Source organism: Schistocerca serialis, chromosome 1 (genome assembly GCF_023864345.2).
Source record: "Schistocerca serialis cubense isolate TAMUIC-IGC-003099 chromosome 1, iqSchSeri2.2, whole genome shotgun sequence".
Taxonomy (NCBI): domain Eukaryota; kingdom Metazoa; phylum Arthropoda; class Insecta; order Orthoptera; family Acrididae; genus Schistocerca; species Schistocerca serialis.
The window spans coordinates 366,336,771-366,408,859 of NC_064638.1; positions in this window are offsets into that span (position 1 = coordinate 366,336,771).

Sequence of the window (72,089 nt, forward strand, 5' to 3'; positions counted from 1 at the left end):
TTTTGTTAAAATTATGAAAATAAATTTAAAAGGAGCTATGCACTGCTTTGTATTAAGGCCGCAATCTAAATATTGTGAAATTCCGTAAAAGTTAGCTTTAGACTTTGTGCGTCCAAAGCTCTAGTCAATCGTGAGGTCCTCTAGTGGGAATATCGTAAGTTTTCCTCTCACAACTATGGCGTATTTGTTTCAGGTGGCTCCTTTTACATGTTGACATTTTCATAATTCTAATGAAAAGTGACAAAACATAAAAATTGTTTTTATTGATTTTATTTCTTAAATTTATGACGCATCATACGATGTAGAGTGCGCCCAGCTTATGTACTCTGTGCTTTCATTATGGCTCCGTACTGAACAATCCTCACTTCATGTTTTGAGATAGACTGATCTACGTCACTTATTGTATACGACAACAAATACTGTTCATCAGTTTTGTATGGACGGCTTTATGCGTCCACTTTAACTTCCTTTGTAGAAATTAATATGAATTACCTTTTGTTTAGTTGCTCTCAACAAGTTGAAATGCTACGTCACTGTGTGTACTATTATTTGCATTGTTTTTTGTACTTTTTTACTAGACGCTCTGAGGATGGGCTTTACCCGAAACGCATCAGCACAATAAAGGACTTACTGACATCTAGATCTCCTCCATTGCAGCAGCCTATTAGCACTTTTAGAGTCATATTGATATTGATTGTGATTATGGCTTCATATCTCCATCAAGACTTTAAGTCTCACCTACGATTTAAAAAATTTTAAAATAAAAGATTTCTAGTATTCCACTTTCATAAATGTAGCTTTAAAAGCGCTAAGGTAGTTGTGTAATGATGATTTATTTTCAGAATGAGAGTTTCACTCTACAGCGGAGTGTGCGCTGATATGAAACTTCCTGGCAGATTAAAACTGTGTGTCTGACCGAGACTCGAACTCGGGACCTTTCCCTTTCGCGTGCAAGTGCTCTACCAATTGAGCTACCCAAGTACGACTCACGGCCCGTCCTCACGGCTTTAATTACGGAGGTTTCATGATTTATTTTCATAAAACTTTCAGCCACTATTTCACCCTCTTAGCTCTTACATCCAAGATGCTGACAAGAATAATACACAGGCGAATGGGGAAGAAAACTTACAATCTGTTAGATAACTATCTGTATTGCCTTAGAAAACGCAAAGGCACCAGAGACACAGCTCTGAAGTTGCACTTAATAATGTAAGACTCGAAAAATCAAGACACGGTCATGGAATTTGTCGACGCAGGAAAAGGGTTCGACAATGAGAAAAACTGAAGTAAGCCATAGGAAAAATGGGTACTGCATAAGATGTACAAGAAACAAGAGAGACAAAAATGAGAATGGAAGATCAGGAACGAAGTACTCTGATTAAAAAAGGTGTAGGATGGAAATGAAGCTGTAACGGCACTTGTAGCGATGCGCGCATGTGCACCCACCTTAACCCCAAACAAAGAAATTTAATACGAATAACTAAAGTCATGTAATCTGATTACAGATTCATTGATTGAAGTAGATAGTTCCGGTCAGTTGTTATGGGCAGAGATCATTGTTGGCAACCGGAATAAAATAATAATTGGATCCATTTACAGACCTCTCAATTCAGATGATAAAGTTGCCGAAAGGTTGAAAGAAAACTTGTTTGATTTCAAACACGTACCCGACTCATACGATTATAGATGGTGGCGACTTTAATTTACCCTCGATATGTTAGTGAAAATACATATTTAATTCCGGAGGTACGCATAAAACATCATCCGCAATAGTGCTAACCGCATTCTCTGAAAATTATGTCGAGCAGTTAGTTCATGAGCCTACGCGAATAGTAAACGGTAGTGAAAACACACTCGACCTCTTAGTAACAAATAATCCTGAGTTAATAACGAGCATCAAAACGGATGCAGGGATTAGCCTACACAGGGTTGTCGTAGCGACATTGAATATTGTCGCCCCCAAATCCTCCAAAAATAAACGAAAAATATACCTATTCAAAAATCAGATAAAAATTCACTTGACGTCTTCCTGAGAACAGTCTCCACTCCTTCCAAATTAATAATGTAAGTGTAGACGAGGTGTGACTTGAATTTAAAGAAACAATATCGGCAGTAATTGAGAGATCTATACCAAATAAATTAACAAACGACGGAGCTGATCCTCCTTGGTACACAAAACGGGTCAGAACATTGTTGCAGAACATGTCAAATTTAAACAGACGCAAAATCCGCAAGATTGCCAATCTTTTACAGAAGCTCGAAATTTAGAGCGGACTTCAATGCGAGATGCTTATAATAGTTTTCACAACGATACTTTGTCTCCAAACCTGGCAGAAAATCCAAAGAGATTCTGGTCATACGTGAAGTATGTTAGCGGCAAGAAACAATCATCGCCTTCTCTGCGCGATAGCAATGGAAATAATATCGAAGACAGTGCTGCCAAAGGAAAATTACCAAACACAGCCTTCCGACATGCCTTCACAAAAGAAGACGAAGTAAACATTCCAGAATTCGAATCAAGAACAGCTCCCAACATGAGTAACATAGAAGTAAATATCCTCCGAATAGTGAAGTAATTTAAATCACTTAATAAAAGCAAGTCTTCCGGTCCAGACTATATACCAGTTAGGTTCCTTTCAGATTATGCTGATACACTAGCTCCATACTTAATAATCGTATCCAACCGTTCGCTCGATGAAAGATCCGTACCCAAAGACTGGAAATTTGCACAGATCACACGAGTATTCAAGAAAGGTAGTGCGAGTAATCCACTAAATTACAGGCCCGTATCATTAAGCAAAATTATTTTGGTACATATACTGTGCACGAACATTATGAATTACCTCGAAGAAAACGGTCTATTGTCACGCAGTCAACATGGAGTTAGAAAACATCGTTCTTGTTGAACAGAACTAGCTCTTTAATCGCATTAAGTGTTGAGTGCTATTGACAAGGGATTGCAGATTGATTCCTTATTTCTGGATTTGCGGAAGGCTTTTGACACTGTACCACACAAGCGGCTTGTAGCGAAACTGCATGCTTATGGAACATCGTCTCAGTTATGTGACTGGAATTGTGATTTCCTGTCAGAGAGGTCACAGTTCGTAGTAATTGACGGAAAGTCATCGAGTAAAAGAGAAGTGATTTCTGGCGTTCCCCAAGGTAATGTTATAGGCTTTTTGCTGTTCCTTATCTATTTAAACGATTTAGGAGACAATCTGAGCAGCCGTCTTAGGTTGTTTGCAGATGACGCTGTCGTTTATCTACTAATAAAGTCATCAGAACATCAAAACAAACTGCAAAACGATTTGAAAAAGATATCTGAATGGTACGAAAATTGGCAGTTGACCCTAAATAACGAAAACTGTGAGGTCATCCACATGAGTACTAAAAGGAATCCGTTAAACTTCGGTTACAGTATAAATTAGTCAAATCTAAGAGCCGTATATTCAGCTAAATACCTAGGAATTACAATTACTAACAACTAAAATTGGTAGTCTTTGGCCAATGTCACTCCACATTAGTAGCCAAAGGTTCTATTTTATGGGGTCGGAAGCTCTTTAGATGGTGGCACCTCCAGAGTCATGAAAGGTCAAACCTCTGCCACCCCAGTCCGGTTCAGTTTCAACTTCGATGTAGATCAACAGACGCAGCTTCGCCTCTGTAGAGGGCATTTTGGTACACATTGGTCAATAAAGTTGGCCTCGGAATATGTTCCAGAATTCTGCTGCAACTATAGCTGAGTGATAAGCATCTCTGCTGTAGAGAAATAACAGAAAGAACTGGAAGCAAATAAGTCGCCAAGTCCTTGTGGAATCGCAATTTGGTTTTACAATACGTGCAATACAGCATTGGCCCCTTTCTTAGCTTGCTTTGCTGTATACACTTGCGCCTTGCATTTACTAATAGTGAAACCTGAAAATATTGCGTAAGGTACAGTGACAGTACAGTCACAGTGTCTCCCAACCAACAATGACCCTTTATTTCACGGAGAAAAGGAAACAGGCGGATTCCATATTCCTGGACTTACGTAAAGCACTTTCCATGGTGCCCCACACTTCATTCATATCTTTATTTTATCCAACAACTAGCTGACAAACCCGGCATTGCCCGGGAATTCATTTCGCCAATTTTCTATCAGAAACGAAAACAAAAAATGAACTGTGTTTGTAGTGTAATATCGGAGAAATTTCATTTCAGGATATTCGTGAAAACTCCTTTGAAATTGTGAAACAGTCGTAAAAAGAAACTGATATGAAAGTACAGTATTCAAATTAAGAAACATGATCACGGATAGTATCTGTAAGCTAAGGGCAGTTGCTTCATGTGTGTACAACGCGATTTTGTAAGCGTCACTATGGCAACGCCTTTTCATAGCTCTATAGAGGACTATCGTTTTCGCTTACAGCCGTTTGCGCTTCGCAGTTGAAAGCCGTCAAAAGCAGTGCCAGGTGTCAAAGATTTCTTTAAGTTGAGTAGACTGTAGGAGTGTCTTGTTAGTAAATAATTGAAACTATGTCTTTACTTATTTCAATCATTTAAACACTGACCTACAGAATTTTCCCTGACAAAGACAACTCAAAATTAACCTATCCATTTATTAGCCACAATGTACAAGCCCAACGCAATCTGACTGCTATACAGTTACAACATGACTTCCAATAATCAACACAAAAGAATGGCCCTGAATTGCAAGAAACCCTAACAACAACAAAAATCCAAAAAATATGAAATTAAAGAAATATGAAACTACTTACAACTCTATTAATTGCCTAAACTCATTTCAATCACGAAACTCATTTTTTTTAAGTCACTTACTCACAGAAAATCTTCATAACACGAACTACAGCAATTACAGCAAGCAGCAACTACAGCCAGCTAAATAAAAAGATTCTAACTACTATAGACTCTAATTACTAGGAGGCACATCGTTAGAAAAAGAAAGATTTTGTTGAAGAGCAAACAATGTATTTAGAAAATCTTACCTTATTCATGTGACATCCAGTTCTAAAAATTATATAGTTGTCAATGTGTATCATCCTACATTTCCTTGCGTCTCACTTTACAATGCATGTCCTTCCAAAATAGAGCCTCTACTAAGAAAAAATGTCTCTACTCTTCTCTACCCAGCCTCTAACTGCTAGTCCGTCCAACCACAGAATCTCTTTGCCGAGGGCGCAGACTGCTGTCAGCAATATTAACAGAGTCTATAGCGCTGCCAACATACAAACAGGCTACTTACAGAATAAACGTATCAAAACTGCATACACGATGCGGATTTTTTCCACGTATCTTAGTGTATACAGGGTGTTACAAAAAGGTACGGCCAAACTTTCAGGAAACATTCCTCACACACAAAGAAAGAAAATATGTTATGTGGACATGTGTCCGGAAACGCTTACTTTCCATGTTAGAGCTCATTTTATTACTTCTCTTCAAATCACATTAATCATGGAATGGAAACACACAGCAACAGAACGTACCAGCGTGACTTCAAACACTTTGTTACAGGAAATGTTCAAAATATCCTCCGTTAGCGAGGATACATGCATCCACCCTCCGTCGCAAGGAATCCCTGATGCGCTGATGCAGCCCTGGAGAATGGCGTACTGTATCACAGCCCTCCGCAATACGAGCACAAGGAGTCTCTACATTTGGTACCGGGGTTGCGTAGACAAGAGCTTTCAAATGCCCCCATAAATGAAAGTCAAGAGGGTTGAGGTCAGGAGAGCGTGGAGGCCATGGAATTGGTCCGCCTCTACCAAGCCATCGGTCACCGAATCTGTTGTTGAGAAGCGTACGAACACTTCGACTGAAATGTGCAGTAGCTCCATCGTGCATGAACCACATGTTGTGTCGTACTTGTAAAGGCACATGTTCTAGCAGCACAGGTAGAGTATCCCGTATGAAATCTTGATAACGTGCTCCATTGAGCGTAGGTGGAAGAACGAAACTAAAATGAGCTCTAACAAGGAAATTGTTTCCGGACACATGTCCACATAACATCTTTTCTTTATCTGTGTGTGAGGAATGTTTCCTGAAAGTTTGGCCGTACCTTTTTGTAACACCCTGTATAACGTCGAATCTCTTGAGCTAAGTATTGTACAGTGATATATTTGTGCAGGTGTACGGTGCGGCATATGTGGATGGTGTCTGCGAAATTTGTTGCGAATAGAGTTAGTAAGAAAGAAATAATAAATTTAAAAATTATGCACAACGCGGCCGTTTTTCACACATCTCATAGTTTATGACGTTATATCTCCTGATAAATAGGTGGTTCTTCGCGCCACAGTAACTGTTACCTGACAGTAGGGGATACGAGTACCAGGTTTGCTTGAAATCGGTGCCATGGTTTAGGAGGAGATCTGGAACATACACACATACATATGTCCATTTTTAAAATATGTATGGATTAATGAATGTATAGTAAAATGATAGACTACCGTCACAGCACACTTGTTAGATGGCGACATAGCGATGGTGAAATGCCAATGACATAAGCTCAGCCAGCCGCTGTGGCCGAGCGGTTCTAGGTGCTTCAGTCCGGAACCGCGCTGCTGCTACGATCGCAGGTTCGAATCCTGCATCGGGCATGTATGAGTGTGATGTCCTTAGGTTAGTTAGGTTTAAGAAGTTCTAAGTCTAGGGGACTGATGACCTCAGATGCTAAGTCCCATAGTGCTTAGAGCCATTTGAACATAAGCTCATTGGTTAATGCATTACTTAGCCTATTAAAAGAACGCACTGATTGTTTTGGAGCGGTACTGATGCAGTAGAACTAGTACAGGCGATCACCGTTGACAAAAGTGATACTTGTGAAATGGTGTGCATGTACCTGTAGGTTGCACGGAATCAGCGTATTAATATGAGTCGACGTAGAGGTGTAGCAAGATTGTAGAAAGGAGCTATCGTGTTTGTACATGACAATGACCATGCCGTAGACGAAGTTGCCCGATTTGTTAGTTATCAACGTGGGCTGTCCAACATACCTGTATGGAACAGTGTACCACTGGTAACCATGTAACAGGTATAAAGAGAATGGTCGACAAAATATCCTACCAGACACGGACGAGAGACGAATATGAAGTCTTGTCAACCGCTGTCAATGAATACAGTTTATCTCAACCTGCTTCCGAGAGAACGTTGCTGAGGGGACTAAATTCAATGGACATTTTGAGTCGTGTACCTCGTCATTGCTCACAGCAGAAAATAAAGTTGCACTCCTTATACAGGGCAAACAACATAATAATTGGCCAGTATCTGACTGGAGCCGTGCAGTGTCGTCCTGCGAGCTGCTGTTTTGCTTGTTTTCGCATGATGCAAGGTGCCGAGTGCATTGACAGAAAAGTGCGGCGTTTAACCCCCAGTGTGTAGAGGGTGCAGTTCAGGCCAGAGTTGTTCCGGTGATATTTTGGGCTGTACCATGACTTGGGCCCACCCATTCGTGATACTGTTAACGTGATCCAGGACGCCTATTTCGACGTACTCGTTGACCAAGTATTATCTTTTCTTCTACATGTTCATGATGAGTATACTGTGGACACTCCTGTCTTGCAAGATGGCAACAGCCGTGATCACAGGGCTACGCTCATACGTTCAGTGAACATTAAGGCAGCCTATCCCACAGAAAATATCTGGGACTAATTAGAAATGCGAGTGAAAAGTACCAATCAACATACCCACAAACTGGAAGCCCTACGTGGTCTAACAATCTGTGAGTGGTTTCTGCTGGATACGACATACCTGAAAAAACCCATGGACTCTCTTCCTCGCCGAACTGAGATCATTATACACTGTCGCAAAATAAAAATTCAACACCCCCAAGGGCAAGATCAATTTATTGATAAGTGATGTGAGAAGTAGATTGAAATTTTCACTCTGCAGTGGAGTGTGCGCTGATATGAAACTTCCTGGCAGATTAAAACTGTGTGCCGGACCGAGACTCGAACTCGGGACCTTTGCCTTTCGCGGGCAAATGCTCTACCAACTTTTTTTTATCTCATTTTGTTCGTTTTTGTTCATTGCATCTGCTCGGGGCGGACGACGTAAGGCACCCGTTTAAGTTCGTTGTTGATCGATTAACTCAGTTTTTTTATACAGAGGGCTCCAACTGAGCTACCCAAGCACCATTCACGACCCGTCCTCCTCTGCCAGTACCTCGTCTCCTACTTTCCAAACTTCGCAAAAGCTCTCCTGCATACTTTACAGAACTAGCACTCCTGGAAGAAAGGATACTGCTGAGACATGGCTTAGCCACAGCCTGGGGGAAAGAACTAGGCCGCGAAAGGCAAAGGTCCCGAGTTCGAGTCTCGGTCCGGCACACAATCTGCCAGGAAGTTTGATGTGACAAGTTATTTATCTTTGTAGGAGTACAAGGTAAAATATTTAGAGTAAATGTAACACATGAGACAGTAAAGGGAGCCCAAACAGTCGCTTCAGTGCACAGTGTACCTCCACTGTCTGCCACGCAGGCCTGTATTCTCGCATACAGACGATCATAAAGTTACCGAATGGCATCCTGCGGTAGATTGTCCCAAGAATCTTGCGCCTTTCGTTCCAAACCGGAAGTGTTTCTTGTAGGCTCTGGATAACGAGTAAGCTCCCTCTTCACCATGTCCCATACGTGTTCAGTTGGCGAGAGATCTGGTGATCTTGCTTTGCAGGGCAGTTGTTCTACATCACAAAAAACACGGTGCGTCACAGCAGTCGTATGTGGAAGTGCATTGCCCTTCTGAAGGGAACATCCCTTCCAATCAAAGAAATGACTATAGCATGGGAATAACAGCCTGTACAGCACAGCGGATACTGGATACATTATCCTGCGCAAACACTGCATTTGCAACGAGTTGTAAATGATGGCCCTCCATACCAAGTAGCCTCTGGAGGGATCTTCTTGTCATGGACAGGTGCTGTCTGGAGTAGGGCAGACACCAGGTCTATGGCAAACGTACATACGACCATCACTCGGATACAGACAGAACCTAGTCTCATCACTGAAGACAACAGATTGAACATTACATTGTCCAGTCGACTCTTTCGCGACAGCATACTAGCTGTGCTGGTCAGTGTCATGTCGTCAGTGGCAGCCTGGCCACAGGCACATGTGTTCTTAGTCCGGCTGCAAGCAGGCGCTTCCAAATGGTCCTTGACCGTGCAAAAGGTGCAACATCTGCTCAGATTTGTTTCCTGGGTGGCGTTCGGCAGACCGCCGCTACTCGCACAACGCGCAGATTTTTACGTGCGTTCGCACTGCCCGGACGATCAAAATCTGGTCTATGGGTGTGGGAATGCTTCACTGAACACCGTTGAAACCAGCGACACACCACCGATACACAGTACCCAACATGCCCAGCAATACGTCAATATGCCCAACCAGCATCCCGCAGACCCACAATGCGACCCCGTTCAAGCGGCTGAAGTTGTTGAACAGGAGTACGTTCTCATGGGCAGGGCACGGTTGTGTCCTAGAATGAATATTGCAAACACTTTTCGCTTCCAAACTAGGCACAGTCACTGCCCGCAGACTCAAAATAGAGGGCGCAAAGATAGGTCTCTTGAGCGCCAACTAATCGCGGATGACTGTGACAAATGAATCGCTAACACTACAACCCCTCAGTATCCGCCGACTATCCTGGTGGCGTGGAACAGAGCCCTCGAAGTTGTTGCACTTTTGTTCCAGCATTGTAAAAGCTACAAGCGCTATGACACGGCATTAGCGTGATGACTCTTGGGGTGTGATTAATATTTCTGTCAGATTGAGGGTAAGCTATCCCGTGTACGGAAGTGGATCATACAGATATACTATTTAAACAGACATGGCAACCAGCGACGGCCAAGCACAATGAAAAAACTACAGGGTGGCGCACGAAATATGTTACCAATTGTTTCTTTCACAATTTACGAAGCACATTAGATATCCCGCTGGGATCCCTATAGCAATATCAGCAAAGCTTGGGAAAACAAATGAGTTACGAAATGACGTGTAATTCACGATACTGCCGCTAGGAGACTAGTAAGCAGCAATAGCTTACAATGGAAGACTGACGACACAGCAATGATCGGCAATTGTGTTACTTTTTCATGAAACGAAAAGCTTTGTTGTGACTCAGAGGCGTTTTCGACAGCAGTTTAACACACGATGGGTCCCTTGCAAGAAGATCATCCACAGTTTGTACAGGAAGGAACAGTATTGGAAGCGAAGCGGCCTCGGCCTAAGCCTGTTTGTTCGCCGGAGAATATTGAAGCGGTACGAGTTTCTGTACAGAGAAGTCCCGGAAAATCGTGTAGAAAGGCAGCAGTGCAACTGGGAATATCCAGAAACTCCGTTCAACGCATTATTAAAAGTGACTTCTATGTGTACCCATACAAGATGACCTGTGCACAGAAGCTCACTGAAGCACACAAGCAGCAGAGACTACTGTTTGCTCAGTGGGCGGAGGATAGGGAAGAAACTCAACAACGTTTGGTTTTCAGACGAGGCGCATTTTCATTTAGACGGTGTGGTTAACAAACAAAATGTACGCTTCTGGGCCACTGAAAACCCACAATTGCTTCATGAACGACAACATTATGCTCAGAGGATTACAGTGTGGAGAGCAATTTCCAGTCAGAGACTTATTGGACCCTTTTTCTTTGAAGAAACTGTGAACAGCGAGCGTTATTTGAGCATGCTTCGCAATAGCTTCCTTCCACAGCTTCTTGCTACTGCCTTGTCCTTCAACACGCAGTGGTTCATGCCAGATGGAGCAAAGCCACATACTGCAAACACGGTGTTGGAGTTTTTACACGAGCATTTCGACATGCGGATCATTTCACTCAGGTTTCCAGGTCGCTTCAATGACGGACAAAATTGGCCCCCCAATAGTCCAGACCTCAATCCATCTGACTTTTTTCTTTGGGGGCACGTAAAGGGAAAAATTTTTCCGAAACGTCCACGTGATTTAATGGAGCTCAGAAGACTTATTCTTCAAGCTTGCAGTGAAATTGGAAGACTTGTGCCGTAGGGTAATCACTAACTCCAGTGTTCGTTTGAAGGAAGTTACGAAACGAAATGGTGGACATATTGAGCATGTGCTGAGTTACAACAAATCTCCATGGACGGCTCTTCATTGTAGTATATGTTCCTTACAGATTGTATTGACAATAAAGTTTATATTCAAAAACAAAATGGTAACACATTTCGTGCGCCACCCTGTAGACGCCAATGGAAAACACATTATTTGTGGAAGTAGTCGACCCGCATTATTCCCACTTAGGCCATTACAAATCACGTACGAGATAGCCTTCTTTATTTCTGGAGCGTCTCTTATCTCAATCGTTTCCTAAGGGAAATAGAGAAAACAGTGGTGACCCTCGGTGGCTCACGACGTTCGCGTGCCGCGGGAACAAAGGACAGCGATAAGGGTTGGGGGCGTGTAGTAAACAGAGGCGGGCTGCGGACGTGATCGGCGGGTCGTGTCGCGGACCGTCTGTCGCAAGCCGCCGCGGCGCCGCGCAACCGGATTGCTCCGGCCGGGGCGGTCACAGGTCACGTGGCGCGGCCTCCCCCCACTGCCGCGCCACTCCACCCACGCAGCCGACAGTCCAATCGCGAGGTTACCACTCAGATTTTAATACAATGGGTACTAGGAACGTTGTGCAATGTGCCGCTCTGAGCAAACAACTCACTATAGCTCTCATTCGCGTTTGTAGCGCCATTCCCGTTGCTCTCGGGCGGAGCTAGCCCGTTTGAATCCTGATATGGAAGAAATTTACATCGGCAGAATTTGGCAAGCAAGGAGCGAATAGGCGAAAATGTCCGGGTACTGATCACTGTGAGTCAATGACATGTGGTAATGCTAAACCTTTCCACGATGGTTACTCAGTTGAGGTACTGTATTGCAGAACTTGATTTCTGAAATTTTCATTACCGGAACGCGCCTCTTCAACCATGCAACCCCGTGTCCCCCTACCCCTGTCCTAAAAAAAGTTTCGCTTTCTGAAAACTTGTGAGAAAATTTACAATGAAAAATCGCTTTTTGCAAAATACCGTTCTGAAACTCAGGTTTTTAAAACATAATTTCTTGTAATCAAAATAATAAAACCATAAGATTTAACATAATAACAGGTGCTATCGGCTGTCCCCGTACCTGTGTCACTTGCTCTCTAGTCTGCCCGGTAAATATCGACAAAAATCGATAGTCTTCGTGACTAGGACGTCATGTACCGATCAGAGCTTCGCAACGAAGTTGCTAGGAGTCGTAAACAAAATACAGTCGACATGAAGGTTACTGATGTACACCGATCATAACTTCAGGACGAAGCTCAACTCATCTTGGGTATATGGTACCCACCCACACACACACACACACACACACACACACACACACACACACACACACTTTACCTCGCCCTACGCCCCTGCCCATCACATCACGTTTAGCACCCATTACCACGTTTAGATGGCTTTGAGCAGAGAAAGATAACAGGTGTAGTTTTTGTTGACCTTTCGGCAGCCTTTGACACCGTAAACCACAGGGTGTTACTGCACAGAATCTACAACCTGACTAACGACTACGCGCTGACGAGAATAACTGCAACACTCGTACAGAATTGACGTTTTTTCGTGGACTTCCAAGGAAAACACAGCCAATGGAGAACTCAAAAGAACGGTCTCCCTCGACGAAGTGTACTGTCACCTATCTTATTTAATGTGTACACTAAAGATCAACCACAGCCTCAAGGATGCAAAAGTTTCATATACGCTGATGATCTTGCTGTTGCTGTCCAGGGCAATCGATTTGAAGATGTAGAGATAATGCTTATACACGGTCTACAACAGCTTGGTACTTACTGTGAAAAGAATCAACTCCCACCCAATCCTAAGCAAACTCAAGTGTGTTCATTCCATCTTAAACATAAACAAGCTGACAGGAAACTTGAAATATTCTGGAATGGAGTTGCACTAGAATATTGTTCCCTCCCCAGGTATTTGGGTATCACTCTCGACCGTACACTAACCTACAACTAACATTGTCTGAAGCTGAAGCAGAAAGTATCCTCCAGAAACTGCCTTCTTCGGAAACTGGCGGGATCGAACTGGCGTACACATCCAAAAACATTAAGAACAACAGCTCTTGCCTTGCGCTATTCTGCAGGAAGGTACGCTAGCCCCGTGTGGTACAATTCAGTACATGCAAAGCAGGTTGATGTAACCTTAAATGACAGCTGTAGGGTTGTTGCAGGCTGCCTAAGGCCAACCCCCATGGACAAAGTTCAGTGTCTCGCTGGGATTGCTCCATGTGACATCAGAAGAGAGGCCGCCGCTAACATCGAGAGGCATAAATCAAATACAGTGACCTCACAACCACTCTTTGGACATCAACCTGTCAAGCCAAGACTCAAATCGAGGAAGAGTTTCCTAACATCTTCACAGCCCGTAGAAGAATCAGCTGCGGCTACCCGACTCACCAAGTGGAAAGAAAGATGCCAACACCTGTCAAACTGGATGACACCACAAGAATCCCTGCCTCCTGGACACATGGAGAAGTGGGTCATCTGGAAGTCCTTGAACAGACTACGGACCGAAGTCGCAAGATCGAGGGACAACCTCCTTAAATGGAACTTCCAACTGCCAAATGCCAACACAACACTGTGCGAATGCGGTGAATTGCAGACAACATGGCATCCCTTCAAATGTAACTTATGCCCAACCAGCTGGAGCATGAAGGACTTAACGTCTGCAGCACCCAACGCTATCAAAGTTGCCAGATTCTGGGTGAATACTGTATAGTTTTCTTTGCATGTATTGTATATGTGTTCATTTTAGTGTACCTCTGACACGAATAAAGAAAGACCACGTTCACTGGTGCTGCTGCAGCGGCGAATTATACACACTTCAAAAAAGTTTTGCAACACCTCGGTTACGAGAGTTCCGGAACCTGTACAGAAAATTGGAATAGTGAAACATAAATATCATTTCCGCCCTTTTTATTGCTCATGAAAACCAGACGTTGCATGCTGTACCACCATACAGCGAGACCTTCAGAAGTGTGATCACACTGCTGTACACACCGGTACCTCTAATACTCAGTAGCACGTCCTCTTGCATTCATGCATGCCTGTATTCGTCGTGGCATACTATCCACATGTCCATCAAGGCACTGTTGGCCCAGATTGTCCCACGCCTCAATGGAGATTCGACATAGATCCCTCAGAGTGGTTGGTGGGTCACGTCGTCCATAAACAGCCCTTTTCAATCTATCTTAGGCATGTTAAGTAGGGTTCATGTCTGGAGAAGATGCTGGCCACTCTAGCCGAGCGGTGCCGTTAAGGAAGTCATTCACAAGATGTGCACGATAGGGGCGCGAATTGTCGTCCATGAAGACGAATGCCTCGCCAATATGCTGTCGATATGGTTGCACTATCGGTCGGAAGATGGCATTCACGTATTGTACAGCCGTTACGGCACCTTCCATGACCACCAGCGGCGTACATCGGCCTCACATAATGCCACCCCGAAACAGCAGGGAACTTCCACCTTGCTGCACTCGCTGGACAGTGTGTCTAAGGCGTACAGCCTGACCGAGTTGCCTCCAAACACGTCTCCAACGATTGTCTGGTTGAAGGCATATGCGACACTCATCGACGAAGAGAACGTGATGCAAATCCTGAGCGGTCCATTCTGCATGTTGTAGGGCCCGTCTGTAGCGCGCTGCAAGGTGTTCTGGTTGGAAAGATGGACCTCGCCATGAGCGCCGGGAGTGAAGTCGCGCATCATGCAGCCTATTGCGCACAATTTGAGTCGTAACACGATGTCTTGTGGCTGCACGAAAAGCATTGCTGCCAGGGTCCCTCCGAGCCATAATCCGTAGGTAGCGGTCATCCACAGCAGTTGTAGCCCTTGGGCGGCCTGAGCGAGGCATGTCATCGACAGTTCCTGTCTCCATGTAACTCCTCAATGTCCTCCAAGACGCCTGGACACTTGCTAAGAGCCCTTCCTGGCACAAAGTAACAATACGGACGCGTTCGAACCGCGGTATGACCGTCTAGACATGGCTGAACCACACACAACACACGCCGTGTACCTCCTTCCTGGTGGAATTACTGGAAATGATCAGCGTCTAATAGGCGCTGCTCATGTATGGTTGTTTACATCTTTGGGAGGGTTTAGTGACATCTCTCAACAGTCAAAGGGACTGTATCTGTGATACAACATCCACAGTCAACGTCTATCTTCACGAGTTCTGGGAACCGGGGTGATGCAAAACTTTTTTTGACGTGTGTAGTTATGTTTTGACTTAATACAACTGTGCTATTTAAGTCTCCGGTGCCGACTTGTTCCAGTGAGTTTAAAAACAAAGTCTCTGGGAGGTGTCGGAAGGCCGTCCTGGCGCGTTAGGCCGAAATTAAGGCCAGCTGTGGTGCTTCTTTGGAACTAGGTGTTATCTAGGCGACCCACTTGGTACTGTACGAGGGAATCAGACTATGCGTATGTACTGGAACCATGTTTCTCCCTATGAAATCCAGCTGAAAAACACAATATACGCAGGATGGAGCCTAACTCCACCGATAAATTTCGAAGGCTGTTCCCGAGTAATGCGACAAAGGGTTTCCGTCGTCTCCAGTGACTTATTACAGAGTAATAATATAATTACGATTTACTCTGTTTGTCAGCTTTATCACTTTTGTTTCTATTAAAATGCCTTCACAACACTGAAAAAGCCTGTAATATGCAATCATCAAGTTGCACAACACACGTTAATGAACCTGTGGGAACAGGTCGCCATAGCGTTTTGCCATCCCTTCTATTGCATTCCGTGAAACCACACATTAGATGCATATCGGCCAACTCTTCATCAATAAAATGTATCCACACTGCTGTATACGCCTATTACTGGTAATGTTCAACTAACACTGCCGGAGAAACAAATCCGAGACAAAACTGAGTTGCACTGAATGCGAGCCTGAGGGCGAATACTAAATTTGGCATTACTGTTATCAACAGCAAGTATCGGAAGTCAATGCTACTAGTTTGTTTCCAAACTAGACGTGCAGCGCATACCATCGACGTTGGCACTGTTGAGCAAATCTTTTCAGTGCATTACAGATATGAAGATACATCGAGATGCGAAATCATCCGACATGCAACGAAGCACCGGAGAGCAGGCGTCCCTTATACCTCTGAACAACCTCCTGAATTTTAGCGGTGGAGTTCGAGTTCACCCTGTATGTGATTGAATGTGTGTGTGTGTGTGTGTGTGTGTGTGTGTGTGTCTGTATTTGCCTGTTCAAACAAATATGTGGAACGCTTGAATCAATTTAAGCCAAATCTGGTACACATATCACTTTCTTTCTGGAAAAACTCTACCGAAAAGGCTTGTCTTTCACCCCTACGTGGGATTGAGAGTGGAACTCGGAAACATCTAAAATTACTAATATTATTGTTGTGTATAAATGCGTTCAGAGTCATTGGCTGATTGGTGATCGTCTTGATGGCACTTCATTCCTACTGGCAGGTTGAGTGGGAACAGAGTGGCTTAAAAATAATACCTGATTTTCAGCCATTACACTCTTTCTCCAAGAAGTACAAGTCACAAATGCCTACAGGAGTCAGCAGCTCGTGCTCTTGTGATCAGCGTTGCTAACTGTAGACCAGGCGACCCTGGATTCGACTGCTAGGCGGATCGAGGATTTTCTCCGCTCACGTCTGTGTATGTGTGTGTGTGTGTGTGTGTTTGTGTGTGTGTGTGCGTGCGTGCGTGTATTGTTATCATCATCATCGATTCGCAAGTAGTTGAAGTGGCGTGAAAGATATACTCTTACACCAGGATGTAGGTGTAGAACTTGCGCCAAGATAGCGAAGTAGGTGGGAGCTACAGACAAAACCAAAGCTATGATGGGGAGTCGTGACTCGTGGCTGGGCATCTCATTCTGTAAGGCAACGGTTTGGGTTCGAGTCTCAGTCAGATACATCATTTTGAACTGTCACTAAGTTTCGATACTTTGGATATTAGGTCTGCCTGCTGCGAGATATCCTTCTGTATTATGCGCAGCCAAACATGTTTCATTACTGCTGTAGTGCCGTTAGTGAGCTTTTCCTAATTACTCCGAAATAAATATTACCACTTTTATGAAAATTGCCCTATTTCTTCTTAGATTTATTCAGTTTTCTAATTGTTACCCTATTCTCCTGCGCCATTGCTGACTGTCTACATGTCTCTATAAGTCTTGTAAGTAGGCTGTTTAGGTTTTTTTATTGGTAACGCCACCTCTGTATGAAAATCACTGGCTGTGCTGTGTGCAGTCTGTGGCTGCTTTGCATTGTTGTAATACTCGCCATTGTAGTGTTAGGCAGCTGGCTGTGAACAGCGCGTAGCGTTGTGCAGTTGGAGGTGAGCCGCCAGCAGTGGTGGATGTGGGGAGAGAGATGGCGGAGTTTTGAAATTTGTCATGAACTGTTATATTTATATATGATGATATCAAGGTAAATAAATTGTTTGTTCTCTATTAATATCTTTCATTTGCTAACTATCCCTATCAGTAGTTAGTGCCTTTAGTAGTTTGAATCTTTTATTTAGCTGGCAGTAGTGGCGCTTGCTGTATTGCAGTAGTGGGAGAAACGAAGATTATTGTGAGGTAAGTGATTTAGTGATTTGTGAAAGGTATAGTTTAATGTTAGTCAGGGCCATTCTTTTGTAGGGATTTTTGAAAGTCAGATTGCGTTGCGCTAAAAATATTGTGTGTCAGTTTAAGCACAGTCGTGTATAATTGTTTTAAAAAGGGGACGTTTCATATGGCGACCCTGCCAGGATTCGAACCTGGAATCTTCTGATTTTTTCTTGTAGTTTGTGTATTTAGTGTAGCTTTTGTTTATTGCTAGCGCGTAATTGTAGAGAGAATCTCCTTTGTAGTTGTAGCCTTTCATTGTTGTACAGTAAAACAGTTGTGGCATGCATATAGATTTGCACCAAGTATTTCGCAGCTACACTTGCAATTAACTAGATATTAATTTCAGTGCTATGTTAATGTGTTCTCCTATTTTTGCACTTCAAATTGTGCTTTTCTGTGTTATCGTGTGAAATATTGTGACAATTATGGCGTGTGAAAAACGTAACACTAGGCTCCAAACTAAACTGAAAAATAATAGTGACGACGAGCGTAGCTTATCAGTGCCGCCGAGTAATGAATTTACTAATGTTCAAAGTAGTAATTTGGTAATTGTGCATAGGGAAATGGAGCAGGCGGCAAACAATGGCGTGGACAGTGAAACAATTAGTGAAGAGGGAAGCATTATCGATCGATCGGTCGGCAACAGCTCGCCTCAGGAATCCGAAATGACAGGACACAATTTTGCAAATACTGTGGATTCAGGTTTTGCATCCTCACCGTTTTCTCAAATGAGTCAAGACACATTTTCCACTTGTCAAAATGTGAATGTTGCCGGTGCAACTTCACTGCCGAAAAGCACTGAGGAACATGTTTCAGACACCAGTGCATTGTTATTACAGTTAATGCAACAAATGGGACAAAAACTACAAAAGTTAGACACAACACTTGAACAAAATCAGAAACAAATGGGACAAAATCTTCAAAAGTTAGACACAATGGAACAAAATCAGAGACAAACACAGCAATAGCTTCAAAAGTTAGACACAGTGGAACAAAATCTTAAAAAGTTAGACTCATTGGAACAAACACTTGAACAAACACGTGAAGATTTAACTACTGAGTTACATAACACTGAATCGAAATGACAAAAAGTCTGTAATGACGTAAAAACACAAATTTGTGAGCATTTTCAACCTATTTTTTCGCGGCATGAAAATGTATTACAGAATCACGAAGCAGCCATAAAAGAACTGCAAACCATTGTTCATGAAAATCATGAGACCTTCCTAGCTAAATTTGACTCAGTTGCATCTACCGATTCGGTTACACAACTTGCAAAAACTCAGGAAAACTTTAAGGACACAGTAGATACTCTGAAACTTGGTTCAGAAAAACACACTGAAGAAATAAGTGCACTATCGGATAAAGTAGCCGAACTTTCAGATCAGTTCACTAACTTATCTACAAAGGTAGATGATGATCTGAATAACACAACACCTGTAGCCTTCACTGACACTGAAGAGTATGTAGAAATTAGAAAATTCAAACAAAATCAAAATAAAATCAATACACAGTACAAAAGAGAAATCCGGGAAGTGCAAGATCAGTTGGCACAAGTAGTACAAGAATTACGTATTTCAGAGGACACTCGCGCCCCAATACGGGAAGAGGGACATAGAAATACGGAACAGCCACAAAATAATAACACAGCGCATTTCGGAAATTATGAAAGAAATTGGCAACGTTCACCGAATTTTGAGATTGAACAGCCGACACGACGTAACAATGACCGATATGTGACTCGCCGACATGATGATTTTGACTATAAGCTGTTCATTACTACACGTAAATTCAAAACATTTAAGAATTCCGGCAACGACATTCATCCACGAGTGTGGCTCCATCAATTCTCTCATTGTTTTCCTCCCAACTGGTCATTGGAGCACAGGTTAGAATTTATGTGTGGCTATTTAGAGAATGAACCAGCTGTAAGAATGCGATCGGTCATTCACGATTGTCACAGTGAAGGAGAATTTTACCATGCCTTCCTCTCAGCATATTGGTCTCAAGCTACACAAGACAGAGTAAAACATGGCATCATAATGATGAAACATTTCGAACAATCTGAATTCTCCAGTCTTGTGAAATATTTTGAAGACATGTTGTACAAGAATCAGTACCTGTCAAACACATACAGCCCCTCAGAACTCATCCGCATTTGCTTAATCAAATTACCTAAACATTTACGACATATTATTTTGGCAGGACGTTGCAAAGACGACATTGAAGCTTTTCAGGGACTGTTACAAGAACTGGAAAGTGACACTGACAATCGCGGAACGCAGGAGCACAACAATTACAGATCACATCAGTCGCAATTCCGCGATGAAAGAAATAATAACTGGACGCGACAAGGCTATTCTCACAACACAAATCGTGACCAAAACAGACACCACCCGTATGACAACCGTTGGCAGAGTAGTAATAATTACAGGGAAAGATCACCTCTCCGCGGTAGTGACTATCACAGAGACAATCAGAGAAACAGACAATATGGGAACCAAAATAATTATTATCAAGGGAGACAGAATAACTTTAGACGCAACGGTCCAGCGCGCAGTTACGATTCAGGGAGAAATTCTCCACCACTTAACCGACAAGAAAGAAATTACAGGAACTACCGACATGACGACAGACGATGTGATCGTAACGACAGACCCGAATTGCATCAGAACTGGCGGGATTTAAACAGGGCAGGGCCCTCTCGTCACGGTGAATTTGTAGAAGTTAGGTCTCCAAATCCCAATAACGACGCGCGCCAACAAAGAGACAATAGGCAATGACTCACACCGCTGGCAGCCACAAAACGTTCTTATGACACTAACGACGCAGCTGCCGTAGCTAGTAATTACGTAAAAATGGAAGACATTAGGGACATCTTACTCCAAGAACACGACGTAAAACATAACAACATTGCATATCCTGTGATTCACATTACAGTAAATGACGTAAAATTTACGGCAGTACTTGACTCTGGCAGTCCCATTTCAGTAATCAGTGAAACAGCCTTTAGCAAATGCAACAAATCGAACGATTGCCCCACACTTCCGTTATGTAAGATTAAATTACATGGTGCAATCTTTGGAAAAAGTGTAGATGTACGCCAACAAACCAACTTAGAATTCTTTTGTCAAAGCCACAGCTTCTCTATGAACTTTCTCATTGTTCCATTATTGTCGACGGAAATTATATTGGGAGTAGACTTTTTGAATGAATACAAAGCAATCTTAAACTTTCACGATGCTGAAATAAGTTTAGAGAAAGAAGGTAAGTCAATAGCTTTGAAATTTGAAGATTGGCTCTCAAACCATGACGAGGAAATTAATCGGCTTTACCTTCTGTTAGACAACAGTTCGGACTTTTCTACGGAACTAGACACTAACAATCACTCTGCAAGTACTGACAGGGATGATATCGACGGCGCATTTGACACTAATAAGTTAATTCAGAATAAAATTCAAACAATTGAGAATTGTAATGACACTGATAGGCAGGACCTTTTTGAGATTTTACAAGCACATTCCACAGTTTTTACTCATAAAACAGGAACAATCAAGGGATTTCAATACCAATTTCGTGTTCGTGAGCATACTAAATTTTGTGTTAGACCATATGTAATTCCAGCACATTATAGGGACCGTGTTAGAACAGAAATACAATCTATGCTTGACGAGGGCATTATTGAGCCTGCAGTAAGCTCATACAACAATCCATTACATGTTGTTGAGAAGAAAAATGGATTGATCAGGCTTGTCTTAGATTCGAGACAAATCAATACGATCATTATTCCTGAAACAGACAGGCCGCAAACGTTGGAAGAACTTCTTCAAAATTTTAATGGTGTAAAAGTGTTGTCTTCCATTGATCTCAGATCCAGCTTTTATCAGATCGAACTTCATCCAGAATGTAGAAAATACACAGCTTTCCTTTGTTTCGGCGTTTGTTATCAGTTTCGGAAACTTCCCTTTGGTTTGAACATTTCTTCAGCAGCATTCATTCGCGGGCTAAATTCCATATTACCTGAGTTCTTAAAAGGTCACATCACCTTATATGTGGACGATATTCTAATAGCAGAAGCTTCATGGGAACTACATAATCGCATCCTCAACAGTTTGTTACGTATTTTTGCAGAATCTGAAATTACAGTTAACTTGGAAAAGTCTGAATTCGGTAGGACAAAAGTGAAGTTTTTGGGACATATTATTTCTTCTGAAGGCATTCAGCCGGATCCTGAAAAGTTAGAAGCAATCAGAGCCATTCCAGTTCCATCCACAAAAAGACAAGTCCGCAGTTTTCTAGGTCTCGTAAATTTTTACCGTCGTTTTCTGAACATGCAAATTCTTGTTACACCAAAACTTTGTTCTCTCACTGGAAAAAATACTATTTGGAACTGGGACGAACAAGCACAGTTGGAATTCAATTCTTTGAAAGAATCGCTACTTAACGCGCCAATACTAGCTCATCCAGATCTGTCACAAGATTTCTGCCTTAGCACGGATTCTTCTAAAGTCGGTCTTGGTGCCCATTTATTTCAAGAAGCCACAGAAAATGACACTACTGTTCAGAAAACCATTGCTTTTGCTATCAGAGTGCTAACCAAATCTGAAAAAAATTATTCCGTTACTGAATTAGAAGCTTTAGCTATCGTTTGGGCATTTAACAAATTCCGTTTCTTTCTTTCTGGTAAGCACCTAAAAGTATACAGTGATCATCGTGCATTACAATTTCTTATGTCTTCAAAATTAAATCATGACAGGTTAAAACGTTGGGCATTGTTTCTGCAAGAATTCCGCTTCACAATAGTCTACATTCCCGGCAAGGAGAACATTGTTGCGGACGCACTGTCACGCGCACCGGCTGGGCTTGAGAAAAGTAACAAAGAAGGCAACCTCGAGAAAAATTTCAGTATTCTTTACATTCAGAAAGTCGCCTTTGAAAACTTCATCACCACATCTTTAAAAGACATTGCTCATGAACAAGATAAAGATCCGATTTGGAAAGACATCAAAAGTAAATGGCATGAAAAGACTCACACTCAGATTCGGCATTATTACCTGGTTAGAAATAACATACTCTTCAAACGCTGCACTGTTGATGACAAGCTATGGGAACTTTGCATTCCAGACGATTTTGTTAATAAGCTCATTTGGTACATTCATTTCAGCTACGCACATTTTGGCCCACGAAAATGTTATCATATTCTTCGAACGACTTGTTATTTTAACAATATGGAAAAGAGAATTCGAAGAGTCTTGTCTATTTGTAAACTTTGTCAAAAGGCGAAACCATCTACTATCTCCCATAGTGCTCCGCTGTTTCCTATCATTCCTTCTAAATTAAAAGAATTTGCTGCTGTTGATCTCTTGGGACCGCTTGTCAGAACATCTAATGGATTTTCGTACGTTCTAGTCGCTGTTGAACTTACTTCAAAATTTCTTTCTTTCACACCGTTACGTAAAGCCACTGGACGGTCTGTATCCAACGCCTTTGTTAAAAATTTCTTACGTGAAGTTGGACACGTTTGTAAAGTCATTTCAGATAACGGACCGCAATTCAGATCTGCTGTTTGGTCACGCATGCTTCGCAACCATAAAATCAAACCTGTTTTTATTTCATTGTACTCACCACATTGTAACCCGTCTGAACGGATTATGAAAGAAATCAATAAGCTTTGCAGACTTTATTGTCACAGAAAGCATCAGCATTGGGACAGATATTTACACTTATTTCAAAATGTGCTGAATGAAATGCCTCATGATTCCACTGCTTTACCACCTACTCTTGTACTAAAGAATGAAGAACCACCGAACAGAATCAGAGAGCTTGTACCTTTCCCAGATACACGTAAACTTCGACACAAAGACATAATTGATTTGGCTCTTAAAAATATAAAATCTGCAGCAGACAAAAGGAGAAAACTACACGGTAAAGCAAATGCAAAGAAATTGTATATTGGTCAGAAGGTTCTCATTAAAGCTCATTCATTGTCACATAAGAAGAAACATTTGAGTCACAAATTCTTTCTAGTTTACAATGGACCTTACAGAATCCGACGTATACCACATGATAATTGCGTTGAAGTTGAAACTCTGCGTACTAGGAAGAGTAAAGGTTTACACCACATTTCACATGTAAAACCGTTTATTGAAAGATAATCTGCTTTTTAACTTTGTCTTTGCCATAAAGCTTTTCACTTCACATTTCTAGTATGCTTTGTCAGATTTAGAATCTGTTAACATGTAACAATGTTTGAAGTGAAATATCCAGTCAAGAACCAAGAGAACTTATTTAAACAGAAATTACGAATGCATTGTTATAATGAACAGACGACACAGTGTTATTGTGTGTGTACATTCTTGCTTGTTAGTTGCACGATTATGGAACGACTATAAGGCTTACATACTTAGAACATTTACCAGTACTGCTAATGAGATTTTAATGCAACATTTTGGTTTACTTGAAAATATATTCTGGATTTAAAGTACTTTCAGTGAGATACCAGATGGCACAGTGGTTAGTTTATGTGACAGCTACACGATTTTATCACGACGCTACTAATGAGTGACAATTTACAATGTTGCTTTTGCAGTGTTTCTGTTTTATATCTGCACAGTTTTCTGTTTTATTCTGGAAAGTAAAACAGGTTTTAGTAGTAACTTTTGTGGTATAGCTACAATGAGACTGCCTTTCCCGTAGCACAACAATACGTTACAGCAAAGTACTTTCCTCATCACGGCAATAAGCGTAATAACTAAGACATTTGTACGCAAAGCATTTCACTTTTGTGTATTATGAGGTAAGTACATTGACTTCTGCAGAACTTAGCTTTCGGAGGACGATAACTACGACACTTCCACACAGATTATGTTGCAACAAGACGCACATTTAGCGCTACAGCACACGTATTTGAGTGATTAATTTTGTACTTAAACCATTTATTTTTCAAGATTTTTGAATTACAAAGAAAGTTTTCCGTGATACATTTCATTCCATTGCTGTAATCTGTAACACCTGAGGGTATAATTACATTAATCCTCAGGGGGGTACACGCCTACTTTGTGTACCATGTGTTTCGCAAGCACAAGGAACCCTAGCTAATATGGTATTTGCTTATACAACTTTACACATCGGTACCATATTTCTCTAACACACAAACTACACAGCTATCTGATCATTTAACTGAGAGAGACAAACATTTATTTTACTATATCAGTGACAGATGTTTACGTAATTACACAGTTGGATAACTTCACACTTATGAAACTGTATTTTGTCTGTACTTTGTAAACTGTTCATATTTTTTCGGAATCATTGTGATACTACGAGAGCTTTGAATGATGTATTTGGTATGAGATCATGATTTTTAAAGTACGTTTGCGGCAGCTGACACTTTTGACATGAGCAGAGAATTTTTTTAGGCTTAGAAATTATTGGAGGAAGTTACGACGTTTTTGAGATTTGACTGAGGTGTTATGATGTTATTATTACGACGACGATGTGTACTATGCTGTTGAGATATGTTTATGATCAATAAGATGATGCTACCGTATATGAGGAATAAGAAGTATGTTGGAAACCAAGAATCGTACCTTAAGAGTTATTAAATGTGCGTAAATGCGTGACTGTATCACAATGCTGACGAATATTTTATTTGGACACTTATATTTATAGGATTTTCTTTCTACAGATTTGCAACGCTAATTCTTGACCTGTGAAATATTTTTATGTGACACTGTCACTGTAGCGGAAACTGGTGTCGTAAATATTTCCGTAAGAAAGTTAAGTGACCACCTGCACGTAATGCGTTGTGGGCACGCAGCTGTGTCAAACACCTGGAGAACAAGCCATTAGGGTGTGCCTTTCCGGAAGCACAGGTAGAAAAAAAAAAAAGGAAAAAAGGCAGGCCTTTATCCTCGCCATTGACATTCCTTTAGAGAAAATATTGCAAATGCGACACCCTCATTACTTCCATTAACCTTGCTATTGACATTCCTTTGTAGAAAGCATCGCAAATATTACACGCTCATTACCTGAAAACATATGATTACTCGTACTTTGTGCTAATTACTGCAATGCTTATGAATTGATGGGAAATATTCGTACATCTGCACACCTGATTATGACAAGTGTCTTTCTATGAGAGTTGAGAGCTACTGACTTACGAAATGCCACATGACTATTGAATGATGTTTTTATGCTTTGGTTTGCGTAATTGCTTATTTCATTTGACATCTGTTTTTCAGCTGTGTTGCAGCATTGGTTTCATAAAATAAAATTAAATGCATTTGCTAATGTGAACACTTTCTGTCAACAGATCTATTAAATAATAATTTTGTGATCCACATTCTTCAAAAAAGGAGCACTTGGAAAGGAAAGAACAATAAGAAGGAACTAGTAACAGTAACACGTAATTTTCTTTTCAAGTACATGGTAATATTTCTTTTACAATAAGTTGTTGTGGTGCACCACTTTAATTACATAGACATTAAGATGTGAATATACATTTCCCGTATCTGCATTGTTGTTTTTACTGTAATATTTTTTCTGCTTGAGCTATGTGATGTTTAGGTATAAGTTACTGCTGTTTGCCAGGCATAGTGCTGCTAAATTTAACTTTGTATTACTCTGTTAAGCTTTTCTTGTTGCTGCACATTGGCTCATATTAGTTGTAATTTTGCATTTTTTCTGTTAATTTAGATTTACTGTAGCTTGCTTTGCAATTTTCCATTTTTTTGGTCATTGCTGTTTGTGTTACTTGTTTTGTGCTGCTGCATTGCCTCGTCCCTTAGTTTAGCATCTGAGCTCAGTAGATTTAAGTTAGCTTAAGAGGGGGTAGACTATATAAGAAACTAACTATGATGAATTTATAAGAAATGCATTGAGAAGCTATCAGAAAATGGTCTGGCAAAAAAAAAAAAAAAAAAAAAAAAAAAAAGGATACTGTACAGTGGAGAAAAACTATTTTTGACAGAGGATGTGAACAGAATACAGAAAGCAGGCTTAGATAGGACTTTTTGGGAATAATGATGAAAGAAGGGAGATCTCCATGCAAACTACTGCAGTAAAACAATCCCTGTCCTTTCCTTTGGTGTCATCCCTCCATATGTTTGTGTACCCTTGTGTATTTGTGTTTTTCCTGTCTTTATGTGTTTATCCGATAAGAATTGTAGAATTTTTCTAGTACTACGCTACATTCACTATGATGAGGAATACTGTTATCCTCAAATATAATTGGCATTAATAATATGTTATTTACCTTATAAATATGCTTACACATTATTTACTCTGTTTTGTTTTAATGCTCATGTGTGAAGTTGATGTTTCGAATGTGATTCTGATCTTTTATTTTTGTACTCATGTCGTAATTCCTGTAACACTGATGTATATGTTTATTTCTATTCTTTTGTAACGCCTGTTTTACCACAAATGTTGTCTGTATTGTTATGTTCTTTAATGATGTATTTTGTGCCTTTGTAATTGTATTCTTACGTTATAAAATTGTAATTGTCACCAGTTCATGATATTATTAACTTGTTAGTTACATTTCACGGCACACGTTTCTGTTGGTCATAGTATATGGACAATATGTGAGAAGTAGGGACTGATAGTGTTTGCACGTGTGTTAATAATTCAGCAAGGGACTGGATAACAGCATTGCTGGTTCTAAGGACAATTCCAAAAACTTTGTGAGTGCACAAGTGGTGGTTATGGACTTGCTATATTATCCGCAAGACGCTTCAATGGTGATTGTGCACCTGCACAGTCACAACAGATGGCTGCTGGCTATCTCTACAAGGACTACAGTGGGTCTGCATCTTTGATGACTCACCAGTACCATTATCTCTACAAGGACTACAGTGGGTCTACATCAACCGTCAATACCATCATCTCTACAAGGACTGCAGTGGGTCTGCACCTCTGGTGGCCCACCAATGCCACAATCTCTACCAGGACTCCAGTGGGTCTGCTCTGTGATGACCTACCAATATTCATCAAAACTTCGACTGACTCTGCAGTGGGTTTGCTCTGTTGTGACCCAATACTTGTCTGCATGTCGAGAGTCAGCACTGTCTTTCCGTTGGAAGGACAACACTACTTCTTCAAGACTGCATGGAAATCCACTACTTCCGTGTGCATTTTCTTCTACTGCTCAGACTTTGAGAAAAACACTATATTTTACCGTAATGAATGATCAGGACTGTCTTTATGGACTGTGACAAAATTTTAGCTTTTGACCAACGTTGTATCAATAAGTGTGTGCATTTGATATCTTTGTTATTGTAATTATGAAAAATTTTTTCAAATCTGTATTGGGCACTGCCCAAACCAATTTGTAAAATTTTTTGTGGGGAGCATGGGGGCTATGTAAGTAGGCTGTTTAGGTTTTTTTATTGGTAACGCCACCTCTGTATGAAAATCACTGGCTGTGCTGTGTGCAGTCTGTGGCTGCTTTGCATTGTTGTAATACGCGCCATTGTAGTGTTAGGCAGCTGGCTGTGAACAGCGCGTAGCGTTGCGCAGTTGGAGGTGAGCCGCCAGCAGTGGTGGATGTGGGGAGAGAGATGGCGGAGTTTTGAAATTTGTCATGAACTGCTATATTTATATATGATGATATCAAGGTAAATACATTGTTTGTTCTCTATTAATATCTTTCATTTGCTAACTATCCCTATCAGTAGTTAGTGCCTTTAGTAGTTTGAATCTTTTATTTAGCTGGCAGTAGTGGCGCTTGCTGTATTGCAGTAGTGGGAGAAACGAAGATTATTGTGAGGTAAGTGATTTAGTGATTTGTGAAAGGTATAGTTTAATGTTAGTCAGGGCCATTCTTTTGTAGGGATTTTTGAAAGTCAGATTGCGTTGCGCTAAAAATATTGTGTGTCAGTTTAAGCACAGTCGTGTATAATTGTTTTAAAAAGGGGACGTTTCAGTCTTCTATCTTCCTCTATCTCGTCCTTAGAGCTTTAAGATGATTTACACAGTAGAATCTGTATGCGTCCTTTCAGGAGGCATAAAGAAACAACATGCCATCCCAAAAATAGAACAGATCCCTATGTAACTTCCTTGAGTATCTCCGTAAGTCCAAGAATTAAGCCGCGTGGTCTTGGGCACCTTGTCACGATTCGCGCGGCTGCCCCTGTCGGAGGTCCGGGTCCTCCCTCGGGTATGGGTGTGTGTAATGTCTTAGCGTAAGTTAGTTTAAGTTACATTAATTAGTGTGAGCCTATGGACCGATGACCTCAGCAGTTTTGTCCCTAGAATCTTACCACCAATTCCCAAATTTCCAAGAATGGAAAGCTGAGCGCGTTCCACCTTTTCATCGTGACCGACCCAAAACAATCACCAAGAATAGATGGCACCTGAATTTTATACGCTGTCTACTTATATAGGGTGCATATTCGCAGAAATCCTAACAAAATGAAATCATTAATCTATCCTACCGGCACACAATGTAGTCTCCCCGTACTTCACACACACACATTGCTTCGCAACACCCAGCTGGGCACACGCTTGACGTGAAAGAGTACACAGTCGTGTAGGCTATATAGTAAATCGATTGCACCAGATATTTTTACCCCCAATTTATCTGTATTATGTTATGTTTAAAGCTTTCCCGGCGTACTGATTGTTCCATAAATATTGAGAAAGTATCAAGTGAGAGTCATCTTTCGCCCTCCTTCCAAAATTTCATCACTGGTGGGATCCGTTAAAGACGACCTGGGCCTGCGTAAACCAGGTGTTTACAAAATTCCGTGTGAATGCGGCAAATCATATATAGGGCAAACAACACGAACTGTGCAGGAACGCATTGTGGAACACCAACGGCATACTCGCCTTCTCCAACCCAGCAAGTCCGCAATCGCCAAACATTGTATTTCCACAGACCATTCCATGAATTACAACGACACAAAAATTTTGGCCCATACATCAAACTTTTGGAGCTCGATTATCAATGAATCTGTGGAAATAAGATTGTCTGACAACGAGACTCTCATCAATCGAGATAGCGGTTATCAGCTAAACCCTGCTTGTAATCCTGTTATAGAGAAACTTCGTAGTCGACGTAGTTATCTGCATAAAGATGGAAATCGACCTGACACCGATACGCCAGGTTTTCACAGTGGAGGGCGCGAGGCGCAGCGCACGGAGCCGTTATGAAGGCGCACGCTGAGCAGCGCATGCGCAATGTCACCTCAGAAGGCTTTACATAGCGGAGCTCAGCGCGTACTCGCCAGTACTACTACAGTGGCATTCACCTGAAGATGGCCAGAAGGCTCTGGGCCGAAATATCGTGGCAGGAAGTTACTGATATCCGGCAGTTCTCCCGTGTTTTTATGGAACTATCTGTATTATCTTTGAATTTTCCACTTTTAACCTAAGTTTGTTAGTCGTTACACCATGCAGAAGTCGTCCTAAATGGCTCAAATGGCTCTGAGCACAATGGGACTCAACTGCTGTGGTCATAAGTCCCCTAGAACTTAGAACTACTTAAACCTAACTAACCTAAGGACAGCACACAACACCCAGCCATCACGAGGCAGAGAAAATCCCTGACCCCTCCGGGAATCGAACCCGGGAACCCGGGCGTGGGAAGCGAGAACGCTACCGCACGACCACGAGATGCGGGCAAGTCGTCCTAGATCTGTCAGAAATTCTTCATCAATGGTATTTTCTCTAAACGAAAATTATCAACAAAACCCAGGACTGATGCCTATATTTTCACAAGGAGCAGTTTATATACGAGTGGCCGAGCGGTTCTAGGCGCTACAGTCTGGAACCGCGCGACCGCTACGGTCGCAGGTTGGAATCCTGCCTCCGGCATTGACGTGTGTGATGTCCTTAGGTTGGTTAGGTTTAAGTAGTTCTAAGTTCGAGGGGACTGATGACCTCAGAAGTTAAGTTCCATAGTGCTCAGAGCCATTTGAATCATAAGTCATGGTAATTATGATACGTGCGAACGTGGAGTATCACTGTAATCTCAGTAAATATATTCGACAGCTCGTGGCGAACAGTACCGAAATCAACCGACAGATTGCGACCACATGCGAGGATGGCCCGGTACTAGTGCCGGAAGCATTCATTGTGAGCATGGTCGTGATAGAAAACGGATGTAAGCATAGTGGAACAGCGAGGATAGGTGAAAATTTCCTTTCTCTCTGGCAGAAAAGCGACTCAGTGTCATAGGGAACTACGAGCAGCTGTGGGTGATAGTGTATTACCCTATCGAACAGTTGCACGTTGAGTGGAGGTTTCCTGACGTACACGCACAGCAACGGCAGACTTGCCGTTACGCTGGTGGCCCACGCCTGCCCCTACCGACGTGTCCGTGGCTGTTATTGACCAGTATTTAACTGAGGACCGACGTTGGACTTTGCAGGAATTAATGACATTCTTCTTCTTCTTCCGTGTCCGGATGCACCAATTATATCTTCCCTTCCCAGTAATTAGCAACGTAGATTGCTTTGTCATTGACTTTCAAAATATCATCTGTAGTGCATGTCATAGACATGTCTGGGCAGATCAGTAGGTGGTCCAAGTCCTGTATTGCTCCGCATTCACACCTATCGCTATCACTGTAACCCCATTTAAATAGGTTTGATTTACACCCAGTTACTCCAGTGCGCAGCCGGTTTAATGACCTCCAAGTTGTAAAAGGTAGTTGAAATCCTGCAGATCCCTCCTCAAGTAGTTCCATTGTGGAGTGTGGCACCATTTCTTCCCAGAGAGATAGCCGCCTTGCGACGGGCTTGGTGGCGAGCTCTTCAGTAGTTTCAATGAAACTCCTGCGGGATTTCAGCCGGACACGTTGTTTTCGGTGCATATGCATCGGGTGTCGAGGATCATTCTTTTGTTTTGATCTTTCGATCTCGGCGGCTACTTGTCTGCGGATAGTGGGTGGTGCTATGCCTATGATGGGGTAAATGATGTCTGTGGGAGTTGGTTTGAGGCATCCTGTGGCAATACGTACAGTTTCGTTTACGGCGACGTCAACTTGCTTAGCGTGGGCAGAGTTCCTCCAAACTGGCGCCGCATATTCCGCAGCTGAGATACTCAGCACCAGACCTGTGGTGCGCAAAACATGTGGTTGAGCTCCCCACGATGAACCTGTTAGCTTCCGCAGTATGTTGTTCCTGGCACAGACCTTTTTTTTAGTGTTGTGACAGTGCTGCTTAAAAGTAAGTGCTCTGTCCAATGTTACTCCCAGGTATTTTGGGCTGTTTGTATGTTTCAGCTCTTCCCCTTGCCACATGACTCGGAGTTTCCGTTTGGCTTGTTTGCTCCTAAGATGGAAGGCGGATACTTGTGATTTACTGGGGTTTGGTTTGAGATTATTGCCGTCGTAATAGGTAGCAAGTTCTGTTAAGGCTCCTGTGAGATTCTCCTCCACTTGTTCAAAGGTTTTATCCTGTGTGGCCACTGCTGCATCATCAGCATATATGAACATTCGTGTCTGGTGGCTGATGGGAAGATCATTGGTATAGATGTTAAATAATATTGGAGCCAAAACACTGCCCTGTGCAAGTCCATTTTTCTGTGTCCTCCATCGGCTGTTTTTAGATTGTAAGGTTACATAGTAGCGTCTGTTCTGTAGCATTAGTGACATGGACGAGTAGTTCGAGCGCAACAGAGTTCCACATTTTACGGCAGGTCTTGACGGTGCGCAAGAAGTGTTCAAAATGGCTATCACCTCAGTTAACAGTGATGCAGAAGTGGACGCAATACGAGACCAGCCGTATGAAGCTACAGCGATTTGAGCAGGAAGGGAAAGACATGCTCAGTAGCACTATTGCGATTGATGAAACCTGGGCTCGAGCGTATGAACCAGAACTGAAGACTCAGTCAGCAGAATGACGTTTATCCAGTTCACGAGGACCAGACAAGGTGCGACAGAATCCATCAGCCACGAAGGTCATGATCATTCTCCCTGGAGTGTCACGCTATGCCTAATATTATCTCAACTTTCCTGCTGTACCATCTGAAACTTACACTTCGGCGAAAACGTACGGCACTGCTGGATAATGCAGTCATACTCTATGATAACGCTACAGCCCACACTGCAGACGTCATCAAGAACTGTGTACAGTGGTGGGAGAAACGGGGATTTTGGAGGAGGGGGGGGGGTAGAATCCCTCCCCATCGACCCTACTCATCAGAAGTCCATCATGCGACTTCGATCTCATTCCACAACTGAAGAAACCACTGCGTGGGAGGTGCTTTGCAATTAGGGAGGATATCCTCACGGCCTTACAACGACAGGTGGTACAAATGGCTCTGACCACTATGGGACTCAACTGCTGTGGTCATAAGTCCCCTAGAACTTAGAACTACTTAAACCTAACTAACCTAAGGACATCACACACATCCATGCCCGACGCAGGATTCGAACCTGCGACCGTAGTGGTCGTGCGGTTCCAGACTGTAGCGCCTTTAACCGCTCAGCCACTCCGGCTGACAGGTGGTACACATTGATGGCAATGCCAATGGCCTTCAACACTTTCCCCATCATCGGCAACGCTGTGTGAATGCCCTAGGGGGTGATTTTGATTCATTTTTGTTCCATTTTTACTCGTGCACAATAAATTTACACAAAGCTCTAATGCGAGTGCTTCATTTCAACCTTTGGCTCTGAGCACTATGGGACTTAACTTCTCAGGTCATCAGTCCCCTAGAATTTAGAACTACTTAAACCCAACTAACCTAAGGAAATCACACACATCCTTGCCCGAGGCAAGATTCGAACCTGCGACCGTAGCGGTCGCGCGGTTCCAGACTGTAGCGCCTAGAACCGCTCGGCCACCCTGGCCGGCTTTCAACCTTTCCCGTGATCTCTTATGCTGGGACCATGTTTTATGTTGGTATTCAGGCACACACTGCCTTACTGGTTCAACACACATTGTGGACTTCCCATGTTGTCGCTTATCGCAAGATATACCATAGTTGCCCTGCCTTATAAAAGGGTGATCTACTCTGCATTGAAGTTTATTTTGTTTTCTGTAACATAATGGATACTGGCCGCTAAATATTTGGCATGACAGTGCAGTTGGTTGCTGCTTCGCTTTAAATCGAAACAGTCTGTATTTTGTCTAAGACTTTTCGTAAATACAAGAAGACTTAATGCTCACGTCCACCTACGTCCTGGGTAGTAGACTATAACCAGTCGTGAGTGGAGAGTGTTTCTGAATTCTACACGAGCAATATTTTCTATATCCATGCTGACTTTTAAAGATCCGTCATTATAATATTGCATTGTCTGTGGTAAGATATGCACAGAAGCAGAAATATTTTATTCAATATAAGTTAAATTAATGCTTTTTTTTTATTGAACCCGCGTTCTGTCTTTTAATGATATACTCGTTGTTTGACTGCCTACCAGAGTTACCGCCTGTAGCCTAACGTCTTCGCATAATTTCCTCTCTCCTGTTTGCAGAGCCGGAGTGTAGACACTTTTCCGACAGGGGAGGTGTTGTACGCTGTTCTGTGTCAGAAGCTCACACATTGTTCTTGCTGCCCGTTTTTTCTTTCATCACCGAGCGCAGGGTGTGGGCGGATCCATGGTACGCACACCCCCCCCCCCCCCCCCCCTGCCCACGGCTCTCACCACCCTCAAGTACAGGAATGGCTGGTCTCGCACAGCCACCGTTTGTCTCGTGCGAACTGCCGCCTCCAGGAGTGCTTACAAGAACAGGCCTCTGTTTTGCTCCTGCAGGATGTTAGTCTGCTCTCAATTGCTTTTGTTACGGCTGGATCCACAGCCGTCCAACATCGATTAAACAGCGGTCATGATTCCACTGAGGCTGTCTGCAAGTTTCATGAAATGTTTTGTTTGCCAATACCAATTTTAATCACATGGCCATTATCAAGTGTGATAAATATATAGATATGTACATGACACTTGATAATCACCAAGTGGTTTAAACTGACCAATTGAGTTATTGACATAACAACCAGCCTCATTGTAACATATGACTTTTTCAACTTGAACTTGAAAAGGAACTAAAAAATGTTGTAATTTAATCTCAAACATACAAGAAGAAAATTTGTTCGATTGTCATACCAGAGGAATAGTCTAAAAAACTTTTTTATCATTGAGAGACAAAGGACTAATTTCGAGATTCTTTTATTACTTCTAGTATTAACGACCTTTATGTTCTGATGTGCTGGCGTAAAGACGTACTGTATAGTTTCATGTCTATGTGTGTGTTAAATGAAGGTGTTAAATGATGAAAAATGTGTTATATAATTTCTGTCAAGATCAAGCCTAAATCCCATACCAATGGAGTACAAATTATTCTGTTAATTCGAGAAGGCGAATTTTAGATGGAGGCGACTATCTTTACGACGGCGCTGTTCAACAATAGAGGTACGTGACTGTGCTCATTACTTTCCTTTGGTGGCCGCTAAGATTGATTTCGATGTGTTTTTACCGAGACATTCAGAACCTGCAATCTTCCTTTTCGTATAGAAATAGGAGTCCGATTGAAAAAGAAATATTCTTAAATTTAAATAATTGCAATTCTTTTACCCAGGCCACGGGGAATGATAGAAAGTACGTGCCTCTACCCTGATTGTACGTTCGGAATCTCCGAGTGTGTTACGACGTAATTATTTTGCACAAAAAAAATTAAGATAGATCTTTCTCATCAGATCGCAACCACTCGTACGCGAATGTACGTACACTCTGAATGTGTCTAGCCAGTCGTGCGCATTGTTCTAAAGCTTTTCTGTTAATATTCTGTGGATTGCATCTCCGCAATTAATTTTTGTTTACGCCACAAATCGCACTTCACGTGAAGTATTTATTACGCAAGTTTCAGGCTCCATTTAATGTCAAAAAATTCCGAAGTACGGCTGACTAAGCAAACCGCTACAATAATTTCATATCTCTACAAAAACAATAACAAAAAACAAAAACAATAACAATAAGAGAGAGAGTACGTTACAAACTCGAACACTTCCTGCCTCCTGAAGTACGTTCACATCACACAAGCTTTCACGCATGATGTTTACTTCCTGCATCACATTATTGAGATGTTCTGAAGCAGTGGCAGCCAACTTGGTCCCTACCGGCCACAAGCTTTCACGGTGGGCGGTAGGCGGTAGAGTTTTTAAAAACATTTTCATTAGGTTTTCGTAAAGTTTTGACTTAAAGTATGTGTTAAATAATTATTAATATATGCTTTAATTTGCTGTAACTCTGCTTTATAAATTTCATAAAATAAAATTACTTCTCCACTTCATAGGTCACCGCTACTGTGGACCCGCTGGGTGGTTAGAAAATTTTACTACTAACAGGGATTCAAAAATGGCGATAGGTAAATATGGTTGACTACGCCTCTTGTAGAGGATCTTTTTCTGTCTAACATTTCGTCTCTTGCTGAAGACGGTATCGTTGGAAGCTAAGCAGACAAAACACTAGGAGGACTAACCACCACGAGATCGAATGTTGCCTGCTGGCGCTGCATTCGCGTGACGCGGTAACGAAAGTATGTAAACGGAGCAGAGACGAGTGGGAAATCATTCTAACGACGATAGGGACTGAAAACAGACATAATTCACTTTGAAAAAGAGTATATTGTTACGGCCCGGCGTCTGCAACGAGCATCTCGATAACGGCGAAGCTAGTCGGGTGTTAGCGAGCTACTGTCGTCAGCATCTTTGGAAAGTGATTCAAGGACAGTGAAAGCACGAGTAGGCGAAAAAGTGTTGGACGTCCAAGCCTCACCACAGAACACGGACGTTGGAGGTTTGCACGCGATCTGTGGCAGAGTACAATGCTGTTACAGGCACAGGTGTTTCGGAGCAAACTGTTCCGCGCATATTGTTGGAAATGGGGCTCTGTAGCACACAACCGCTACCCTGTTCTACCAGCGACACCGTCAGTTAAGCTTGCAGTGTACACGCGATCATCGAGATTGGACCGTGGATCAATGAGAACGTGTTGTCTAGTCGGACGAATCAGTTTTCTACTTACAACAGATCGATGGTCGCATACAGATACTTCATCGTCCAGACGATCAACTGTTCGAAACACGCATCACCCCAAGGATCCAAGGCGGTGGGGGCAGTATTCCGCTGCAGGGGATATTCGTCATTTATGTTCATTTACATCCGACTGAGATTAGAATTATTAGACAAGACCAACCTATAGAGCTCTCACCCCCGCCCTCACCACCTCAGCCCCTCACCCCCCCCCACCCACACACACACACACACACACACACACAAACATACACAAAAATAAATAAATGAATAAATCCTAAAACCTACTGTCACCCTCACTCTCTTTCTCTCTCTCTCTCTCTTCTCTCTCTCTCTCTCTCTCTCTCTCTCTCTCCCTTTTCACACACACACACAAAAATCCTAAAACCTACTGTCACACTCACTCTCTCCCTTTTCACACACACACACGCACACGCACACACACACACACACACACACACACACACACACACACACACACACTCGCACACACACATACACAAAATCACAGACACCTCTGAAAGATTCAGAACAACCGCCAGGAACACCTTCAACTGTTCCACTGTCAATCATCTTGTTTTTACACCTTCAACTGTTCCACTGCCCGCCATGTTTGTTTTTACAGCTGGTAAACAGTGGCAGTGACAGTGGCAACTCAATATTTAGTGTTTGACAGTGATGAAGATGAATAAAAACAAAATGTAAGTGAAACATTATGCAAACAGACACACACATATACACATATAGAATTAAATAATTTCAGACATTGAAATAACAAGTTTTTCAAATCGTAATTTTGGCTTAAACAGTTTATCTACTTTAAGGTGTAAGTGGTTGCAGATGACAAACTGTGGTACAAAATGGTCACTGTAGAATCACAACACATCAGAAAAACCACACCATGTGGTAAAATGGTATGAATTCATAATTTATGTGTTTTTTCAAATATCTGTAATTACGATTAAAAAATTAATAGCTACATGTATACAAACAGCTAAGAACACTCTTCATCTTTAACAGAGAAAAGGTGCTGCAACTGCAGTGAAACATGTTTGGGTTAAAAAACGAAATTGTGTTTTGCTAAAGGCGGGCCCTATCCAAAAACATACGTATTTTTAAAGGAAACACGGAAGAAAAGAGCTTCAACCCCAAGATGAAAGTTGAAACATTAGAAAGCAGTGAGTGAACTGTTCCACTTCCTTGGATTCAAATGATATTTCACAGAAAGTGAGACAGGCACTTATAACATTAACGGATCCAGCTAACCAGAGAAAGACAAAAGACTGCTTGGTGTACAGAGATATCGAGTTGGATAAAACGTACTTCCAAGAGAAGCCACCCTAAGTCATCCAATCTTTCAAAGAAAAAGAAAAATTGGAGCTTATATATAAATGTAAAGTTCCAATTTATCTCTTGAAATGATTCCACACAATTAATCCATTTGATTTGTTTGTGTGGGCTTTAAATTCAGACAAAACTTATTGAACTCCCTAAGGTCCTCTTGACAGTGTTATTTTCATGGTGTTACTATGATGTAATAATGTGTTTAATAGTTTGATTGTCTAAGGTTTGCCAGCAACTGCTGCCAATGCAAAGAACGAAACTCGTCTAGCTTGAAGGGGGAAACCAGATGGCGTTATGGTTGGCCCGCTAGGTGGCGCTGCCATATGTCAAACGGATATCTACTGCGTTTTTTTAAAATAGGAAACCTCATTTTTTTTTACATATTCGTGTAGTACGTAAGGAAATATGAATGTTTTAGTTGGCCACTTTTTTCGTTTTGTGATAGATGGCTCTGTAATAGTCACAAACATATGGCTCACAATTTTAGACGAACAGTTGATAACAGGTAGGTTTTTTAAATTAAAATACAGAACGTAAGTAAGTTTGAACATTTTATTTCGGTTGTTCCAATGTGACACATGTACCTTTGTGAACTCATCATTTCTGAGAACGCATGCTGTTACAGCGTGATTACCTGTAAATACCACATTAATGCAATAAATGCTCAAAATTATGTCCGTCAACCTCACTGCATTTGGCAATACGTGTAACGTCATTCCTCTCAACAGCGAGTAGTTACCCTTCCGTAATGTTCGCACATGCATTGACAATGCGCTGACGCATGTTATCAGGCGTTGTCGATGGATCAAATATCCTTCAACTTTCTCCACAGTAAGAAAACCGGGGTCGTCAGATCCGGCGAACGTGCTTCGACGACCAATCCACCTGTCATGAAGTATGCTATTCAATACCGCTTCAACCGCAGGCGAGATACGTGCCGGACATCCATCATGTTGGAAGAACATCGCCATTCTGTCATGCAGTGAAACACCGTGTAGTAACATCGGTAGAACATTACGTAGGAAATCAGCATACATTGCACCACTTAGATTGCCATCGTTAAAATGGGGGCCAATTACCCTTCCTCCCATAATGCCACACCATACATTAACCCGCCAAGGTCGCTGATGTTCCACTTGTCGCAGCCATTGTGTATTTTCCGTTGCCCAATAGTGCATATTATGCCGGTTTACGTTACCGCTGTTGGTGCATGACGCTTCGTCGCTAAATAGAAGGCGTGCAAAAAATCTGTCATCGTCCCGTCATTTCTCTTGTGCCCAGTGGCAGAACTGTCCACGACGTTCAAAGTCGTCTCCATTCAATTCCCGGTGCATAGAAATATGGTACGGATGCAATCGATGTTGATGTAGCATTCTCAACACCGACGTTTTAGAGATTCCCGATTCTCGCGCAATTTGTCTGCTGCTGATGTGCGGATTAGCCGCGACAGCAGCTAAAACACCTACTTGGGCATCATCATTTGTTGCAGATCGTGGTTGACGTTTCACATGTGGCTGAACACTTCCTGTTTCCTTAAATAACGTAATTATCCGGCGAACGGTCCGGACCCTAGGATGATGTTGTACAGGATACCGAGCAGCATACATAGCACACGCCCGTTGGGCATTTTGATCTCAACAGCCATACGTCAACACGATGGTAAACGGTCCATTTTTAACACGGGTAATGTATCACGAAGGAAATACCGTCCGCACAGGCGGAATGTTACGTGATAGCACGTACTTATACGTTTGTGACTATTACAGCGCCGTCTATCACAAAGCGAAAAAAGTGATCCAACTAAAACATTCATATTTCTTTACGTACTACACGGATATGTAATAAAAAATGGGGGATCCCATTTTTTAAAAAACGCAGTTGATATCCGTTTGAGCTATGGCAGCGCCATCTAGCGGACCAACCTTAGCGCCGTCTGGTTTCCCCCTTCAAGCTAGACGAGTTTCGTTCTTTGTAGTTTTTTAGTTTGATGCTTATTTCGTGAGATATTTGGCCCGGTCACTATCAATGGACCATCCTTATATATATATTTTAAACTTTCAAACCGGTGTATAAATAACACCACTGGTGAGAATGACGTCAAACAGCTACGGAATATTATCGGAGAGTCCCGGCGGAGGTTCGAGTCCTGCCTCGGGCATGGATGTGTATGATGTCCTTAGGTTAGTTAGGTTTAAGTAGTTCTAAGTTCTAGGGGACTGATGACCACAGATGTTAAGTCCCATAGTGCTCAGAGCCATTTGAACCATTTGAGCCAGTTAAGTCCCATAAGATTTTACACACATTTTGAACATTTTTTTTATCGGAGAATGGAGAAAACGTGTGGCAGAAGAAAAATAAATAGTTACAAAATGTAGCAATAGCTGGTGCTGTAAGCATCATAATTTAATAGTGGTCGACTACAAATGACAAATGAATCATACAACAATGCCTGAGGTGTACGTTTGATGTTAAATAAACAGTACTACTCAGTGTACATGGGTGTACAGGTGTGATAATATTAATTACGTAAGCCGATCCATAACGGCAAGGTCATATCATATTGAATGGGAAAAATATGTTTTTAACTGTTCTGAGGCCAAAAACTGTATAAAAAGCATCAGTCACAGCGGTTTTTAATTGTCCTGAGGCCAAAAACCTCATAAAAAGCATCACTAACATCGTTTTTTAATTGTCCTGAGACCAAAATGCGTATAAAAGGCATCAATCAAAATCAAATCGGATTATTAATATCCGTGTGGTTCGCGCAAAACATGTTCAATTTGCTGTCCACCGTTTTCTAGACGTTCCACAACTGATCGAAGTGCTTCCAGGGTCACCTTCAGAATGTGTTGCGCAATGCGCGCCTTCAGTGCAGCTGAGTTTGCAATTGGAACACTGAACATATCTTTCAGATAACCCCAAAGCCAGAAGTCACACCGATTAAGATCAGGTGAGCGGGACAGCCAGACTGTTGGGAAATGGCGGCTGATAATTGTAGCATTTCCGAAATGGCGCTTCAGCAGCTGCTTAACTGGATTTGCAATGTGCTGAGGAGCTCCATCTTGCATAAAAATGATCCCATCCATACATCCACGGTGTTGAAGGGCTGGAATGACGTGGTTGCGCAAAAGACACTCATAGCGCTTACCAGTGAGGGTACAGGTAACAGGACCGGAAGCATCTGTCTCTTCGAAAAAATATGGCTCTCTGATAAATGATACCGTAAAGGCGCACCACACAGTGACCTCTTCAGGATGAAGTGGTACCGGTTGATTTGCGTGTGGATTTTCCGTTGCCTATATTCGACAATTCTGTGATGACGTATCCTGTCAAATGAAAGTGGCCTTCGTCTCTCTACAAAATCTTTCACGGCCAATCATTGTCCACTTCCATGCCTGCAAGAAATTCTAAAGCAAAGGTCTCTCTTGCTGTCAGGTCAACAGGAAGCGACTTGTGCACATAGGTAATTTTGAATGGATAGCAAAGAAGGACGTTTCGTAGGATTTTACGCACAGTGCTCACGGGTATGTCCAACGTCCGGACAATTCTCCGTTCACTACACGTTTGCACACCACCGCTCTTCCCCTCCTGCATTGCTGTGCCCACTGCTTCTACTGACGTCGAATCTATACGTTTCCTCCCTCTACCATGTTGCACAGCAAAAGAATCCGTCTTTTCGAATTTCCGAATCATTTTCTCCAGACCCACGGCAGACATCGGACCAAGGCCTTTTTTCAAATCCTTCAGTGTCCGGAACTTCTGCAGAACGACGTGTGTACAGTCAACATTCTTGTAACGCAGTTTTACAAGCAGAGCGCGATCGTGCATTGAGACAGTCATCGCGAACGTCGCAGACGCGAAAGGAGGAAGAGCCGTGTATCCGGTATGTTTATACCAACTTCAGTGGGTCGTGCGCATGGCTGGTGTTTTCATTTACGTATTCTGACACTTACAGCGCCATCTACTGCAATTTTCACACTATTTTTTTTTCTTCTTCCATATGTCTTCCCCCTTCTCCGGAAATATTCCGTTGCAATTTGACGTCATTCTGATCACTGGTGTTATTTCTACAGCCTTTTGAAACTTGAACTTTAATTATAATCACTCTGTATATATGATCTTTTGATAACTTCACAGTTCCACATCCAGGAACCTATTTGTAGGCATATCCAAAAACAAATAAAATCTGAAATCTGTACCCTCACAAAGACATAAAAAAATATTTTCACTGAAACTCTATGTATACATTTTTAGATGATACGGATTCCTAGTTCTGCTATGGTATATGTTGTATCAACTACCCATTTTTTTTTTTATTTTGACTGTGTATCAACTAGCTCAAGTCACACCAATACTCAAAAAGGGAAGTAGGAGTAGTCCGTTGAAATACAGGACCATGTCACCAACGTCGATAGTAGGGTTTTGGAACATATACTGCTCTCGGACATTATGAAGTACCCCGAAGAAAAAGATTTATTGACACATAGGCAGCACGGATTCAGAAAATATTGTTCTTGCGAAACACAACTAGCTCTTTATACTCGTGAAGTAATGAGTGCTATCGACAAGAGATGTCAAATTGATTCCATATTTTTAGATTTCGAGAAGGCTTTCGACACCGATCCTCACAAGCGTCTTCTAACCAAACTGCGTGCCTATGGAATACCGCCTCAGTTGTGCGACTGGATTCATGATTTCCTGTCAGAAAGGTCACAGTTCGTAGTAATAGACGGAAAGTCATCGAGTAAAACAGAAATAATCTCAAGCGTTCCCCAAGGAAGTCTTGTAGGCCCTCTATTGTTCCTGATCTATATCAACGACATAGGCAGAACACTTAGAATATGCAACAGATCTATTACAGAGACTGCTTACACCACCGAGCGAGGTGGCGCAGTGGTTAGGCACTGGACTCGCATTCGGAAGGACGCCGGTTCAATCCCGCGTCCGGCCATCCTGATTTAGGTTTTCCGTGATTTCCCTAAATCAGTCCAGGCAAATGCCGGGATGGTTCCTCTGAAATGGCACAGCCGACTTCCTTCCCCATCCTTCCCTAATCCGATGAGACCGATGACCACGCTGTCTGATCTCCTACCCCAAACCAACCAACCAACCAACTGCTTACACCACGCTTGTCCGCCGTATTCTGGAGTATTGCTGTGCGGTGTGGGATCCGTATCAGGTGGGACTGACGGATGGCATCGAAAAAGTACAAAGAAGGGCGGCTCGTTTTGTATTATCGCGAAATAGGGGAGATAGTGCCACAGCCATGATACGTGAATTGGAATGGCCATCATTAAAACAAAGGCGTTTTTCGTGGCGACGGGATCTTCTCATGAAGTTTCAATCACCAGTTTTCTCCTCCGTTTTCGAAAACATTCTGTTGGCATCCACCTACATAGGGAGAAATGATCATCACGATAAAATAAGAGAAATCATGGCTCGCACAGAAAAATTTAAGTGCTCGTTTTTCCCGCGCGCCATTCGAGAGTGGACAAGGTGAGAGACAGCTTGAAGGTGGTTCATTGAACCCCCTGCCAGGCACTTTACTGTGAACAGCAGAGTAATCACGTACATGTAGATGTAGATGTAGATGGCAGGGTTGACCATGACATGTCGAACCGCATACGAGCGAAATGTTAGGGCCGCGTGCGGTCCGAGGCTCGGCCTGTCTCATCTTTGTTCGGTATTGCTCGGAAGTGGTCGGTAAACCGCGACATTTCATTAGCATTGCGGTGCATCATTTTTCGACAGACAGACTTCCTTCATTTCGGCAGAATCGTGATGCCAGTGCTGTTTGCCTTTCCCTGGTTGTTCATGATATGAAAGAATTTCACGGGTCCCGTGGCTGTTTGAATGACGGAAGAGAAGGATAAGAATTGTCAATATCTATTATGCAGTACACAGTCGCACAAGGACGGGTACCCTAGAACTGCTATGAATCGACGTTACGACACCATGCAGAATGAATTTAAAGATTTAGTTGACGATGAAAGAGCAAAAAATTAAAACGATCGATAGATGGTGTCCACTGTAGTGTACATCAAGAACCAGTTTATGCTGAATATGCAGGTATAGACTGCTAATACGTGGTCTAGGGGTAGCGTCTTTGATTCATAATCAAAACGTCTTCGGTCCCGGGTTCGATCCCCGCCACTGCCTAAATTTTGATACATAATCAGCATTGCCGAAGACTTCCAGCATAACAAGTCAGCCTCATTCTGCCAACGGCCTTGTCAAACAGGGCGGAGGAGCGGATAGAGGTTCAGGGCACTCTCTTGTCCTAGGGGTGGGAAATTGCCCCTAAAGGCGGAATAATCAGCAATGATCAACGACATGAGGATGCAGAAGGCAATGGAAACCACTGCATTAAAGACACGTAACATGTATCCACAGGACATGTGGCCTGTAATTGAAGAAGTGTCATGATGATCTCTCGATTGGCAAAAGATTCCGGAATAGCCCCCATTCGGATCTCCGGGAGGGGACTGCCAAGGGGGAGGTTACCATGAGAAAAAGATTGAATAATCAACGAAAGGATAACGTTCTACGAGTCGGGGCGTGGAATGTCAGAAGCTTGAACGTGGTAGGGAAACTAGAAAATCTGAAAAGGGAAATGCAAAGGCTCAATCTAGATATAGTGGGGGTCAGTGAAGTGAAGTGGAAGGAAGACAAGGATTTCTGGTCAGATGAGTATCGGGTAATATCAACAGCAGCAGAAAATGGTATAACAGATGTAGGATTCGTTATGAATAGGAAGGTAGGGCAGAGGGTGTGTTGCTGTGAACAGTTCAGTGACCGGGTTGTTCTAATCAGAATCGACAGCAGACCAACACCGACAACGATAGTTCAAGTATACATGCCGACGTCGCAAGCTGAAGATGAACAGATAGAGAAAGTGTATGAGGATATTGAAAGGGTAATGCAGTATGAAAAGGGGGACGAAAATATAATAGTCATGGGCGACTGGAATGCAGTTGTAGGGGAAGGAGTAGAAGAAAAGGTTACAGGAGAATATGGGCTTGGGACAAGGAATGAAAGAAGACAAAGACTAATTGAGTTCTGTAACAAGTTTCAGCTAGTAATAGCGAATAACCTGTTCAAGAATCACAAGAGGAGGTATACTTGGAAAAGGCCGGGAGATACGGGAAGGTTTCAATTAGATTACATCATGGTTAGACAGAGATTCCGAAATCAGGTATTGGATTGTAAGGCGTACCCAGGAGCAGATATAGACTCAGATCACAATATAGTAGTGATGAAGAGTAGGCTGAAGTTCAAGACATTAGTCAGGAAGAATCAATACGCAAAGAAGTAGGATACGGAGGTACTAAGGAATGACGAGATACGTTTGAAGTTCTCTAACGTTATAGACACAGCAATAAGGAATAGCGCAGTAGGCAGTACAGTTGAAGAGGAATGGACATCTCTAAAAAGGGCCATCACAGAAGTTGGGAAGGAAAACATAGGTACAAAGAAGGTAGCTGCGAAGAAACCATGGGTAACAGAAGAAATACTTCAGTTGATTGATGAAAGGAGGAAGTACAAATATGTTCCGGGAAAATCATGAATACAGAAATACAAGTCGCTGAGGAATGAAATAATCAGGAAGTGCAGGGAAGCTAAGACGAAATGGCTGCAGGAAAAATGTGAAGACATCGAAAAAGATATGATTGTCGGAAGGACAGAATCAGCATACAGGAAAGTCAAAACAACCTTAGGTGACATTAAAAGCAACGGTGGTAACGTTAAGAGTGCAACGGGAATTCCACTGTTAAATGCAGAGGAGAGAGCAGATAAGTGGAAAGAATACATTGAAAGCCTCTATGAGGGTGAAGATTTGTCTGATGTGATAGAAGAAGAAACAGGAGTCGATTTAGAAGAGATAGGGGATCCAGTATTAGAATCGGAAAGAGCTTTGGAGGACTTACGGTCAAATAAGGCAGAAGGGATAGATAACATTCCATCAGAATTTCTAAAATCATTGGGGGAAGTGGCAACAAAACCACTATTCACGTTGGTGTGTAGAATATATGAGTCTGGCGATATACCATCTGACTTTCGGAAAAGCATCATCCACACAATTCCGAAGACGGCAAGAGCTGACAAGTGCGAGAATTATCGCACAATCAGCTTAACAGCTCATGCATCGAAGCTGCTTACAAGAATAATATACAGAAGAATGGAAAAGAAAATTGAGAATGCGCTAGGTGACGATCAGTTTGGCTTTAGAAAAAGTAAAGGGACGAGAGAGGCAATTCTGACGTTACGGCTAATAATGGAAGCAAGGCTAAAGAAAAATCAAGACACTTTCATAGGATTTGTCGACCTGGAAAAATCGTTCGACAATATAAAATGGTGCAAGCTGTTCGAGATTCTGAAAAAAGTAGGGGTAAGCTATAGGGAGAGACGGGTCATATACAATATGTACAACAACCAAGAGGGAATAATAAGAGTGGACGATCAAGAACGAAGTGCTCGTATTAAGAAGGGTGTAAGACAAGGCTGTAGTCTTTCGCCCCTACTCTTCAATCTGTACATCGAGGAAGCAATGATGGAAATAAAAGAAAGGTTCAGGAGTGGAATTAAAATACAAGGTGAAAGGATATCAATGACACGATTCGCTGATGACATTGCTAACCTGAGTGAAAGTGAAGACGAATTAAATGATCTGCTGAACGGAATGAACAGTCTAATGAGTACACAGTATGGTTTGAGAGTAAATCGGAGAAAGACGAAGGTAATGAGAAGTAGCAGAAATGAGAACAACGAGAGACTTAACATCAGGATTGATGGTCACGAAGTCAATGAAGTTAAGGAATTCTGCTACCTAGGCAGTAAAATAACCAATGACGGACGGAGCAAGGAGGACATCAAAAGCAGACTCGCTATGGCAAAAAAGGCATTTCTGGTCAAGAGAAGTCTACTAATATCAAATACCGGCCTTAATTTGAGGAAGAAATTTCTGAGGATGTACGTCTGGAGTACAGCATTGTATGGTAGTGAAACATGGACTGTGGGAAAACCGGAACAGAAGAGAATCGAAGCATTTGAGATGTGGTGCTACAGACGAATGTTGAAAATTAGGTGGACTGATAAGGTAAGGAATGAGGAGGTTCTACGCAGAATCGGAGAGGAAAGGAATATGTGGAAAACACTGATAAGGAGAAGGGACAGGATGATAGGACATCTGCTAAGACATGAGGGAATGACTTCCATGGTACTAGAGGGAGCTGTAGAGGACAAAAACTGTAGAGGAAGACAGAGATTGGAATACGCCAAGCAAATAATTGAGGACGTAGGTTGCAAGTGCTACTCTGAGATGAAGAGGTTAGCACAGGAAAGGAATTCGTGGCGGGCCGCATCAAACCAGTCAGTAGACTGATATGAAGAGTATCGAGACTTCACATATTACTAAAAAGCACGTTGGTTAAGTCAAGGCGATAATTGGAACGATTTTTCGATTTAAAACCCGCTGCCGGCCAGAGTGCCCGAGCGGTTAAAGGCGCTACAGTCTGGAACCGCACGACCGCTACGGTCGCAGGTTCGAATCCTGCCTCGGGCATGGATGTGTGTGATGTCCTTAGGTTAGTTAGGTTTAAGTAGTTCTAAGTTCTAGGGGACTTATGACCACAGCAGTTGAGTCCCATAGTGCTCAGAGCCATTTGAACCATTTTTTTAAAACCCGCTAGTGTTAAATTTATGAAGAAAAAAAGGAGAGCAGGAATAAAAATTAGAGCATCCAGAATGGATAGCAGACCAGGCATTTTAAGTGTACTTGATTGCGCAATGCCCATAGTAAGATAATGAGAGGCGAGAACGACTTATTTCGGATTTGATGGGGGTGCATTTACAAAGAAAATCGCATTGTGGAAGGGACAAAGTCTGACAAAAAACATCATTTCCCTATACCACAAGGCTTAAGGATGTCACTGTGCCCTCGAAATATTTACAAGGATAGTTTTCTAGACCTGTTGAAAACACTGGCAGTCTTACATCTGTTTTCGAGCTGTTTTTGGCACCGTTGGCCGTTTCAATTGAAAGTGCCCCGGTAAATAAATGTAAATGTCGTGTGACTAGGGCTTTCCGTCGGGTAGACCGTTCGCCGGGTGAAAGTCTTTCGATTTGGCGCCAGTTCGGCGACTTGCGCGGCGATGGGGATAAAATGATGATGATTAGGATCATACAACACCCAGTCCCTGAGCGGAGGAAATCGCGACCCAGCCGGGAATCGAACCCGAGCCCTTAGGATTGACATTGTCGCGCTGACCATTATTATTATTTTTCTTTTTTTTTTTTTTTTTTTTTTTTTTTTGGTTGATCTCATTTTGTTCTATATTGTTCGTTGAATTTGTTCGGGGAGGACGTCCGATGACACTCGTTTAGGTTCTTCGTTGACCCATTTACTGAGTTTTTTTATTACAGAAAGTAGGTAACCCTTTGACCGAACACCCTGAGCTACCGTGCCGGCTTACTACTCAGCTACCGTTGGCGGACAGTGCCTCAGTGCATGTGTAGATGGAACTGATTGACCTGCAGTGTAGTTTCCATTTAAAAGACAAAAATTCTTTTGTGGTAAACTGTCCAGGAGCTCTACGTTGCTTTCGTATGAAGGAGTTTAGGCGTCTCCATAATGAGATTGAAAACGTGATAAAATATTTCGATCAATGTACGTGCGAAAAAGGTTTTTTTTCGGCTATTAAACTAAATACGTTATGGTTATGTGCCAATCTGTATGCCAAAATCTGTGAGGCTGCAAAAGTAATTAAATAATACTGAAAATGTGTTTTGTTTGTTGATAAATGTGAAATACGAAATAATGTCCTATGCAGTGCGACGGCATTGCCATTTAAATGCGACGTTTTCGCAGTTTCCTCTTCTTCCCTCTACTCACACTCAAACAGTGTGACGTGATGGAGGGGAAGTGTGCTACCAGACGAGAGACCTATGACATGCAAGGAAGACTACTGCTCTGCTGTCGAATTCTTGGCCATACCTGCTCTTTGGGATGTGGTTTCAAAAGTTGACAGAATAAACGAGATGACATATTTGCAAAAAAAATAGATTTTTCCAGGAAAATGAAGCATCAGAATTAACGCCGCCAGTGGTTTATTTTGTCGAAACATACTTCCTACTCATTACACTGAAATAAACGTTGGCGAAGTGACAGTTTGCGACGAATATTGTCAAAGAATAGTGCCAGCCAACATTTCATTATTGTACATCCAGGCTACTATTGAGTATAACGACAAAACGTTGGACTATCGTACAGAAACGGATAGCATTTTTTTTAATGTGTAGAGACAAGAAAAGTTGAACTTTTGGCATTAATTAACGAGCATCGTCTTTCTACAGTTTATTCCACTCACAAAATTTTGAAAGGAACCTGTTTCCCTGCTGTCTACCACCATACCACCTAGATCTAAATTTTGCAAAAGCGGTCTCGAACTTCGCAAAGAATGAGATCTGTAGTCGTAATTGTCAAACATCTTGCTTCTGAAGCTGAAAAGAAACGGCTTATACTTTTACTGCTGATAAACAAATGTCGTGTGTTATCCAACCTCGAACAAGCCTTCCGACTTGGTGCCATTTCGGCACCATCGTATAAAAGTTGAATATAATGCCAGAAAAATGTGTGGTGATTACTGGAGGGGATATATTTGACAGACAAGGAAGCTGAAAAATCAGCCTGCATGGATTCGAGCACAGAGTCGACATTATCGTCAGCGACGGATACAGCAGATGACGAATCGACCGGTGGCCGAGCGGTTCTAGGCGCTTCAGCCCGGAACCGCGCGACTGCTACGGTCGCAGGTTCGAATCTTGCCTCGGGCATGGATGTGTGTGATGTCCTTAGGTTGGTTCGGATTAAGTAGTTCTAAGTTCTAGGGGACTGATGACCTCAGATGTTAAGTCCCATAGTGCTCAGAGCCATTTGAACCATTTTGACAGTCACAGCTGAAAAAGATAACGTTATAACCGGATAGTGCCGGCGAAGCAATGGTGAGATATACGATACAAGAGGTCGTGTTTCTGTTCGTATTCTTAATGGGTACTTCATTTAGTGGCATGTGCGTAGTTGTAGCGAGTGACAGAGCTCCACGTGTAAGAATACTGGAGTGTACGTTGTTACTGATATGCTTCTCGGACATAAACACGATGCGCGCTGCCACGCTGGCCAGGTCTTCATTTCGATTTGCAGCGTAATAAATGTCCGTGCTACATGTTGTTATAAACAAAAGCAGATGAATCTGATGAAAGCGATGGATGAGCTTTCAGTAGGCGTGAGATAAACCTCAGTATCACTCACTGCCGCGTCATGTTACATCATTCCTCATAGTAGACTCGTCGAACTGTTTACGTCCTCCTCCAAAAACAAGCATATCGCCGGTGCTGATGAAACTGTTCGAATGATTCTATGACTACAATAGTGGGTCATACAGATGCAGTAATCGCTAAGGTACAAAGCCGTCGCGCAACGATAGAACAACGGCATCTTAGCCGAAACACATTTGTAAACTGCTGGCGTTTTGCCATCGACGGAGAAATGAGCAATGGAAAAGTTCCGCTTACAAGCTGCTCACTTTATTTCTTTCAGTCTGTTCTTCTCTGAAAGTCTCTTACGGCCAGCGCTATTGTATCGACATAAATTAAATGTAGCCAAATAACGTAGACAGTTTATAACTCATGTATCTTAAATTTTCCCTGACGTAATGAGTATTTTGTGCACTACGTCTTTAGCTATGCAAGTCTTTTGTGGGTCCTAACTTCAAATATAATAATTATAATTATTATTTGAGTATGGAACCCCCCAAACATTGATCCATAGCTAAAGATGTGGCGCCCAAAATACTCATTACGTCACGGGAAATTTAAGATACATAAGCTGGAACATACCCTTAGAAAAATTATAAAAGTCTGTGCTGGTAAACCTCTTACGTTATTTGATTTACAAACAGCTGAGCAAAACTCAACGTACTCAGTTTTCTCCTTACTTATTCTGATCATCACTAAACTGACACACAATATTTTAGAGCAACGCAGTCTGACTTTCAATAATCCCTACAAAAGAATGGCCCTGACTAACAATAACCTTTACCTCTCATGAATCACTTACCTCACAAAAATCTTCATTACTCCAACTATTGCAGTGCAGCGAGCGCCAATACTGCCAGCTAAATAAAAGATTCAAACTACTGAAGGCACTAACTACTGATAGGCATAGTTAGCAAATGAAAGATTTTGAGGCCACGCGGTTCTAGGCGCTACAGTCTGGAACCGCGCGACCGCTACGGTCGCAGGTTCGAATCCTGCCTCGGGCATGGATGTGTGTGATGTCCTTAGGTTAGTTAGGTTTAAGTAGTTCTAAGTTCTAGGGGACTGATGACCTCAGAAGTTAAGTCCCATAGTGCTCAGAGCCATTTTAGAAAGATTTTGATGGAGCACAAACAATGTATTTACCTTAATAGTGTTCAGAAGTCATTATATAGTTCATGACATACAGTCTTACGAATTTCCTTTTTCTGACGGACACACGTCCAGATCGTCCGCTCTCAAAACCCTGGCATCTCTCTCCCCACATCCACCACTGTTGGCGGCTCACCTCCAACCGCCCAACGCTAAATGCTGTTCACATCCAACAGCCCAGCAGTACAATAGCGATTATTCCAACAATGCCAACCAGACAGATGGCACACAGCACAGTCAGTGATTTTCATACAGAGCGCTACGTGGCGTTACCAACATAAAAACTGAAACAGCCTACTTACAAAGCTATAAACTGTTTGCATAATTTGATTACGTTAAATTTATATCGATATAATAGCGCTGGCTGTACGAGACCCTCAGAGAAGAACAGAATAATTACACTACTGGCCATTAAAATTGCTACACCACGAAGATGACGTGCTACAGACGCGAAATTTAACCGACGGGAAGAAGATGCTGTGATATGCAAATGATTAGCTTTTCAGAGCATTCACACAAGGTTGGTGCCTGTGGCGACGCCTACAACGTGTTGACATGAGGAAAGTTTCCAACGAACTTTGATAAAGGTCGGAATGTAGCCTATCGCGATTGCGGTTTATCGTATCGCGACATTGCTACTCGCGTTGGTCGAGATCCAATGACTGTTAGCAGAATATGGAATCGGTGTGTTCAGGATGGTAATACGGAACGCCGTGCTGGATCCCAACGGCCTCGTATCAGTAGCAGTCGAGATGACAGGCATCTTATCCGCATGACTGTAACGGATCGTGCAGCCAAGTCTCGATCCCTGAGTCAACAGATGGGGACGTTTGCAAGACGACAACCGTCTGCACGAACAGTTCGACGACGTTTGCAGCAGCATGGACTATCAGCTCGGAGACCATGGCTGTGGTTACCCTTGACGCTGCATAACAGACAGGAGCGCCTGTGATGGTGTACTCAACGACGAACCTGGGTGCACGAATGGCAAAACGCCATTTTTTTCGGATGAATCCAGGTTCTGTTTACAGCATCATGATGGTCGCATCCGTGTTTGGCGACATCGCGGCGAACGCACATTGGAAGCGAGTATTCGTCATCGCCATACTGGCGTATCACCCGGCGTGATGGTATGGGGTGCCATTGGTTACACGTCTCGGTAACCTCTTGTTCGCATTGACGGCACTTTGAACAGTGGACGTTACATTCCAGATGTGTTACGACCCGTGGCTCTACCCATCATTCGATCCCTGCCAAATCCTACATTTCAGCAGGATAATGCACGACCGCATGTTGCAGGTCCTGTACGGGCGTTTCTGGATACAGAAAATGTTCGACTGGCGCCCTGGCCTGCACATTGTCCAGATCTCTCACCAATTGAAAACGTCTGGTCAATGGTGGCCGAGCAACTGGCTCGTCACGATACGCCAGTAACTACTCGTGATGAAATGCGGTATCGTGTTGAAGCTGCATGGGCACCTGTATCTGTACACGCCATCCAAGCTCTGTGTGACTCAATGCCCAGGCGTATCAAGGCCGTTATTACGGCCAGACGTGGTTGTTCTGGGTACTGATTTCTCAGGATCTATGCACCCAAATTGTGTGAAAATTAATCACATGTCAGTTCTAGTATAATATATTTGTCCAATGAAACCCGTTTATCATCTGCATTTCTTCTTGGTGTAGCAATTTTAATGGCCAGTAGTGTAATAGCGCTGGCTGCACGAGACCCGCAGAGAAGAACAGAATAATTATAATTATACTTCAGCTGCTTCAGAGGGCCACTAAGAAAGTCTAGTGATTGTAGGACAACGAAACTTGCTAGCAATATTTGTAAGTTCATGCTGAAGAGAAATAATGAATAAACCATTGAAAGAATCATACTTTAATTTACACATGAGAGGGTAATGTTCGTTAATTGCGTACCAGGCTGACGTTCCACGTTACTAACGTTGTTCAATGTGATAACCATTTGCGTCCACGACAGCCTTGAAGTTAGTGCCATGCCGTTTCACAGCTGTTCGCAGCACTTTTCGAACGGTAGGCGATGGAACGTTCAGCTGTCGTGACACAGCTCGTGTACTGCTTGGATGTCGAACATGGCGTCCTGCATTCTCAGCCATAACTATAGAAAGTTTTTCAACAATTTATGGCCAGGTGGACATAGGCTTCTCCCCGAAGCAATACCCAAATCGCTAGTTATTTCGAACTTCCGAATCAGGTTCTTCAACCGCGGTGAGGAAACAAGACCTATCTCTATTCCTTTAGTGTGCCGATATTAGAGAAGAGCAGCAGCACTACTGCTATTCCATAAAGTTATGCTATTGCATCCGGATAGCGTCGACTTCCTGCCACGATCTTTCGACTGACAACCATTCAGCCATCGTCAGGTGAATGTTCTACACTGGATGTTGCTAAGTAGCAGGACCTATCCTTGGTCTGAGGTGCTGGAAGCTAACCAGAAGTCTGTCCAGCGTCTTCTCTGATTTTTACCTGGTGTTGTACTGTTGTGGAATGCAACCACTGAAGCTAATAAGCTAGCGGCTTTATTTGCTTCATCGCCTTCAGGTTGTTGAAGCACTCTCGATGACTGGCATATCCTCAGGGGAAGGCTTCTTCCTTCCGACCGCCATTCGCGGAGTTAGAGAGGTCATTCATGTAGCGGCTGCATTTGCGCATGCGTCTTCGCGCCTGTTTTTGGTATAAAAAGTGAACTAGCAACCTCCAGCACTTGCGTAACCCCCTGACTAGTGCGTCGCACACAACACGAGAAGAGACGCCGGCCCCAACCACGACGGGGGTGGATGCGGAAACCCAGACGGTCGTCACACTGGCCGCTGCGGAAACGCAGGCAGCAGAGGAGGTGTCCATGGAGGTGGGGACTACCGCTCAAGGGACGCAGATGGCCGCCTCGGAAACGGTCGCCTCACCGGCATATGCTGGAAGGCAGGAGGCTGAGGAGCTGGCCATGGATACAGAGAGAACAAGAAAGAAGAAGACGGGCCGTCCTTTGAGTTCCTGCATCTCCCTGAAATGAACAGCGTGAGGGAGGTGCTCACCAAGATCGCCGAATCTGTCAGAGATGGCAGCTATCCTCATCACGATTTTTCTTGCCCATTTACCCAGTCAAATATCCCTCCTCTCCCACACATACCACGTGATTTTAGCTCGGGACGGTGGGGGGGGTTGAACACCTGAACAGAAAATTCAAGGGAGAGGAGTCCGTCCGGTGGGCGGATCTGAAGCTCATAAACTCCTACCCCATCTTCACCAACAAGGACTGATGGTACATGACGGATGAAGTCGTCAGGATGTGGACAATTACCTGCCCCCAGCGAACCTCTCCCGCCTTACCGAAGCAAAGTTCGGACCACCAAAAAAGAAGAAGAGGCCCAACGCTGCTGACGCTCGCTAGCTTGCTAGCAGAATAGGTTTTCATCCGTTTCAGACAACTTACAGGTCGTTCCTATTATGACAGGACGTTTAAACCATCAAGCCAGGAATGAGGAGGAACGGCACCCCTAAATGCTTATACTCCTGCACCTCGGCCCAAGGATATGGTCCGTCTGTCAGCGACCAGTGACTACTGGTGACCATCAACCTCCAGTGAAAAACACTCACATGAAGATGGCTGAATGGTTGTCAGCCGAAACACTGTAGCAAAAAGTCGACGTTATCCGACAGCAATCCCGAAATTTCACTACACTGTTATTTTGATAAAACGCTTTTACAAATAAAGCCCTGCTCAACTTATCCATACTAATGTTGACTATCTGCAGCTGTAATACACACTGATAATTGTGTTTCAACCCTAAGCCGGCATACCAGTAATAGCGCGTAACGACTTATGCCATTAATATTATCAACAACGCAAATCCTGCATCGCAGAGTCTGAGCGTCAGTCCTATGAAGTTGGATACCCATAGGGTAAATAATTTCCCGACTACACTGGCTCGAGTAGTGAACATTTATTTATAACCACCTTATAATTCAAACTACAGAAAAGGGCCATTAAAACGACAACTAATAACAGTAATCGAACTTCCTCTAAAACTACGTTTGAGAACCTGCGGATTCTTACGTGTGAGTGTGATTTAGAGCTACTATCATGTTATGTACACTGAAGCGCCAAAGAAACCGGTATAGCCATCCTTATTCAAATACAGATATATGTAAACAGGCAGAATACGGCGCTGCGCTCGGCAACACGACAACGCCTATATAAAACAAGTGTCTGGCGCCGTTGTTAGATCAGTTACTGCTGCTGCTATGGCAGGATACCAAGATTTAAATGAGTTTGAAATGGTGTTATAGTCGGCCCTCGAGCGATGGGACACGCATCTTCGAAGGTAGCGATGAAATGGGGATTTTCCCGTACGAACATTTCACGAGTGTACCGTGAATACCAGGAATCTGGTAAAACATCATATCTCCGACATCGCTGCGGCCGGAAAAAGATCCTGCAAGAACGGGACGAACGATGACTGAAGAGAACCGTTGAACGTGACAGAAGTGCGACACTTCCGCAGATTGCTGCCGATTTCAATGCTGGGCCACCAACAAGTGTCAGCGTGCGAACCATTCAACGAAACATCATTGATATGGGCTTTCGGAGACAAAGGCCCACTCGTTTACCCTTCATGCCTTACGCCTCGCCTGGGTCCGTCAACACCGACGTCGGATTGTTGATGACTGGAAACATGTTGCCTGGTTGGACGAGACTCGTTTCGAATTGTATCGAGCAGATGAACGTGTTAAGGTATGGAGACAACCTCGTGAATCCATGGACTCTGCATGTCAGCAGGATACTGTTCAAGCTGATGGAGGCACTGTAACGGTGTGGGGCATGTGCAGTTGGAGTGATATGGGCACCTGATACGTCTCGATATGACTCTGACAGGTGACACCTAAGCATCTTGTCTGATCACCTGCATCCATTCATATCCATTGTGTACTCCGACGGACTTAGGCAATTACAGTAGGACAATACGAAACCCCACACGTTCAGAATTGCTACAGAGTGGCTCCAGAAACTCTCTTCTAAGTTTAAACACTTCCGCTGGCCACGAAACTCCCTAGACATGACCATTATTGAGCATATCTGGGATGCCGTGCAACATGCTGTTCAGAAGAGATCTTCACCCCCTTGTACTCTTACGGATTTATGGTGTCAGTTCTCTATAGTACTACTTCAGACCTTCAGACATTAATCGATTCTATGCCACGTCGTGTTGCGGCACTTCTACGTGCAAGCGGGGGCCCTACACGATGTTAGGCAGGTGTACCAGTTTCCGTGGCTCTTCAGTGTATGTGAAGAAGAACAACGGCAATTATCTCACAAATAGCAGCATCCATGATCAATTAACAAGAGCAACGTTTACTAAAAGTAAGCAAAAAGAAACACAAAGCAAAATTTTCTACAAGGGAATAAAATTACACAGTAAGTTATCCAAAGAGGTATAAAAGACAACTAAAACCTAAACATTTAAGAAGTCAATTAAAGCACATCTATTAAATAATTCACATTACAAAGAATATACAGTAGGGAATGGTAAAAAACTAACATTACTTAACAACTAACAATCGACATTCTACAGTAAACTGTCATAATTCAATACTGTAAAATACTTTGCCCAGGATCTGTGATGTATAATTCTACCCTATTTTCATTTTCTTGAGGTCAATATCTCGTTCATTGTGGTGAGTGGCAGTCTCAGCTATCTCAGACCAGCTGTGGGAGCAAAAATAAGAATTCAACAGGACGAAGGAACTATTGACAAGTTCCCGATGCCAGCTGAAAGTGTGTGAGTATGTTCGTTCGTCTCCGTATGCATGTGTGTGTGTGTGTGTGTGTGTGTGTGTGTGTGTGTGTGTGTGTTTGCGTGTGCGCGCGCGTGCATTAGATGTAATGTGGACAGTGACCAGTGACGTCCAACAAAGGAGTGGTGTAAAAGATAATATTACCATAAACGTGGAGTACTTAATATTTATAAAAATTGTTTCCTTTTTTCGATTAAGATAACATCTAACTAACTGTTCCATCAAATTTCGGTATTGCAAAGCATGATGGTGAAAACATGTCTCGATATTTCTGCTGACAACCAGAAAGCCATCTTCAGCGGAATTTTACGATCTGACAGTTTTCGTGAGCATCGCTTAAGTTTATATCAAAAATTGCCGCAATAGCGCATGCAGATGGATCTTCGATGCATGAACGCCTCCGATGAATTTAGCACCCTCTCCCGAATTATGCTCATCTAAACCGCGCCGGTGCATTTTTAAGTGTGTCAGTACGTGTTGTCGAATTGTGCGACTTCAGAGTTTAAAAAATCGGTTAAGAATAATTAGAACTAAGTGTTACTGGAGATGGAACTACGCGTATTGTTTTGCTTTTGTTGACCGGCCCAATGCCTTAGTCAGTTGAAAGTCGCCTCCTTGATTAACAAATTCTTCCGCTAAACGTGTATCTACAAGTTACTTAATAACTGAATAACTGTCAAAGCTGCTCCCCGTCCACTTTCGTCCTTTAAAACTACTCTTCTGCAATTTCTCTATGCAGATTTTATAGTTTTATAAGTCCTTTTATTAAAAATAAAACATAACGGGGAAATATTACTTTAATGAACTCCGTTGATAAAAAATATTATCGTAGTACCATAGTTAATAAATTGCAAATTGTATTAGTTTCTAATAAAACTGAATTGTACCAACTGAAAGCTGGAAAAAGCAAAACTATTCGCTGCAGAACCAAGTAACGGAATATCAGTACGAAACGTAATTTCTCTTGTGTTCACGATCCTTATGCGAAATCTACGTTGGCTGCTTAGAGTCCTTTTGCCGTTAGCTGCAAATGCCGCTTCCCTACATTTTCTCAATAGGGTTACGCAAAAAGAACGTCGTCTTCCTTCCAGGGATTTCCATTTGAGTTGACGAAGCATCTTCATAACACTTGCGGGTTGACTGAACCTACCGGTAACAAAACTAACAGCACGCTTCTGAATTACTACGGCACCTTTCTCTAATCCGACCCGGGGGGGATACCCAATAACTCAAGCAGTACTCAAGGATGGTCCGCACAAGTGTTATACTCGCGGTCTCCTTCATGAGCTACACTTTCCCAAAATTCTCCAACATCACGAAATCGACCATTCATGTTCCCTACCACCAGCCTGACGCGCTCGTTCCATTCCACGCAGCTTTGCAACGATGCGCTTAGTACGCGATTCTTTTTCCTGCTCATCCGCATTAACTGACATTTTTCTACATTTAGAGCAAACTACCATTCATTAAACTAACCAAAAGTTCTGTCTACGTCATCTTACATGCTTCTACAGTCACTCAGTGATGACACCTTCCCGCAGACTATAGTGTCAACGGGAAATAGACGCAGATTTCCGCTCACCCTATCTGTCAGATGGGCAACGGCCTTGCCACAGTGGATAACCGGTTCCCGTGAGATCACCGAAGTAAAGCGCTGTCGGGCGTGGCCGGCACTTGGATGGGTGACCATCCAGCCGCCATGCGCTGTTGCCATTTTTCGGGGTGCACTCAGCCTCGTGATGCCAACTGAGGAGCTACTAGACAGAATAGTAGCGGCTCCGGTCACAGAAAACCATCATAACGACCGGGAGAGCGGTGTGATGACCACACGCCCCTCCTATCCGCATCCTCAGCTGAGGATGATACGGCGGTCGGATGGTCCCGATGGGCCGCTTGCGGCCTGAAGACGGAGTGCATCTGTCACATCGTTTGTGTACACAGAAAATGAGAACAATCCTATCACATTTCCCTGGGGCACTCCTGAAGGTACCGTTGTCTCTGATAAACACTCGACATCCAGAACAATGTACTGCGTTCTATTACTTACGTGGGAAACTCCCCATCTCACCCCTTCAGATTTAGTGCTAAGAGGGCTCAGTAAAAAGCTCGACAAAAACTGAACCCAGATCAAGCATGAAAACAAGAATAAGATGTACTAAACTTGAAACAATGGCAAAATAGAAAGTGGACGCTCCAAGAACAAGTAGTGTAATACAGAGTAGCATGAAAGAGCAACGGCGTCGTGGTTAAGAGATCACGGTGTTGGACTATCAAGCGGATACATTTCCTCCCCGTAGAGGTAAACAGTGTTGTGAGACCTGAGTTTCTCCCGACGTATACAATATCGACGAATCTCCCTGGTGACAAATTCATTTATTTATTTTTTCTGCTTTTTGCTGTATTCAAATTTGCGTCAGTGTCGTGATGTAACATCCGTTTGCAACAGCGAGGTGTAAGGAAGGGACCTGTAATGACAGTTGATTCTGCACAAGTATTCTATTCACAGCTGAAAGGAAGTGGCTTTCGAATGGAAACGGCAAACGTTTGATGACAAGGCGACAAATCAACCGAATCCTCCACCGGACCGAGCGAGGTGGCGCAGTGGTTAGCACACTGGACTCGCATTCGGGAGGACGACGGTTCAATCCCGTCTCCGGCCATCCTGATTTAGGTTTTCCGTGATTTCCCTAAATCGTTTCAGGCAAATGCCGGGATGGTTCCTTTGAAAGGGCACGGTCGATTTCCTTCCCAATCCTTCCCTAACCCGAGCTTGCGCTCCGTCTCTAATGACCTAGTTGTCGACGGGACGTTAAACACTAACCACCACCACCATCCTCCACCGGAAAACACGTCTACATCATTCTTCTCCCTTGTGACACTTGTTTCATCAACATTCTGCACTGCCATTTAAAATCAACCAAGTAAAAATCGGTGCACTATGACACCTGAATTTCTCTTCAAATAACTTACGGGAATATAGCCGGATGACATCGGCGACATTGTATACGTCGGGAGAAACTCAGGTCTCACAACACTGTTTACCTCTACGGGGAGGAAATGTATCGTTGCTTGCGAAGGTTGGATGAGCTGCGCAGCCGTAGAGTAAGACTGCAGTGTACGTTATCGTTTTTACTGAGGTGTCGCGATCAAGATATTGTTTCAACGTTTGTCAAGCTTGTGCGTCACATTGATTCTCCCGCTGCCAATCGCAACAAGCAACGCACTGTCCTAGCTCTTGTTCGCGAAAGGATCCATTACACTCGTCAACATTTGGATTTTGTTTCGAAGGAATTGTTTCGGCTTCATTTAATTATTGCATCAAAAATTTCGGCTTTTTACTGGGATCTGGACGGCGCGTCATGGTCGCAGTCTGACTGGGAATTTCATTCTGTAACTGCTTGGCATTTGGCAAAGTTTGAACGTTTCTGTGGCTCGGAGTCTAATATTATAACTTGACGTTCTGTCATAGAGCTCACGTAGACGGCTTTCGACGACGCATCTTTAACCTTGCTAGGGAAAGGTTTAAATCTGCACCGACTCCCAAGCGTTTGCCGCTGGCTGAATTTATTATTTCTGTTGAACAGACTGTTTTTATCCTGATGTTGCAGAGGAGGCCAGGAGGGAGGCATGTCGTATGTTGACTGGGGCAGGTCCTCCCTAGGGTAATACCACAGCAGCTGAGAGGGCCGCTTTATTTTCACTTACAGTTGATCCTGATACTGTTGAAATTACAATGAACACCCTTAGCTGCTTACAGGCGTTAACATACGTCAACGGGGACAGATGAAAATGTGTGCCCCGACTGGGACTCGAACCCGGGGTCTCCTACTTACATGGCAGACGCTCTATTCATTTCTCTCTCTCTTTTTTTTTTTTTTTTTTTTTTTTTTTTTGTTCGTTTCATCTGCTCGGTGCGGACGTGGCAAGACACCCGTTTCAGTTCGTCGTTGATCCATTAACTCAGTTTTTTTATTACAGAGGGCAGCTAACCCTCTGACCGATCACGCTGAGTCACCGCGCCGGCTGTTCGCTTTCGTTCGTTGCATCTGCTCGGGGCGGACGTCGTAAGACATCCGTTTAAGTTCGTTGTTGACCGATTAACTCAGTTTTTTTATTACAGAGGGCTGCTAACCCTTTGACCGAACACGCTGAGCTACCGTGACGGCATCCATCTGAGCTACCGAGGACACAGAGGATAGCGCGACTTCAGGGACTCATCTCTGGCACGCCTCCCGCGAAACCCACATTCTCAACGTATTGCCCCGCACTACGAATGTAGTGCCCCCGCTCATTATACTCATTAATCGCGGCGCGTTGCCGATTCCCGTAAGAGTCCGGGCACTGTTTGTGCATTCGCACAGAAGAACAAGATGGTCAAGTGGCCGATGAGCCTTATATATATACATATACACACATGTCCGAAAGAAAAGATACCATCTTAGTATATATACCTGATACTGTTATCTTATCTGAGACAAGTGCAGTGCTACCGTTGTTTTGCACAAGCAGGATTACGTTCAAAAGATGCAGTGTTTACTGTCTGATTTATCACATCGAAGGATAGGTTCTGACTCCAAAGAAGGTGTTGGACAAATAGCCTCCTGAAGAAAAGTTCCTTGTCGCAGAAGACTATCAAGAGTCTTAATTCTTATTGTGCTGTTCCCTGTAAGTTCTATAACTTCGTAAGGTCCACAAGGAAGGGGTTCCTCTTTGTCCGATTAGTGCTCCGATAAATCGTGGTTCAAAACACCTTGCTACTCTGTTGAGATCTATAATAGGTCGGTGTGAGCATCATATTAAGAATTCGGTAGATTTATTACGTCGATTGCAGAGAATGCGTTTGAGTGACTCTTATATTCTAGTAAGTTTTGATGTGGTCTTTTTCTTCAGGCGTGTTTCTCTGTCTGATACGCTGCGGTTGATTTAGTGCTGAGTCAGCGAACCTCTTTCGATATGTGATGAACTGCATCTACATTTTATTCAGTAACGAGTACTATGAGCAGACAGATGGAGTTGCGATGGGAGGTCCTTTGTCACCTATTATTGTCAAATTTGCTTACGTAAGACTTAGTCAGCCGAGCGGTCTAGGGCGCTGCAGTCATGGACCGTGCGGCTGATCCCGGCGGAGGTTCGAATCCTCCCTCGGGCCTGAGTGTGTGTGTTTGTCCTCAGGATAATTTAGGTTAAGTAGTGTGTAAGCTTAGGGACTGATGACCTTAGCAGTTAAGTCCCATAAGATTTCACTCACATTTGAACACTTTTTCAAAGACTTAGATTAACGTGCGTTGCAGTCGGCGGATTTGAAACCTGCGTGTTTTTACAGATACAGTATATAGATGATACATTTTTTTGTTTGGCCTCAGCGCGGTGAGAATTTGGACGACTTCTTAGAACAGCTAAATCCAATCCAAACGAATATTTGTTTCACGATGGAGCTGGAAAAGGATCGCCTTTTTGGATATTTGTGGTAAGTTCCTAAGGGACCAAACTGTTGAGGTCATGATCCCTGAGCTTACACACTACTTAATCTACCATAAACTAACTTACGCTAAGGACACACATGCCCGAGGGAGGACTTGAACCTCTGACGAGGAAGGGGGAGTGGGGAGGGGGGGGGGGGAGGGGTGGAGCCGCGCGAACTGTGGGTTACCCCACGCGGCTTTCTGCCTTCCCTTCCTTGATGTGTTGTTCAGGAGCAAGATTGATATAACGTTGGGACGTATCACTTGTAGCAAGCCTACTCACCCTGACTTTTATCTGCACGCTGATAGTTGGCACATCCGGCTCATCGTGAAGGGGTACTTCATACCTCGGTGTACAGGTCCCATGTAATCTCGGGCCTTTAGAGTTTGTCATCTGAATAAGCCCATCTCGAAGTCACCTCTCGTCAGGGTGGTTAAAGCAAAAGTCAGAGCAAACGTGCGTTGCAATATCGACCAACTGTGCACCGGGTGAGTGATAACACCGAGGTAATAACAAAATCTACGGCGTTTTTGTCTTACACAAGAATCATTTCGAACAGGCTTGGTCATATTTTGCGGAAACATTATGATGAGTGTGTTTTCGATCCACTATCTAAGGTCAAGGTTGTTTTAGGTTCCGTAAAAGATGATCTTGGTTTGCGTAAGACTGATGTTTACTGTATTCCCTGGAGTTGTGGCAGCTCATATATTGGTCTGACTATCAGGGCTGTAGGAGACCGGTGTACTGAGCAGGAGTGTCTTGGCACCGGTCAACCTATGAAATATAACAACATGGAGATTCCGGCATACACTTCCAGCTGCTGGGATAGTGTTGTTAAGGAAACTGTTGAAATTAAGTTATCAAGTGACCTTTTGCTTAAATTCTGCATGGAATCCAGCTCTCCCACTTGTAAAAAACAGAGGGACAGAGGTAATACTGTCTCACACGTTGATTATTAATTTAACTACCGATAACTTCTGAAGTTATCATGTTTCGTTTGTGATGGCGGTGGTGTTTGCAGTGTGTGTGAGTGTGTGTGTGTGTGTGTGTGTGTGTGTGTGTGTGTGTGTGTGTGTGTGTGTGTGTGTGTGCGTGTGTGTTATGTTAACGGAATTTCTCTGGAAACAGAAGTTTTAAATACCGGTGCACAGCGGTTACTTGCTGCAGTTATGCTCTGAAAATGGCGGGGTGTGCTCCTGTCGAAATATCGGCTGTTGCCACATCAACCGGCTGCTTTCCTGTAAGTGATTTGATCCGTGCATTATATTTACTATTTGCAAATTACGTGAGTGCTGGAGTCATTACTCCTGAAGTGGTAGATATCGCAAGACGTCGCGCTATCAGTGCTTTGAGTCTCATCTGTTGCCATTAATAATAATAATAATAATAACAGCAGCAACAACAACAATAATAATAATAACAATAATAACGTTAACAACACTGTTATGACCGACAGGAGTGTAGTAGTCGTTGCGTAGTTACTGTGGAGCTGAACTATCAGTTACTTCATTTATATTTGTGAACAGTGAAGCAATTTCTGCATTATTTCGGGAAGTTTCAGGAAATATTGAAGCAAAAAATGGTTCAAATGGCTCTAAGCACTATGGGACTTAACATGTGAGGTCATCAGACCCTAGACTTTAGCTACGTAAAAGTAGCCGGCCGTTGTGACCGAGCGGTTCTAGGCGCTTGAGTCCGGAACCGCGCTGCTGCTACGGTCGCAGGTTCGAATCCTGTCTCGGGCATGGATGTGTGTGATGTCCTTAGAATAGTTAGGTTTAAGTAGTTCTAAGTCTAGGGGACTGATGACCTCAGATGTTAAGTCCCATAGTGCTTGGAGCCATTTGAGTTTGAACGTAAACCTAACTAACCTAAGGACATCACACACATCCCTCCGCCACACACCGTCAGGTGGCTTGCGGAGTATGGATGTATATGTAGATGTAGATCCATGCCCGAGGCAGGATTCGAACCTGCGACCATAGCAGCAGCACGGTTCCGGACTGAAGCGCCTAGAACCGCTCGGTCACCGCGCCCGGAACGGGATATTGAAGCATATGTGGTGCACATGCTCAATTTTAGTATTACAGATACATTTTACAAAGTGAGTAATACGATGTTCACACATTTGTTTCAGAAGCTGTAACCTCCACTACATTGTGTCACGCGTTAATACTAGTTTTGTAAAAAAATGTTGGTAATTTATGTAACCAGTATTACAGTATTGCGAAAAGTGGTAATAGTAATGATCTTTCAAAAATAACTTAGTTTCGTGACCGAAACACAACCAAACCCTTCTGTTTTCACTTTCAGAAAAAAAAAAATGTTTCAAATGGCTCTGAGCACTATGGGACTTAACATCTGAGGTCATCAGTCCCCTAGGACATAGAACTACTTAAACCTAACTAACCTAAAGACATCACACACATCCATGCCCGAGGCAGGATTCGAACCTGCGACCGTAGCGGTCGAGCGGTTCCAGAATGAAGCGCCTAGAACCTCTCGGCCGCACCGGCCGGCTTCACCTTCAGAAAATTTAGTTACTCCTGCCCATCGTCGCACGGAGGAGATTGATATAATCGTTACAGAAGAGTAACTGCCAAACTGGAATCTGGTAATATTATGCATGGTGTCTCTACTTGTTGGTTAGTATATTCGTGGAATAATGGCCCTCAGCTCTGCCGCTGGACTGGTGATATCCGGCGGAAGCATAAATTTTCCTTAACGTTGGTAGCAAGCCCCCAGGTAGGCACCTCAACATCCTTCTTGGCTTAATGAGGCATGTTTGCATGCATACAGGACAGAAACGTTTCGTTGAAATAACATGGGCGGCGTATAAACAAGGCCGCACTGAGGGCGTGGCGAGATAGGTCCCAGCCAAGGGCGCAGCCGCAGACAGAGAGCAAAAACTGACCGAAGAAAAGAACAAGAGCGGAAGTCGGTTTGAAATTATCCGGGAGAGGTTCTCGAATTCCCCTACCTCCATGTGTTCCTGTCTTCCGTTTCCCTCGGCCGCGACTGTAAACGCGCGGTGTTGCGACAGTGTCGTTATTTCGTCCAAGATGCTTTACAGAAGAACGACTACTGCCCAACAGAGGTCTATCGCAACAGTGTGTGTGGTTCACACAGCTATCACTTACTCATTTCACTCATTGACAAAAACGGAATTTTTGCTGCTACTCCGTTACGTTACCGTAGGATCTCAACGGTCTGCAAGCAGGTACTGAGACAAGTAACGTGCTATTTCACCGAAGGCTTCCGATCATGCCGCTTTTTGTTGGCCGAAGACTGGAGCGAGAAGCAACAGCCGATGAGGCAAGCAGAAAAGGTGGGCGATATTTAATTTATTTGCGGACGAAGTAAGCAGAAAAGGTGGGCGATACGTAATTAATTTGCTCCTGTAGCCAGTACTTTCACTGCAGTAAATTTTGTTGGTATGATCTTCTGTGCAAATAAAAATGAATTCAAGAGTAATCCTTCTGCTGCTGACTAAAACTATTATGGGAGTTGATTGTCCTTGTGCCTATAGACGGCAATACTCCGTTCATCTGCCTAAGGACAGTCATATTCTCTTCATCTAAGTTGAAAGGTACGACATTGCAGTACCTGTTAAGAAGAACAATACAATATCCCTTCGAATATGTATGCATGACCGAAGGTACATTGCATAGCCCTTCTTAACAACACAGGCACTGCAATATCGTATTTATCCCCCAATATCTGGCACCAACTTGCAATTAATATGTCCTCCCCTCTACAGAAATTATATAGTGTGTGTGGGGGGGGGGGGGGGGCGGGGTAGGGGAGTTGTTTGGGGGAGGAGACTAGACAGCAAGGTCATTGGTCTCATCGGATTGGGAAAGGACGAGGAAGTAAGTCGGCCGTCCCTTTAAAGGAACCATTCCGTCATTGGCCTGGAGCGATTTAGGGAAATAACGGAAAACCTGAATCAGAATGGCCGGACGCGGGATTGAACCGTCGTCCACCCGAATGCGAGTCCAGTATGCTATCCACTGCGCCACCGCCGAGTAGAGATCGTGATGCAGGAACGACAGCATGTGTAAGTTTGGGTCTGACCGTGATTCGTGCACAGACAGCCAAACGGACAGTCCGCTTTCCGCAGGACTCCGGCGAAGACATCCTGTTTACGTCCCGTCCGCGCGCTTGTGAGTGCCCGTAGTTGTTTACTACTTCGTCGCCGCTAGTTTCGAGTCCATCGCAACCGAAGTTATATGGCACAATCATACAGATAAATCACCATAAAGATCAGTTTTCAACCCGATCATGCACAGCAACGAGCTTTTGCAGTGGAACGTTTTCTACGTAACGACGTTGAAATTGATCCGTAGGACATAAATGGCATCCATATCTCTATCATGACAAGTGTTGTCTACGTCAAATTAGTAAGTGACGAGGTGTGCAGCAGAATCGTGTGCGCACATGCAAACGATCTTAAATTCAAACATTCTGATGGCCAAACTGGGGCAGTTCTTATCCATCACGCGGGGTTGGTCTCCGTAGGATACGAGTCCACCGGGACTTGCCAGCCTTACGGCTGTGTGGTCAGCCACATGGCCCAAAAATTTACTTCCTTTACAACGTACCCGCTTCTTGACGGGGTACGATAGATCACAATTGGACTGATAAAACATGTACCATCCTATCTTGCCATCGGTGGACTTAGGGCGATTATTATGTTTCACGGAGAGCCACGCACTTCCTCCGTTTGTGGCCAAGAAGGACACGTCAGGTCGGATTGTCTCCGACGACGGCTTGCTCAAATCCCGACAGGCAAATCTATGACTCCTACGGTGACGACCCTTCTCTCAATTATGCTCGGGTTGCATGGGCGGACGCCCTTTCCGATGCCGACCACATTCGTCCGATAGCCGCCCCAGATTGCGAGGCCACGATGGATTCTGAGTACCAGATCCAGCCCCTACAATGGCACCCCCTCCTTAGATCAATCACCGACCGTCCTTGCAATAAAGCACGGACGACAGGATGTACATTGACCCATGGGTTGTGCCGTCAGCGGCTTTTCTTCCAGACAACGGAGCAGCTGAAGACATCCACCCACATTCGGATACTGAAACAAACGTCCCTAAACAGCGTTTCCTGCGGAAACACAAGAGACGGCGGCGTGCTCCATCGGACTTGTGACATGGACTGTGGACAATCCGACGACGATACCGGAGCTACAGAGGCCGCAGTAACATCCCATCCAACAGATCGCAATGGTGACGGCTTGTCCCTCCGATCCCGCAGAACAACAGGATCACCAGCCAGTAGCACAGAAGGTGTCTGTGCCAAGTGCCGCAGCAGCCACCAACAGCCATGATATTTCATGGCGACTGGGCGGACGACGATGAGGAAAACCCCTTGCCCATCGCATCGGTCGACACGCGGGGGAATTCATCCCACCAGTGTTGATCTTTTTCCACCATCAGTGTCTGCGATGAGACAGCCTGACGTCACGTTCACACACCTCTTACAATAGTGTTGATGGCCGACACGAGTGCTATGGATAGACCTCAAAATTATCGTGTTGTGACTATAAACATCAACACTATACGGACGGGCGCAAAGTTATCCTTGCTTCAGGATATGTTGAATACTGCTTCAATCGATGTAGCCCTTCTCCAGGAAGTGTACGTCGACGACTTCCCAGGCATGCACGGTTATGACGCATGCGTCTCTCCAGCTTCCCCCACAGGCAGCGGCGTCGATGTACTTCTTCCGGAAGGGATAGTGACGGACCATGTCCTCTTTCTGCCTGGGGCAAGAGGAATGGAACTCAGAGTACTGGGTGTCTGCCTTATCAATATCTACGCACCTTCCGAGACGGACAAACGTCGCGAACGTTCACGATTCTTTGCGGAAGACATTGCCCCGCTCTTCCAAGGCCGCCACGACCATCTGGTGTTTGTAGGTGACTACAATTGAGTACTGGCACCCAGAGGCCAACTCCCACGACACAATTCGTGCCTGGAATTCGAGACTCTAATCCGAGACCTGGAGAAGGTGGACACTTGGGAACATCTTCACGACCACCGACCGGGATCGCACACTTCACGAGTGACTCTTCCAGTCGCATCGACCGGATTTATGTCTCACACTCTCTTACCACTGACACACAGGATGCGGAACTGTGGCCTGCAGCTTTCTCGCACCACTCAGCTTACATCTGTGGAATCACCATTCGGCGACAACAAGCGTGAAGAGGCCGCAGCCCGTGGAAATTAAACGTCGCTCACCTGTCGTACCCGGATTGCCGCCAAGCCGTTGAAGATACCTGGCATTCGTGTGAAAATCGCCTCCGTATATATCCCACAACGATCCGCTGGTGGTTGGACTGCGCCAGAGCGGCACTGAGGCAAACGTTGAGAACCTACGGTGGCGACCACGCTGCTTGGAGTAGACATACACTCGATTTTTACTTCAGGAGACTTCGATGCTATGGCGCCGTTTCCGGAACGACAAACGGCGGTCCTACCTGCTAAGGCTCAGATCATCACTAATATGCGTCCGCAGCTCGTGGTCGTGCGGTAGCGTTCTCGCTTCCCACGCCCGGGTTGCCGGGTTCGATTCCCGGCGGGGTCAGGGATTTTCTCTGCCTCGTGATGACTGGGTGTTGTGTGTTGTCCTTAGGTTAGTTAGGTTTAAGTAGTTCTAAGTTCTAGGGGACTGATGACCATAGCTGTTAAGTCCCATAGTGCTCAGAGCCATTTGAGCCACTAATATGCGACGCCACCTAGAAGGGATGGTCATCCGCTCGAGGAGGCAGGATAGGATAGCGAGCGAACGCCCGTCTATGTTCCACGTACTTCGTGATCGTAAACGACGCCAAAGAGCGCTGATACGCTTCATCGACACAGAGGACGGTCGTCGCCTCACCACGCAACAAGACATAAGCACAGCGTTCTACGATCATTACTCCATCTCTGTTCATCCCAGCAATGAAAGTGGCCTTGATTGAAGAAATTACGGAAGAAGAAGTGATCGACACCACTATAAAAGGAGCTGTAAACAAGTCTCTGGGTCCTGATGGCCTCCCTTTGGAATATACCGAAGTTCTCAATATTTATTAGCCATCCTATGAACGGACATCTGTCACGAACTACTATCCCCAAAGGTGCCGCTCCCTGCGGCCCTTGTAGAAGGGATGGTTATTCCTATTCAGAAACCGTCCGGTGGCTCAAGGGTGCCAGACAACGGCCCGCTGACGCTATAGAAATGCGACTATAAGATCTTTTCTCGACTGTTGGCCGCGCGGATACACCAGACCTTACAACACGTCATCTCACCCGATCAAACGTCATTAGGAGGCGACAATAATATTGATCTCACTGGCGAGGGCATGTCGTCTGAAGGGTGAGCTGGCGGCAATCGATTTCAGTCAAGCTTTCGATCGCGTGGACCACGACTATCTGTAAGTGGTCCTTCAACATATGCGATACCCACAGCCATTTGTCACTGTCGTCATGCGACTACTCCGAGGCGCGACATGTCAACGGCCGACCTACGCAGCCCCTCACCATTTCTCGATCGATACGCCAAGGCTGCCCTCTGTCCACTTTATTTTGTGGCCATTGAACCACTCCTATGCGGCCTGCGACAACGACTAACAGGTATGACGTTATGAGGTCACACTTTCCGATGTAAAGCATACGCTGACGACCTGGTGATTGTCATCCGCAACGGCGACGACACCGCTAGCGCGCTGAATTGGATAGCGACATATAGCATGGTCACTGGTAGCTTATCAATGTCGCAAAATCCGTGGCGATGAACATCGGTATGGGACTACCTGAAGACAGCGTCACCCCCTTCCAGCTCAGAGATACTTTGAAATTCCTCGGCATTGATTCCTCAGACGATATAAGACGAACCGTTGCTCACAACTTTCGATGACTTTTACAAAATGTTCGGACTGGGATAGCCAACAACCGCCTACGAGCGCTGGACATCGTCCAACGGACCCAGTATGTCAACACACATTTAGCTTCACGCACTCCGCACATCGCCCAGATATTACCTACACCGGTAATGTTAGCTCGCCGTACACTGGCGCCTTTTTTGGTCCTTCGAGAGTTCAGGAATGCTTTTCAATATCGCACATGAGACTCTCACCCTTCCCCCGGATCGCAGAGGGTTTGGACTTTATCACGTTCATGACAAGGGGGTCGCCCTATTTGTGAGCACGTTAGTCAAACTATGGCACCGCCGTCCGGACAGTCTGACGAGTTTGTTACTAGAAGAACTAGCGTCGCCCTTCCTCTCGCCACCTGTGCCGATACACCACGTCCCCCTGTCACTCTTCTGCATCGGTGTTTTTTATCTCGAACTCTGTTACGTTCGATCTGCCTTACCAGCGACTCGACCTGCGACGGCACGTACTGTTTATCGTATCCTGCGGCGTGGACGATCCGATAACATCGCGGAGAGGAAGCATCCGAACGTCAACTGGCGAGTGGTGTGGAGGACGATTCACCACGTAACACTGGACACTGCCGTCACGACAATGTGGTATATCAATCTCTACGGTAAGCAGGTGACCAGATCAAGGCTACATGCAATCCATATGGTGGATTCACCCATGTGCATGAGCTGTGGCGTTCAAGACACACCGTCTTAGCTGTGGCTAGTGGAGCAAATGTTAGTGTACTTCCTTCGAGTGACGCCGCATCATATCGAACCCAAGACTGTATTATTCCCGGATGAGACGTATTACCTACGCACGAAAATTAATGTCATGGCGTGACTTCGTGGACATGCAGTGCAATATTTGTTTCAAGGCGGCACTATGGACACTTTAGACTTTTGGAACTATTTGCATGAACGACATTGCAAGATCCTCCGTAACCCAAAATGTCGATAATATTTTTCCAATTACTTTTGGAGTGAGTTCCACGACCCTCCATGCAGCTGGATCATCACAGGTAAGAGAAGCTAAAATTACAAGATGATGATAGAACACTACACGGTACAACGTGGGATCTATCTCGGTTATTGCAAGAAGTCATATCTGGATGATAAAGCACATGGAGAGTTTCGCCGGGACCCCTCGCACTGTGGGTATTTGCCCCCTTTCCACTTTTTGTCCCACTGCGAAAGGTTCGCAGTTTTTGTTTCCCATCCGGTGCAAGATGTAGTACCGGCTAATGGTGATACGGATTCCACCCTTAGGTTTTGTTTAATGGCTTCCTTAGCCTCACACTTTGCTCTCTTTCCTTTTGCCCTTTGCTGCAATTATAAATATGTTTTCAGTTATATGCGTCCCAATTCGACGCAACGAGTGTACTTACTAGTTTCAGTTACTTACTGCTTAAAAAACCTAATTAATTAATTAAAAAAGAAGGTTAAGGCGA